Source organism: Ursus maritimus, unplaced genomic scaffold (assembly GCF_017311325.1).
Source record: "Ursus maritimus isolate PB19 unplaced genomic scaffold, ASM1731132v1 scaffold_10, whole genome shotgun sequence".
NCBI lineage: Eukaryota > Metazoa > Chordata > Mammalia > Carnivora > Ursidae > Ursus > Ursus maritimus.
In genome coordinates this window covers 78,505,305-78,566,991 of record NW_024423344.1, presented here as the reverse complement: position 1 = coordinate 78,566,991, position 61,687 = coordinate 78,505,305, and the positions used below count along the sequence as shown (strand labels likewise).

Below are 61,687 nucleotides of genomic sequence, written 5' to 3'. Positions count from 1 at the left end.
TGAATTTGGGCCCTGCGTTGGGCTCCATGCCCAGTCTACTAAAAATAATAATAAATAAATAAAAAAGGAAGGAAGAAAAGAAAAAAAGAAACACTTAAGCCAGGGATAGAGGGAACTCCTTCAACTTGACAAGGGCATCTCTGAAAACTGCAGTTAGCATCATTCCTGCTGTTAAAAGTCTGACTCCTCTCCCTCTGGGATCGGAACCAGACAAAGATGCCCAGGCTTTGTACGTCTATTCAATATCGTAGCACACACTCTAGCTATGGCGCCTGGCTCACAAGAAAGGAAGGAAGGAAGGAAGGAAAGAAGGAAGGGAGGGAGGGAGGGAGGGAGGGAGGGAGGGAGGGAGGGAGGGAGGAAAAAAGGTACCCATACTGGAAAGGAAGAAGCAAAATTATCTCTCTTTGGAATTTCTGAGGAATGACCTGTCCGGTGATGGGGTAGATGTTGGCCGGCATGCAGGGCTCACCATGTGTTGATAATTATTGAAGGTGGCTGATGGGTATGTTTTTTCCCTACTTCTACATATGTTTAAAAATTTGTATAATAAAGATTTTTAAAAATCTTAACTGTCATTAACATTGAAAGATTTTTAAAAGCAATGATAAATATTCCTAGAAATTTCAGATATTTATAAATCAGAGGAAGAAGACACCTTTCCTGTTCTTCCTGAGGTAGTCCCAAGGGAGAGTCTCATCGTTAGGGGCTCAGGCTACTGGATAACTTTACGGAGTCCAAAACCACTACTTCCATGTCCTCCAAGTCTGTCACTGGGAGTCTTGTGGATATTCTTACTGACTGTTTTTAAGAAAAACCTCAGTAGTTCACACAACAACATTTGTAGAGATCTGTGTTACTTCCACGTTTTTCCAAGTCACTCTACTCAGGAGTGGTTCACAGATCTTTCCCTTACCTTCTTGTCTAATTATCCTGTAATTAGACAGAGTTGAGTCTTTAGGACTCGGCTCACAGGTGACTTGCTCAGGGATGATTTCCTGGGCTCTTCCAGGCCAGCACACACGGACCACGGCACTTTCCTTTGGACGTTAACACAGGCTTTCACTGCATATTTGCCTCTAGGATTGGGTGATGGCTGCTGTCTCCCCCCGGGACCACCCGCCTGACGAGCACCAGGCCTGCCTGTATCTTCACCTGGTGCCAGCCCCTGGCCCGAGAGTCTGCATACGGCTGTCCAGTGAGTAAGTGTGAGAATGGATGGATGGATGGATGGAGCGATCATCAGTGCTGTTGGTTACCAATGCCTGGTCAATCGTTATTTTGAACTCTGTAATACAAAAACTTGGAATCTTATGTTTTTGCAATAGCTTCTCGTATCTTTGTAAAGTACATCAAATCTAGACATTTAAACTTATTTTTTGCTTTATGATCCATCTGCTTATCATCCTTTTTTTTTTTTTTTAAAGATTTTATTTATTTATGTGACAGACAGCCAGCAAGAGAAGAACACAGCAGGGGAGTGGGAGGGAAAGAAGCAGGCTCCCAGCGGAGGAGCCCGATGTGGGACTCGATCCTGGAACGCCGGGATCACGCCCTGAGCCGCAGGCAGGCGCTTAACGACTGTGCCACCCAGGCGCCCCCATCTGCTTATCATCCTTATTCGGAATACTCCATTGGCTTTATCTCTCTGATCTCTTCCGTCTTTATCAGTAGAATTCCATTCAACTAGAACTATCATTAGTTCCTTTTTGTAACTTTGCATAATTTTTGTATTTATTTATTTATTTATTGAATTGGTCCCTTATAAAAAGAAGCATATTAGGACATTTAACAGAGCCTTAAAATACAAACATCTTCATTTTTTGTATTTATTTTATTAAATTGATTTGAATTTAAGAGTTCTATCTCAGAAATCTTCACTCAAGTTTCACTTCAGTAAATTTACCAGAAAAATAAAACACTGGTCCTGTCATTATGTGAGTACCGAGAGATTAAAAATACTTCATGATTAATGCATGTGGCTCTTGACATTCCAGCCATCTGTGCTTTATGTGGTCTGCCGGTTTGTTAATAATGCATTATTGTTTGTTCGTATCCCAAATAAGTTGTATGACAGGAAAAGACACCAAAATTTCAACACCCTAATGTAATCTGAATCTCATGTCAGGTGTGGATAACCCTCTTCTCTCTCTTCTTCTCTCATCCCCATCCCAACCCATCCCCTCCTCCCCTCCATCCCCTCCCCTCCCCTCCCCTCCCCTCCCCTCCCCTCCCATCCCATACCATCCCATCCCAACCCATTCCAATCCAACCCATCCCATTTCATTCTATCCCAACCCAACCCAAACCCATCCCATCCCCATCCCATCCCATCATAATCGAATTCATCCCATCCTACTCTAACCCATCCCATGCCATTCCAAACCATTTTTAGCTATGCCAGCCAATCTCGTTTTCCAGTGTACCAATTTCACCATTTTATTAATTTACTACCTTACAATCCTTTAATTTCCTTGTTCTGTTCTGGCCGGGCGCCAGAAGATTCTGACAGTACACTCTGGCCCGTCTGATGCTGCCGTTCCAGCTGCTATCAGAGCTGAGAGCAGGCTGGTTGTTAAACATTTTGAGTTTCTCTCAGCTTTATTAATTGATAATGTTGTCCCAAATGTGTTCTTAATAGTGGCAGTCCTGCATGTTCACGCTGGAAAGGAAGCTGTGAGCCTGGGCCCAAGGCCCCCTGTGTCGTGAGGAGGCACAGAAACTATTTCCCAGAGGCTGGGGGCAGAAAGTGGGCGGGGTAACTCTGCTTCGCCAGCTCCCAGCTGGGTCGCGTGTGCGCGCAGGCTGGAGTCATTGGAGTCATGGAGTCCGGGCCAGTCTCTGGGTAGAGTATGGTGCACAGAGGACCCACCATGCTGGCAGCATCGTCTGGAGACAACCCCGCCCCCATCGGACCTTACAATCAGGGCGGAGGCACGTGTGGCCATGGGGCCCCTGACACCGTGCTGTACCATGACCTCCTCCCACATGGTGCTTTGGGGGGATGGAAATAAGAACAGCTTCTGACCTGAGGACCCTACAATCTAGTTTGGGAAAGAAGAAGAATCGTAAAGTAATATTGTCCACAGAATAGGATGAAATAGAGCAAACACGTAGCGGCATAATTTCAAGAGCCCCACATGTGTGACTCATGATGTAAGGACTATCGTTACCTCCCGTTTCCCAGACAAGGCCCAGGGAGCTGCTGCAGCCGTCCACAGCCTCGGAGTTGGCGGGAGCAGATCCGGATCGGGAATCCAGCACGCTGCGACCGCCATCGCCGTTTCATGGAGCAGCGCTCAGTGCCAGCCAGCGGGACTGGGAGGGCACCTGCCCCGGGCTCTCTCACGAATCCTTCTATCTTGTGGGGTAGAGGAAAGCCATTGGAAGCACCCAGGGCTCATAGACCAGGAGGAGGCCGCAAGGGCAGGTGCAGAAAGCAGGCTCAGGAAAGGGCTGCCGAGGCTGGAGCGGCGACCTCCGGGAGCCACCACAGGCAGGCCGGGTTAAATGCAATCCCATCTGCAAACACTCCCTTTGCCTTTGGGTTGCTTGTTTAAGAGAAAAAGTCACAGAGATGTCCAACACCCCCACAGGCTGCCCTGGAGGGAGAAGAGAAGAAGGCTGTCCCCCAGTCTCCTGTGCTCAGAGATCCCACAGTACTCAGTGCACTGTAAGGGGTCCCCCACACCAGGCGCCAGGAAATGAGGTAGGGAGTGCCCTCGTGGCCACGTGCTCTGTAGGGAGGCCTCCGGGCTGTACCTACTCGGCGGGGAGGCAGAGCCGGGCAGAGGAGCAGGGGCCTTGGGAAGCGACAGGAGACCAGTCTGTCCCCACAGCCCTGGCTCCTGGCTCACACGCTGCGCAGCTAACTACCGTCGAGATTGCCCCCAGAGGGATACGCTCCCCTGAAGGAACTCACAGAAGACAGAGTGGCTCACGCCCACATCACCGTGAAGCCGCAACCAGGAAGCTATGGGAGAAGACACGCATCTGCGTCAGGCCCCATCTGGGGCGGCGAGACACGTTACCTCAATCTCAGGTGTCAAAACTGCACAGACTTACCCCACGCTGTCTGTGGGTCAGGGATCTGAGTCCTTGGTAGAGTCCTCTGCTCAGGTCTCAGGAGCCTGCAGTCAAGGCTCTGCTGGGGCCAGAGCTCTCTGCTGAGGCTCGGGGCTGTCTTACACTACGCGGGGCGCTGCTGGACTCGGTTCCTTGTGGTTGAGGGACTGAGCTCCCTGTTTGTTGCACCTGCCCGCTGGGGACTGTTGTCAGGCCTGGGGCGTCCTGCTGTCCCCTGCCATGTGGCCTCCCCACAACATGGCAGTCTGCCCCTTCAAGGCCAACAGGAGCATCCCTGGGGCTTTGAATCCGTCAAGCGCCTCCGGGAAAGTCTCCTTTTGACTAACTTCAACTTAACTGCTTAGGGACCCTGATTACAGCTGTGGAATTCCTTTGCCGTTGCAATATGCTGTAATCAGGGAGAGATCCCAGCGCGCTTATGGGATTATAGAGTGCATGCTTGGGTGGGAGTCTAGGAGGTGTCCTGGGACTCTGCCACCGGCTACCCCAGAGAAAGGAGTGAATGCCTAAGGAGGGGCATTCCAGCACTGCCCTGAGCGGGGAGGGGTTTGCACAGCCCCAGGAGGGAAGAGGACTGTCTCAGGGGTTAACGTCAGTAAGAGGAAGAAAAACAGCTCTGTGTTGTGGGGTCAGCCACGTTGTGAGGAAGCTGGTGAAATAGAGAGGGAGAAGTTAGGTTTCAGTCAACAGAAAGAAGTGAGATCGAATTAATATTTAATTGTTAATATAGCAACCATAGCTTGGGTGATAGGATCAAATTCTTTATAGCAAAATTCACAAAAGTAAAATTACTCCATAATTATATTATAACAGATAATAAGGTTTAAAAATAGACCCAAGGCAGCCACTTAAGACTCAGTTGGACCAGAAAGCCACAGTGCCATTAGCCTTTCCCTTCATCTGCCATTAGGACGTCCTGGTGGTATGATCCTTATGCAGCAGACGTGAAGGTGGACAGAGGAGCCCCCTCTCCCAGATGCTCACCTGCTGGGCTGGGGAGGTGCGGGCTGTCCTCCCAGGCTCGCTGGTGCAACCGGGTGGGGAGGCGCCGCGAGGGCGGAGGAGCCGGGAGGAGAGGGTGGGAGGAGGCCAGGGAGGCGCGGCAGGGAGAGAACAGGAGTGAGCGCAGGACGTCTGAGCTTCTGAGCGTCTTCAGTACAGACCAGGGGTCCCTGAGCTGCGTCGGGCTCTGGTCTGTCCTCCCATAGTTTCCAAATCCTCGAGATGGAAGCGACAAGAAGTTACATTTTTTCTCCTTTTCGTTCTTACTTGACGTGGAATTCTGAACAATGGAGAATCAGAGCCCAAACAGGTGACAGAGCAGTGTGTGCGCCGTTCCTGCAAGCCCACAGCGCACGTCCCAAACCTGTTGCTGAGACAGTGGAAGCAGGACGTGGGCACCTGCCCACGGAGGAGACGCACGTGCCAGCTGCCAGACAGAGTCATGTTTTCCACAATCACAGACGACATTGCTGAGACAGTGGAAGACAGGACGTGGGCACCTGCCCCGGAGCGCACGTGCCAGCTGCCGAGACAGAGTCATGTTTTCCCACAGTCACACACGACATTCAGACATCTGAATTAAGTTTCTATTCTTACCAGGTCGGGCGGGTGCACGGCCGGCGGTGCTGTGCCCTGTGTTGTGATGACACGACCCTTCTTCCGCCAGCGTGACCACAGCTCCCGTTCCGGCACCATCTCGGTCTCCTACGACTCACCACTCGGCACAACGAGCTGTGACAAACCAGCAAGACTCCTCTCGTGTGAGCAAACAGGTCGGCCCTCGGCTGCGGCGCCCTCCTGCACCCCGCACGGTGTCCTGCGCTGACCCGGACGGGCGGTGGCTGCAGACCCCCGCTGCCAAGCGCGTCCTCTGGCCTCACTCCATCCGTCCGCCTCACTCATGAGCCGCTATTGCCTGGATCCGAACCTCCCTCTGGACGGGTGTCTCTATTTTGGTGGAATATATTCTCCAGTAACTTCCTGGGGGTGGTGGAAGGAAAGGGGACGTTTAAAGCCATTTCTTTCCTCTGGCCGTAACAGCTGGTGGATGATTTGGCTGAGTGTATAGTCGCAGAGTAGGAGACACTTGTCTTAGAAATGTCGGCGCCTGGTGCTGCCGGCGGTGTCAGCCCAGGTGATCTCAGGGATGGCGGGACGGGCCCCTGTCCAAGCGGGGCCATGGAGAAGCTGCGACCTGTGCTCACGCATGAGAGTGTGATCGTGTCAGGACACAGAAGCGTCGATCCGATGGTGGTGTCATCACGGCGAGGACAGGCAGCGGAGGACGGAGGTGTGCGTGCAGTAGGAACAGGCAGTGAGTACTTGGTCTTCTCTAGGAAGAAGTCAGCTGATGCCGTCCAAAATTAGAAATAATACATGGTAAGCACATTACTTAGAAATACGGACACAACAAGGGAGGAAAAGCCTAGGGTGTATTGGGTGACTCCCTCCGCAGGAAAGGATTTGAAGCTGAGGTGTCTGGGGCTGTCAGGGCACGCGAGGGTCTACTTGATTTTAAAGCTGTGCAAATGCATGTCATTGGTTAAAATTGAAATACATTTTTTCATATAAACAGAGTTTTACTGTAACACAGAAAACAAACTTTCATTGCACCTGTCAGTTTACACAGAAGAAAACCAGCCACTCCTCGCCTTTCCTCTTCCATTCCTCGTTGAATGTTGTTTGTGACCTCCCAAGTACTTTCCCCACAGGGAGTCTGGTCTCAGGCGGAGTCTGTGTGTGGCGGCTGCTGGAGGTCTGAGGAATCTCCCGGAGAGCCCTGGACACCGAGGCCTTCTTGGACCTGGTGAGGGTGTGCTGGTTCGCTGAGGGCAGTGGCTCTTCCCCAGGGTGTCAGCCTCTCGAGTCACATGCCTGGGCTTCTCACGCAGGGACACGGCAAGGACCACCGGGGTGGACACAGAGGTGGGCCCACCAGGTCGAGGACAATGGAGAGGTCACGGGTGGACTGGCCTGGGGCAGTAGTGGTGGGAAAGGGGCAGGCGTCAGCACCGTGAGGCAGGGCGGGGCTCCCGGTAACATGGCAGCGTGGAAGCTCGTGGACGATCAGAGGAGCGGCATGGGGCACTTGGTCTCCCAGCTGGGATGCCACAAGCAGGGGAAGTAAGACCATGCGCCCCGGAGAACCAAGTGAGGGAGGAAAGAAGGTTAACCCTTGCTGAGAGACTCAGGTACTAGGCAAATTACACAAATTATGACCTTCAGCAACGTCCTCTCTGCTCCCTGATGCTGACCTGAGTGCTTGATGGAGCCCCGAAGCCTGGGGAAGCCACCAGCGAGGTCACATGTGCGGATCTTTTACTTGCCAAGCACCAGCCCCATCCTGTCATGGCTGTTGGGTGCGTGAGGAAGCCCAGGAAGTGGAGGCTGGGAAGGAACACCTGCCGGCCGGAGCTAAGCCCCTTCGCTCTCGCATCATCTCCGTGCCTCCTTCTCACCCCCACTGCCACCCTCAGGAACAACTCTTCCTCTTCTGCCTCTACAGGCGGGACTCCTCCTAGGCACCTCGTGTACTGGAATCATACCTATTTGTCCTTTCTGTCTGGCTTACTTTACTTAGCATAATGTTGTGAAAACTATTAAACTTCTATATATATGTGTGTGTATATATATGTGTATATAGAGTTCTGATTAAAAATTAGATCCCCTGCAGTTAAAACTGTTAAAATAGTCTTACAGATTATGATAGGTAAATGATACCTTAATCTTCCTGTTTACAGAGAGGGCCGAGAGAAAGCACTTTCCTCGTTTTCTAAGATGCCCACAAACAGAGCAATGGTGAACAGCTGTCATGTGGTGTCAAAGTGCTTTGCTGGAGGCAGGTGCAAATGGCAAGTAATGCTCCATTCTAATCATTGTCCAAGTCCTATTTCAAACACTCTCATTTTATTTAGGCTGTTGGAGAGGAGCAGCGTTTCAAAGCTTCTGTTCAACTAAATGAGAACAACACATTGCTTTCACGCGACTTTATTGGTAATTTTAAGCACCACAGCACTCAGAGGTTTTTTTCTGAAATCAAACTGGAATTAAAATAATTGATCTCTTTAGGAAAAAAACCAAGGGGAGGGAGTGTAGAAAATAAATAAGGAAAGAGAAAATAATTCATAGCATATTTTCTTTTTATGTATTTTCTCACTGAAAAACAACCAGGAGAAATGGGGATCCCAGAAGCACAGGTGTGCTGAGCAGTCCCCTGCGAGGCGCGCCAGGCCACTTGCGTGGCCGCTCCCAGTGCAGGTGAAGTGGGGCCTCCCCACCCACACCCTGAGCAGCGGCCTTGGGGGTCAGGGAGGCACCCAGGCACGGGCCAGAGTGCTCCCGGACTCACTCCTGACCTGTGTGTGAACAGCTAAAGGAAAAGACTCTAAGAAGAGAAAGGCTCGGAGACACAGAGGAGACAACATCTCAAGGGCTAGGATTCAGGAGCGGTGGTCTCTCCGGAGGAGCAGCGTGGGACCCCCTCAGCCACGCCTGCACAGACAGGAACCCAGGGCTTGGTGAAGGTTTTCACGGCAGAGCTCACCCTGACCCTGTCCAGACGCTTAACTCCCGATGGTTCTTTGCAATCTCGAAGCTCACGCTATTCACCGTGTAGTTTGGATGAAGAAAGATACTGAAATGTAACTGACTCCATTTTTGGATACCTGTGTACTGACCTAGTGACACGCGACTCTCGGCAGTCAGGCGGTGGCACTGCCCCACCCACCCCTCCCAGGCGTGGGAGGCCACATTCAGGGCGAGTGGCCTGGCAGAGCTTGGTGGGCGAGCTGCCCTCAGTCACATCCGACCTAGGGCTTTGCTCTCCACAGCACCCATCGGGCATCGACTGCTCTGCCGCGCAGGTTTTCTTCTCTGTGCGCTCACACTTCGTGCCGTCCTGCCATGTGAATGCCCAGGGGCTGAAATAGCCGTGCAGCTCCACGTAATTCTTCCACCATTTACTGAGCACCTGTTATGAGCGAGGACCGTGCTATGCCCTGGGGAGAACAAAGGGCCCAATAATAGAGCCATTCTCCACCGTTCCACAGAAGCAGGCGAGAAAGACAGTATTTCTCATTTTTAAGACTTATTTCTTTACTTTAGAGAGAGAGAGCATGTGCACACGCAGGGAGTCGGGGCAGAGGGAGAGGGAGAGCAGCAGACTCCCCACCAGCGTGGAGGCCAGTGCGGGGCTCGATCTCACAACGAATCATGACCTGAGCCACAATCAAGAGTTGGACCGGCAACCGCCTGAGCCAGCCCAGGCAGACAGACATTTAGACTAGGTCTCAAACCTGCCATATCTGGGAGCTTTTAAAAGACACTGGTGCTGGGACCCCACCCTGAACCAATAGGGTCCACGGACGTCTGGGCTGCGGGACGGCCCCAGGGAAGCTCCGCTAAAAACAAACCTCCTGGGTGATTTTCATCAACAGCCAGGGCTTTTGGACAAACAACTAAGTCATGCTGAATTGGTGCTGTACGGGCGCTAAGGGAGGCGGTGACTGGACTTCAGAGACGAGCCGAGGAAGGTGTGGTGACTGTAAAGGGTGAGCAGGGTTTGTGGGACAAACACAGGGTGCTGCAGAAGATTCCAGACCAAAGGGACAAGGGAGGCCAGAGGGAGCCAGTGGCTTTCTGCCGTTGGAGCATTCTAGAACCAATCCATGGGAAGGACGACACCCACACAATTCCGGACCTGCAGGGGCAGTGGCCTGAGAGAGGTACAGAATGTTCCAGCAGCTTGGAGAAGACTGCTCACAGAGGGCCCAAGCCCCCAACTCGGGCCTGCCCTTCCTCCCAGACAAAAACAAAATGTGTTAACTCCTACTTCCCTGTGCTGCGTTCTCAGTAGTCCGTTTTGGCTTCAGGTTTGCCGTTTGAGGTCTCAGTAACAATAATTGTTTTGAACTGTCTTTACAGGAAGGTTGCACTTTTTGCCTCCGCACCATTTCCCAAATTATTTTATTTAAATTCAATTAATTAACATAGTGTATTATTAGGTTTCAGAGAGTAGAGCTCCGTGATTCATCACTCACAACACCCTGTGCTCACTCCATCACGTGCCTCATCCAATGCCCATCCCCAGTTGCCCCATCCCCCACCCCCTCCCCTCCAGCAGCCCTCAGTTTGTTCCTATGATTAAGAGTCTCTTATGGTTTGTCTCCGTCTCTGATTTTGTCTTGGTTTTTTTCCCTGTCTTCCCCTGTGATCCCTCTGTTTTGTTTCTTAAATTCCACATATGAGTGAGATCACATAACTGTCTTTCTCTGATTTATTTCACTTAGCATAATATCTCTAGTTCCATCCATGTCATTGTAAATGGCAAGATTTCATTTTTGATGGCTGAGTAGCATTCCATTGTGTGTGTGTGTGTGTATATATATATATATATATATGTATATATATATATATATCTTCTTTATCCATTCATCTGTCGATGGACATCTGGGCTCTTTCCATGGTTTGGCTATCTTCTTCTTTTTTAATTTTTTTTAAGTAGGTTCCGTGCCCAGTATGGAGTTCAAATCAGGACTTGAACTCACGACCCTGAGATCAAGGCTTGAGCCTGACATCAACAGCGGATGTTCAGCTAACCAACTGAACCACCCAGGCACCCCTCCCAAAGGCCTTTTCCACTTAGAGCAGCGAATCCAAGATCCCTGGTTACCATCCCAGTCCTCGCCAAGGGAGGGGAACAGAGAGAGAGGTGCTTCTGAGTCTGTGCACAGGTGTGGGTGTGCATGTAGTCAGGCACCCAGAAGCAAACCCATAATTTGATTAATGTTCTGGGTTTTGTGTCCTACCTGCTGCCCCCTCCTCATTCCACCGCCCTCCACCGTGCTGAAGCAGCCATACTGCTTGGGAGGGTTGGTGTTGGCGAGAGGCGGGGAGGGTTCCTGAAGAACCTGAAGCTGATTAAGATCATTCCATTCCCCTGGGACACCTACCAGTCAGGGATGTGCACTGAACCCAGGCCTCAGCTGATCCACCTAATGGCATTCTACCATCCCAACGATTGGTTGGCCAGGACTGTGCACAGGACTTAGCTGATGCAGTCAGAGTTGAAGATCCCCGGTGTGAATGAAGAAACACACAGGCCCCAGTTCCCACAGCCATTTCACTTGGGCTCAGTGTGATGCTGGCAAAACTTCCTCTTACTGTGAGAATCCGTCTATGCAGATGATTTCAAGATGGCGGCTCACAAGGTCTTTCCTCTCTCGGTGCCAGGCCCCTCCACCAAGACATGAAATCTCTTCTGTCCCTCTATTTGAACGTGGCTTGGCTTTAGAACCTACTTTCCCTGAGAGAATGTGGCAGGAGTGTTCGTTTAGGGGGCCATACAGTGTCACTTTGACCCTCTTGGAATCCAGTTGCCATGTAAAGAAGCCAAGGCTAGACCATTCCGTGATGTCTGTGATTAGAAACCGAATGGAGAGACACAGGCCAGCCTGCCCCCACTTCTCATCCCCCAAACTGAGACACTGGACATGTGACTGAAACCTCTGAACCTTCCAGGTCCGCTGGAGTCCCCCAGAACAATCCCAGTCAACACCAGGAGAAGCAGAGGAGCCCTTCCGCCAAACCATGGAGTCCTGAGAAAGCAACACTTGTTGTTGTTTGAGCTCTCCAGTTTTTGGTGGTTTGTTACAGAAATAACTAACTGACTCACAGGGTGAGTTGGATTTTAATGGAGTCCTGATTTGTTTCCATAGGTTTAACTTAAGCGCTGACAGCGGCGGCAGGATTGGTGAGTGGCCAGTGGTGTCGTCAGGATGCGTGCTTCTTCCTATCTTCCTGTGCTGCCGTCCCCACTGCGAGGATGTTCCCTGAGCCTCCTGGCGTGGACACGAGAGAGCTGCCATCGTGTCCAGCCGTCGCGTCCCGATCCCCCAGCAGGAAGCGGGAGTTCTTCCTCTTCACGTGCCTTTTTAAGAGTCGAAACGTTTTTTCCCCACAGCAGGATTCAATGGCTTAGACTTGTTTAAACCAGTCGTGGGAAAGGATGGCGTACAGGAACGAGGGGTTGCCCCACACCACGCAGAGGCGGAGTACCGGGACCACGAGGGTCTCTGCCAGCGAGGACAGAGGCGCGTCTGCCACAACATCAGACACTCCTGAGAGACAGGCAGCCTTCACCCAACAACCCTGCCTGACCTCTGCTCGTGCCTGCACACCCTTTAAACGTCACAGTTGTAAGGTGGAAGGGGGAGTCGAAATCTGGCTCTAGCCATCAGGATCTCAGTAGGAAGCAGGGGTCTTCTCTGGAGATCTGGGAGACGGTGTGACAGAGGGACCCCTCCGGTGCCACTGCCAGCATGGCGGAGCATGAGGCCACGGAGGCTCGGGGGAGAAGACTGTAGTTCTTGGAGCTTGACCCAAGCTGACACAGGGGAAAAGGAAGGTCTATAAGCACTGTCCTCACAGAGGGCCGCAGCTTGGCTTGGGCCCCCGGGGAGGCCAGGCCGGAGGAAGGACATGCCCAGACCCCGTGGTCTTCAGCCTGCAGCAGGTGGCCCTATTGGTGAACATCCACTGAGGATGACTATCGGCCTCGTGGGCTCAGAGCAGGACAGAGAAGGGCCGAAGATTTGGATGGAATGAGGAGAATCAAGGTGTGAGCTGACCAAAAGCTGGAGTGTTTTACTGAAGGAAGGTGGTTCAGAACCCAGGTAGTTTGTGGTCACTGTTCCCCTTAAGAAGACCCACTTCTAGGCATCCGCACCTGGTCAGCAGCGGAGCAATAGGGCTTCTCTTCCACCACCAGCTGGGGAGGACTTTCGGTCCCATCACACCCTCCTAGGCGGGTCACTGCCCCTGCTGCCCTCTGCCACTCAGATGTCACAATGATGGGGAGGCAGCAGGAAGAAGCCTGGAGCAGAGCACTTCGGTTAATACAAGGCTGACTATGGCGCTGTAAGAGGCAGTCTGTGCTCTGCTGGGAAAACAAAGCATTCCCGGGAGTGAAATCATGGTGTTGGTGCTCTCAGGAGTTCTGCCTGATTCAGAGCTTCCGCTAGTACCAAGCGCGGTCGCCCGGGGACCTGGGTCAGCCAGGCGCAGGCGCGCCTTCCCTGGGGCCAGGCTTGGCCTCCCACTTACATGGGTGGCCTGCCTCCTGCACAGAGGGCAGGAAGGAGCCGGACAGGCTGGCCGGGAGAGGTAGGTACAGAGGGGCTGCCCGCTAGTGTAACAGGTTCAAGAAGGGTTCCAACCCCTCGCCGCCTCGCCAGGTTGCAACTCTGGAGACCGAGGCCAGGAGGCGAGAGACGTGAGGCACGATGGGTTTCAGAGGAAGGATCTCCAGTGGCAGACCCTAGGTTCACCTTCACCCCCGCACACCAAAGCTGAGCGCAACTGGGCAGCCACCTGAGGCACGATGCATCCCCCACCTGCAGGAGCAGGAGCAAACACCCGTGGGGACTGGCTCGGCTCAGCGCTCCGCCCGGACCCGGTTAGCAGGTCCCGCCACGGTCCCACGCCGCGCGGGCAGGCCTCACGCTCCCCGCGACCTCGCGCCCGCCATCTGGCCTTCGGAGGAGGAGACAGAAGTTTCAGAGCAGCGTCGGCGCCGGGGGCCGGACGCGAGCCGAGACTTCACTCCCGCAGGGCCAAGGTCCCCGCGCCCCGGCCCCGAGGCAGGCCGGGAGGCGGAAGCAACAGGGGTCTTCCCCGCCCGCCGGCCTCCGGCCCACTCCGCCGGGCCTGCGGTCCTCCCCGCGCCGGGGGCGGGGGCACAGGGACGCGGAGGCGGCCCGCGCGCTGCGCGTAGTGTGCGGGCGGTGCTAGGGGTGGCGGGGGCCGCGGGCCGCAGCACGCACATGCTCATTCGCGCTCGTGACGTGCGCGCCGGACCGGAGCAGCCGGAGGCAGGGCTGAAGGCGGCGGGGCGGAGGGCAGAGGCGGGAGGAAGGAGGCCGGGGAGTAGAGCTGAGCGGAGCTGAGGAAGGAGGAGCCGAGCGCGGAAAGGAGAGGCAGAGGAGAGACGAGCAGAGGAGCCGAGCGGACCGTCCACCGCCTCCACGCTCCCAGCCCGCAGCCCGCCGGCAGTCGGGGCCCCGAGCCGCCACCCCAGCCGAGCGGCCACCCCTGCCGCCACCCCCCGCCTTGGCCGCCGCGAGGCGGGCATGAGCGCGGAGGCCCGCGGCCCCACACCGCCCGGCGCGCCCAGGCCGTGACCCGGTCGGGGCGCGTGGCCGCACTCGGGCCCAGGCCCATGGGCGCGCCGAGCCGGGCGCGAGGCGCTGAAGAGCGCGGGCGAGGCGCGGCCAGAGCCATGGACTGCAACCTGGTGCGGACGCTCGTGCACAGATACGTGAGTACTGGTCGCGGCCGGGGGAGGCTGGGGACCGACGTCGCCGAGCTCAGCGCCCCACCTGCTGCGGCCGGGGCTGGGGTCCCGGCGGGCTCCCACGCAGCTCCGGGGCGCCAGCGAAGGGCGCCGGGGCGCGCAAGTCCGCACCTCGAGGCTTGCGACGGCCGGAGGGCCGTCCGTTCACCTGCTCGCCGCGCGCAGCCACGTCCCCGTGGGGATGGGGCTGCCCGGCGGCACCGTCCTCAGCTTCGCGCGGCCCGGGGCTGGGGAGGGAGGTGCCGGTCCGCGTCCTGTCGCGCGCCTGCACGGGGATTCAGAGATGGGAGTGTCACACTGAGGCAGAAAAGGCAGAGACTTTGGTTCAGTATTTGGAGCACCACTGGGGGATCAGAAGTGAAGTTTGGCATCATCTTTTTCCTGGAAGTAACCAATCAGATCAAGAGGCCGGGTGTCGTGGGCTTCCTCTGGAGTCCACACTCGCTGGGGACGGTGTGGGGGAAGTCAGGAGAGGCTCGGAGGGGAGAGCGGGGCTTTTTGACATCAGAGCGAGGGGACACCGCGTGCGGCTGTGGTCCCTGGCACCGGTGTGAAAGGGGTGTGTGCAGAAGAGAAAGGACGCTGTCTGGAGCGTGGTGTTTCTCACCACCGTGTCAACAAAAGGCTCCTTGTTCCCGGAGCGCCTGACGTCCGTCCACGGTCAGGCACAGGTTTGAAGGTCGCTCGCACTGGGATCAGGGGCATCATTATGGGAACTGGGGCTTTCCCGTGTAGGAGTTGTCTAGGGCAGACTTTCCCATTTAAGGGCTTTCTTTTTGAGAAGGAGACCCTGGCCAGGATCAAGCGTTTCTCTTCATGGATGGGAACGCCAAGTCACTCATTAATTGAATCTGCTCAGCAGAAGGCTTGAGTCAAAGGGTGTGCCCACCTTACCCAGGTACCTGTTCTGGGGCAGGTCAGCGCCTGACCTTGCTGTGGAGAGAAAGGGGTGGGCGGTGCTGAGCAGATGAAGGGCGCATGTGATTCCCGAAGTCCATATTGGAGCCAGTGGTAAATATCAGGTGACGCCTTTGTTTCTCCACCATGATAAGTTCTAGAAAACCCCAGTCAGTGACCGTAGGTAAAGAGAAATGCTTTGTCGGGGCAAGGACACTCTCTTCCCAACTGTCCCTCAGCCAGTTTTGTTTCTGCCTCCTATTTCCCCAAAAGGAAACGGGGGAAGAGGGTGGACTAGTGTTATTTGAAGTTTGCTCACAGTTTTCCAGGTCATTCCTCGTTCCCTTCCAACTCTAACACTTTGTAATAAAAATGAGGGTTGGGTGGTGAGGGGGTGAGCAGTCTGCCTCCAGGAGAGAGGGAGAGCCAGTGGGCGGTCTCCTCTGACCACGGAGGCCACTGTAGTGGATCCATTCCCATTCCTGATCGCTTTGTCCTGGGAGTGGGGCAGACATGTGGCCTTTCCTCTAGGCCCTCAGCTGTTATATGTCCTATCAATTTATATAAATTTCTTATATAGTTGACATGTTAAAATTCCCTTTTGCTATGTCATTAGGTTTATGAAATGACATTTTCTCTCAAACCTAAAGTAGTGAAAAAGTGAACTTTCGGGCATGTGCATTGGGACACTATTATTTCTGTTTTCCATTCCACATCTTTTTTCCAGTCTGATCATTTGGCTGTTTCAACATAATCACATATAAGACCATCCATTTCTATGATATAAACTCCTGTTTACACTATTGTACTAATTTGGGTTTCAGAAAGAGTCCAGGATCTGTCAAGGATCAGTCATTATGTGGGACGAAATTATATCTCATTTTGCTTGAAGAAAGGGCAGAGCCTGGGATTGAGTACTTGTGTCCTTGTGGTTTCCTTATGTGACTTACTAAGAATGAATAAAAGCTTACACCCTGTTCTCTTCCAGTGTTCACCCAGTCAGAATTTCTAGGACAGAGAAAAGTTTTCAGCTCCTTCTGAGGGTGTGAGGTTTGGGGTTTCAGAAAGTAAGGAAGTCCTTGAAAACATTAGTACAGATATTTTATTCTGGCAAATTCCAGAGAGAGAGAAAAGAGAGAGAGAGAGACAACAGGTGAGCGTATGGGAGAAATCTGTCCGAATTCGGCTGCATGAGCTCAGGGCATGTATTGCTGGTGGTGTGGATGGACAGAAGCTTCGTGTAGGGGTGACTCGAGCGTGTGGCTGACAGCTCGGTGCTTGTGTTCTGTGACGTGTTTTATCATGAGGTAGTTGGGTCTATTTACAATTTTTTTTATTTAACGAAGTGGGTGGAGGTAGTGTGCTTTCCTCCTTACAGATGGGATCACGGGAAGCCCAGGTTCAGGGAGACTGGGTGCGGCAGGGGTCCCTGCAGGGTCGAGTACCCGCCTGCTGTGAACCTGGCCGGCCAGCGGCAAAGCGTGGAACCCTGGGCAGGCTCGCCTCCGAGTCCCACACTGCACGAACTGCCGGGCGTGGTGGCAGGTGGGGTCGGAACTCCCGGCGATGCGGCTCTCAGCAGGTGCTCGTCCGTTTCACTGCTGGCTGTCCATGATTCAGCCCAGCTCTGCTCGGGCAGCGGGCCACACACACAGGCCATGTGGCTGCGTGGACGAGCCGCCCAGGCCGGGATAGCCGCGCCTGCAGGACTCTTGCCTCCCTCCCTTTCCCTTCAGGCTCACGTTTGGGAGCCTGGGCTCAAAGTTCTGTGGGTCTGGAGCTCCGTCTGTTTGGTGTCTTGATTTGTTTTCCGGTTGTGAGGCCTGGGCGTGCGTCTCCACTTGTTTCGCACGCTTCTTGCTTTTCTAGGATGTTAATTTTTTAAAAATTTTTATTATGATATGTTAGTCACTGTACAGTACATCATTAGTATTTATTAGTGTTTCCATGATTCATTGCGTGTAACATCCAGTGTGCCGTGTAATACATGCCCTCAATATGTTTTCACACCATAAACTTCTGAAAAATGTGCAGGTTTCCTTGCTGACAGCAGATCCTGTTTCCAAGAACAAGCTCTTGTCTTGGGCTTTCTTTGTAGAGAAAAGTAGATCTTTTGGGTCCCTGGAGAACTTTCAGCACGACTGTCTTTGAGTGCATTAAACCTTCTAGAAAGTCCAGCCTTTTCTGTGCATGCACACGTGTCTGCGTCTGTTCCGTGTGTTACCACGTGGACCACTGTCCGCGTGCACTGGAAGGCGGCCTGTTCTAAGGGGCAGATGTTCTTTCCAACTCTGTTGTTCCAGCCTCTGTTGAGCCACTTAAAATGGTGCAGGATTTGGATGCGATACTCACCTCTGCTCCCACCTTGAGACAGCTTTCTCCGCCGAGGCCTGCGAATTCCCTTGAAGGCCGTGAGCCTCGTGCGCGGCCTGACGCTAGTCCGTGTCGTGGGGCCTGCGTGTAGCCATGGGAAGTGTTTAGCCTGTGAGCCAAGCCTGCCCGTCGCCTGTGATCAGGGGCTGTGGTCTCAGCCGCATCCTTGAGCCATCTGCCTGGTCTCTAATTTAACCTTCATGTTGCAGCCCTCGGTGACTCTGCACTGTTCTCACAAACCCATTAGAACCTGTGTGGTAGGGACAAGCGATCCCGAGAGATGCTTTTGTTCCGAGCCACGGGGTAAGTTTGATAGCAGTGCGGACAAAGGAGTTTGTATTATGGGTTTGCTTCAGTCCAGATTTCTAGGGATGAGAATACTGTCTCCGGTTACAGTCGGTGGCTGGCGTGGACCCCGGCTTAACTACACAGGAAGTCCGTGTTTACAGACCTAAATACAAATTGTTCCTCGGTGCTTGGACCATATGTTCCAACAGAAACAGGGTTGATAAAAGACCGTGGGATCCCTAAGTCCCAGACTTGCAAATGCTTTTCTAACCAAGTTAAATGTGAGCCAAAAATGCTATTTATTTGCGGTGAAAATCAATGGAAGGCAATTTTACAGCAGTAGAAATTCATGGAATTGAATGAGGGTGGTTTTGCTTGCATGCTGGTATCTGACAGAAATAAAATAGAGTGGTCGTGGAGGTCAGAAGTTCTACGTGGCCTCTGCCTCTGTGAACCCTGGGCATGCGCGAACATCCCGGTTTCTCGTGTGAGACCACCTCCCTGCACGGGCTCGTATCATGTGAGACCACCTCCCTGCACCGGTGCTCGTATCATGTGAGACCACCTCCCTGCCGCGAACTCGTGTGTCCTGCTGGCATTGTGGACGTCCAGCTGCTGCTCGCAGCCCTGCACCTCTCAGACCTTCAGACCCTCCGCTTCACATGGAGGTCGAGCCACTACACCCTGTGCTTCATGGAGGAGGTAGTCACCCAGACAGGATGCTTCCTCTTCCAGGCAGCTCACAGGTCTTGTCTCCCTGGTCTGGGACCCGATGTCTCTTCTTTCTCCTGGATCATCTGTGTCCTTCCCTTGGAGCCCTGTGGCAGTGGCGAGCCCTTCAAAATCGCCTGTTCTTACACTGCAGACTTTCCCTGCCTCCACTTCTCCGTCTCCTTCGCAGCTAAACTTCGCTATTGTGCTGGCGTGTCTGCTATCCTCCACCACCCAGCCTCCTTGTGCTCCGGTGGGCTCATCACCATGGCCACACTGCATCACCCTGGAGGCCCTTGGTGTCCTTCAGACCCTCCCAGGGGCCACTGGCGAGTGACCTATGCACACACTATTCACCTCTCAGTCGAGCTCTCCCAAGCCCCAGTCCCTGGGCGCTACCGTCAGATGGGAGCACAGCAGGCAGAAAGCAAAGCACAGGAATAGATGGGATTGCAGAACTGGGGGACTGGCCTGTGTCCCGGGGCCTTCCCGCCTGCTGCTGGCCCTTCCCGGGTCCCCCCCGGGCTCCGTGCTAGCGCTCTCCACTCCCTCCCGTCACACCCCTGCCTGGAGGCCCCAGGCCCCGTCAATGTCGATGCGCGCCCCTCATCTCCCTGCCTCTCGGCTGCCCCTCCACACCCTGGACCGGTTCCTGGCGCGGGGTTGTCCCTATCGGAAACATCTGCTGCCCGGTGATTAGATCCCGCTTCGTCAGGACTGCTGAGAAGTGTGTGGCAGAGAGGTAAGCCTCGGATGCTTCTGAAGGAAGCTTCATGATGCTCCGGGAATCTTGAGTGATTAATGACAGTCTCTTAAAACATGTCTCTTAAAACAAGAACTTTTGGATTCTCTTTCCTTGATACATTTCACAGCGTCATGAAAACATGTGGGGAGCAGGCAGGGCGTCCCAGCCCCAGCCCCTGCCGAGGTCAGCACCACGGCGGGGGCGTTGGGTCCTCAGGGCCCGCGGCCCGTGGGTCCCCACCCTCATGGAGGTCGGCCTGACCCCGGCTCTCGCTGGCTTCCGAAGCATCTCCCTGAGTCCCGGTGCAGCGCTTCCTGTGGATCGTGGCGGTCTGCGGTGTGTGAGTCCCTGAGTTGGCACATCCCCCTTCTTGCCTCCACTGGCTGGACTGCCCGGGGCCTGGGAGGAGGGACCTGCCACGGTGCCCTTCCGGAGCTGGATGGAGACCAGCTCTTAACACGCTTCTCCTGGTGGGACCCAGTTCCCTTCAAACAGCATAAATGCTTTTTGTTTTTGGGCAGAATAATTGGGTTTCCCAATTTTTGTTAGATTCTCAAAGGAGAGTCTGCCTTGGATTAGGTTGAGAACCCTTGCGCGAGGACACAGGTAGACGTTCCCGCCCACTCAAGCGGCTTCAAAATGTCCACATTCTGAGATTACTCACTGTTTCTGACTTGCGACTTGCAGCGATGGGGTGATCTGGCAGTGCCTGCTGGGTCCCCAGCAGCCGTGTGGCGACTGCCGCTGTCCTGCGGCCCCTCTGTCACCTCCTGGCTTGGCGGGACCTGCCTGGCCTCTCCCGCCCTGCTGCTGTTTCTCAGGTTACCTGACTTCTCCTGCTATTGTCCCCCCGGGGCTGTGCGCCTCGCTCATACCTGCCTGGTCACCGCTCACGCCGGCCCAGGACATCTCTGGTTTGCAGCTGGGAGGGAGGCTTTCTGCCCCCGCGGGAAGGGGAGCGTTGTGGCAGGGTTTTCAGGTTTCCTCACAACTTCTCCCTTTGTCACCTGGGCTGGGGCCGAGACCCCAGCGTGTGGCCCTGGGGGCAGGTTTGTCAGCGCTGCCTCTCCAGACAGTTCCGTGAGGGCCGTGGGAAGAGGCTCATTTCCTGCAAGTAGCTGGCCACGCGCTTGTCCAGAAGACGGAGGAAAGTTTCCCGGCTCAGAAAGGTAATGAAAATAAGATCCTTTCCCCCGGTTCTGAAGGCAAGACAGAAATTTCAAGAAGGTTTGTTACTTGTGAAAAAGTCTCCTTGGATGAAGACCAGTAAATTCTGCATTCCCAGGGTGGGAAGAAGAGCCTGAAAGCAGAGGGCGTCTCTGCGCTAGTCTCTTGTCCCCCACCCTCTGCCCTGTCAGGAGGGGTAGTAGCTGCGGAGAGAGACTGAGGGGGTGGGGGACAGAGAGACAGAACAGGGAGAGACAGAGGGGAGATAGAGAAAACGAGAGAGGAAGACAGAGAGCGAGAGACGGAGGGAGAGAGAGAGGGAGGGACAGGAGAAAGAGAGACAGAGTGACAGAGACAGAGGGAGGAGACAGAGAGGAGACAGAGACAGGGCAGCGGACAGTGGGCCGGCTGCTCCCTGGAAGCAGGTGGGATGTCTTGCTCCCCTTGCAGAGAAGGAGGGGAACAGTCCCAGCGACTCCGTCCGCCCAGTGCGAGAAGTGATGTGTCCGCTGTGTCTGTGTGTGTCCGGTGCAGGGTGATCGTGAGCTGTTGGCCGGGTTCCTGGAATAAGTGAGGAGCATCCCTCTCTACTCACACTTCACCAGGATCGCTTCATGGAGTACCTTGACCTCTTTATTTTGTCGATTGAATTTACCCCCAGGCGCCCCTGTTTGGACCTGGTTCTCCCTCCCCCAGATCCGATTTGGGAGGCTGGGGGTGAGCTGTGCGCTTTGCAGGAGGCGTGGGGCACAAGAAGTTTGTGAACTAGGGTGAGCTCGGGACTACGGCGTTGTGGGCGCCCTGACGTGCTGTCTGGGGAAGCTGGTTTGTGGCCCTGACCTGCTTCGACTCCTCCTCGGTCCTCCTTTCTCCAACTTAGCCTGGGCCCTGCACTTGCGTGTTCGGGAAACACACAGACACTGCATTTGGACCGGTGTGTGTCAACAGCTGTGCTCATCGTCAGCATGGTGAAGAATCCGTGCCCAGATGGTATTTTGAAATTAGTATTTGGTATTTGATAGGAAAGCCCTGCTTGCTTTCATTCAGAATGGGACGTTCTGGAATGCGGGAAGGTACCCAGTATGCCTGGCGCTGGGCAGGAGAATCACGAGGCCAGGGGAGGAAGGGCCGGGGAGAAAGTCTGGTGTAAAGCCAGGCGGTCAGCGGTTCCGTTCGCATTTCCCTCCCTTTCCCACCCCTGGGAGTTGAGTGGAAACCAGCAAGGCCTCATCCCCACGACCTGCCCTGTGCAGCCCCATGTCGTGGCGCAGGTTGAAGGCACCCTTTCGCTTCCGAGTGGCACCTGCTTTGGAACCTCAATAGGTGTTTCAGGACCCCTCCGGAACCGTCCCTGGAGGATGGGGGCCAGTGGGAGGAGGCTTTGTCGGACGGGGCTCGTGATTACCAAGCCGATAATAGAGGAGCACCGGGAGCCCGGGAGGATGCAAGGACAGGCCTCCCTTTGCCCTGAGTGCTCTGAATTCTTCATGCAAACACGCCTGTGGCCGAGGGGGCCGTGAGGGAGGCGAGGGCCGTGAGGAGGCGCGCTAGCCAGGCTATTGCCCTCACTGGCGCACGTCCCTGGGGCTCCTCACGCGCTCCCACGTCAGCTTGGGTGTGCAGGGGAGGAGTGAGGGGGCTTCTTGGGGGCCTCCCGCCAAGACCCCGGGCTGTGTGTCGAGTTGCACCATTTCCCTTGGTTTGGTGGACTTCTCACTCCCTCTGCGCCCACCCTGCGTCTTACTGGGTGAGGTTAGCAGCCAGCGTTTCGGGAACGGTGGTCCTGCTCACATACGAGGCTTGATTATCAAGGGAACAGATGCTGGCAGGGCCGTACGGGAGGAAGTCGTTTTCCTGCGAAGAGCTGACGTATTGTTACTCTTCTCTAAGGTGCTCGTTACAGGGTCCGTGAACTTAGGTGTTGATTTTAAGTGCTAGCATTTAAGACACAAGGGGAGACAGGTACTGCTAAGTATGTCTCCGTCAGCTCAGGCAGCAGTAACAAAACATCCCAGGCCGGGGCGGTCCTAGACAACGAACAGTCCCAGATCAGGAGCCAGCACATTTGGCTTCTGCTGAGAGCCTCTTCCTGGCCTGCGGGCCGGCCGCGCCTTCCCGCCCGTGGCCTCCCGCGGCCTTTGCCCACGTGTGCTTGGGGGCGGGAGGGTGCACAGAGAAACAAGAGAGAATGCGAGGTGATCCCTGTCTCAGGCCACCATCATGCTGGCGATTTAGGGCGTGAGAGTATACGGGTTTGGGAGAGATGCTGTTCCGTCCATGGCGGTACACTATGAAAGTTGGCCCTGTTCAGGTTGTAAATATTCAAACGGAGGAGTGTCGGAGAGAGGACCTTGAAATAGCACAGTGAGTTTGCTTACTCTTCTATCAGAAATACAGAAATGAATGTTCCACAAAGCCTGGACAGATAAATATTTAGTGGGAATGGGTTCCTCAAAGAATTGTGGGACAGATTTCGGCGATTGGGCTGTTAGTGGATATAACAGACCCGGTTTCCATCACTTGATCAGATCTGAGTTTGTGAGCATTTCTGTGTCTGGCTCCGCAGCTGCGGCGGAGGCTGGCGGGGCGCGGTGGCTGGTGTTAAGACAAGGCTATGAGGTATTGTTTTGGGTTTATACTATAATCCAAATACACAGCGTCTGGCTCGTGGGCCGGGACAGATGTCACGGTACTTGGCGCATCAGCTGGATTGGAGCGTGTCTGCTCCGGCTGCTGTGTCATGATCTGGCGCCTCTTGTAAGTGGAATGGTGTTTCGGGGACTCCTCTTGGCCTCTGGACAGCATGACCTGTGCTGGCGGTTTGGAGGTGAGTGTTGGAGGTGAACCCGACCACCGCTGGCGCAAGTGGGCGTGTAGTCACGCCTGCAGCCTGTAGTGACGGGGCCCACCACGTGCCAGTCTGCACTCAGGCGCACATGCCTGGAAGCTCGCGCGGAGCTCTCCAGGCGGCAGGGTTCCCAACACCTGCGTCTCTCTCTGTGGCCAGGTGCCTTATAGTCCCAGCCTGGTTACCCTTCATGCAGTATTTTCTCACCGTGGGTGCAAGCACAGGGCAGGAGTGACCGAAACCACTGTTCATCTTCTGATCAGGAGTGAGGGTGGCCTCTGACGATGGTTAAGGAAGCTCAGCGTGCCCAGCTTTGCTGACTGGCACAGGCTGAGCAGTCCTGGGTTGAAGACTGTGCAAGTGTGTGTGGATGAGGACCGGGACTTGGAGGACTGTCGTTTCAATGCTGTCTTTATTACTAGCACTCTATTTTCAAGTCCGGGATATGATGATGGACGACCGAGAGGCTGAGATTGGCATAGGGGGCCGGTCCCTCCCGTGTCCCCGCACCGAGCTCGGGCGGCCTGATCACCCTGCTTCCTCCTGGACAGGCCTCACGCGGCATTACATAATTTCCACTCCCTTCAGAGAAAAGAGGATTTCCTCCAGCCTATTTTCAGCAGAGGATTAGGGACAGTGAGGTCCTGCCATCAGGTTGTCATCTAGGTATTTGTGGTTTTCAAGAGGATCTCAGAAACTTACCCACTAACATCAAGTTTTAAAAGCTTGGAATTAATTTGAAATTATTACATGAATGAATTGTAGGATGATGAACATTACGGAAGATGTGTGATTTGCGGGTGAGTCAGGCTAGGCTTACAGTGCCTGGAAGTGACTGGTAACTACACGCATATGCGGTAACTAGCGACCTTCTCTCTTTAGAATGTGTGGTGTTTCCATGCAGATGGCGTGAGCGAGCCACGAAGAGATGAGGGAACCGTGCAGTGCTGCTTGTAGCACTGCTGTAAGATCTGCCGTTGGCGCGGACCCGAGCGGCGTGTGTGAAGACGCGTGGAGGTCGTGTGGCCGGCCTGTCCTCGTTCCTGCATGCCGGCTGGTGCCTTCTCTGGCGTCCTGTGGGAGGACGCGAGGGGCGAGCCGCGCATTGGAGATTTGTGTCAGCAAAGCGTTATGATTCTTAGGAAAAGAAAAGTTTGTGGCGTACTTAGCACCCTTGTCAAGTTGAAGGAGTTCCCTCTATCCCTGGCTTAAGTGTTTCTTTTTTTCTTTTCTTCCTTCCTTTTTTATTTATTTATTATTATTTTTAGTAGACTGGGCATGGAGCCCAACGCAGGGCCCAAATTCAGAACCCTGAGATCGAGACCTGAGCTGAATCAGGAGTCGGATGCTTCACCGACTGAGCCCCCCACGTGCCCCCTTCTCATTCTTTTTTAATCATGAGAGGGTGTCGGATTTTGTCAATGCCTTTTCTAGGTCAATGGAGATGAGCACGTGGTTTTGTCTATTACCCCATTAAAGTGATGTGTGAGAGTGGTTTTTGAATGCTGAGCCAGTCCTGCGTTCTTGGGCGGTACCCCACTCGGTCACGGTCTATGATCCTTGTCCACCGTTCCTGGATTCGGTTTGCGAGTGTTTTGCTGAGGATTCTTGCGTTTACATTCATGAAGAATTGATATGCTTCTGGTCTGTAGTTCCCTCGGGGTCACAGCCTTACTGGTTTGTGTGTCAGAATAACACTGGCTCCATGGAAGGAGTTAGGAAGTGTCTCTCGCTCTCTCTCGCCCTCTCTCTTAGGAAGAGTCTGTGAAGGATCAGTATTGATTCTTCTTCAAGTGTTTGGTTGAACGCACCGTGAAGTCATGTGAGCCTAGGCCCTTCTTTGCAGAAAAAGTTCGAATGACTAAATCTCTTTAATTATGATAAGTCAATTCAGATTTTCCATTATTTCATTTTCAATAGTTTCTGTTTTTCTAGGAATCTGAGTTATCCAGCTTGTTGGCAGAAACGTCTGTCTTCTACTGATCCTGTTGTTTTCACAAAGTGAAAGGAACGTGGGCTCCATGTTTTCTGAGAGCGGCGTCTCGGCCTCCTCTCCCTTCTCTTGCCGAACGTGTCTCTTTCCTTTGCCTCGTGTCTCCGTCCTGTTTAATTCACCGCTGCCTCAGCGCAGAGCTTTGCTGGGGGAGGGCCCCGCTCAGGGCTCACGGGCTCAGATCTGGCCTCCAGATTTGGAGAGCTAGCATACGCGGACCCCATCCCGCATTGGGCTTTGGCCGTCGGTCTGCTGGGCCTCTTGGTTTGGAACTCGGCTGCTTTAGGCCTGTTTTCAAGGCCATCAGGTGTCGTCCCCCCACGGTTTTTACACACACACTGATACCAGGTGGGTTTTTTGCGGGTGATGGTTTCACTTGCTCACATTTCGAGGGCTGGAGAAAGACCTTGTCCCTTGGTTTTGCTGTAGATGTCCGCGGGCTTGGGGAGCAAATTGCTTAAGTTCTTTGAGCCACAGCTTCCTTCTTGTAAATGGGGTAATACATACAGAGAAGGTGGCCGTGAGAAGTGTCTGCATAGGCAGGGTGTCCTTCAATCCAGCGTCCCCCTCAATGTGGAACTGCCACAGCTTAAACATTGTGTAATCAAACTCTCTACTTAATTTGTAAGTTAAGTCTGTGCTAAAGTACTTTTGAATCCACTGAAAAGATGTACAGGTACAAATTAGTTTAGAATTTTAAGGCAGTAATAAAATTAGAAAAATACAAGGCCCCACACACCTGTCTCTCCAGCTGCGCACTGACGTGTGGTTTTCTGGCATAATCCAAGAGCATTCGGCACATCCATTGGCTCAGTCTTAGGGTACAAAAGTGGAGATCAAATTTTAAATTGGAGGTATAAATATTTAACTCTGACAGATTATCCATTAGTTTTTTAATAATAGAAGTAAATCAATTAAATTTGTATTATGTAAGCTGGTGCTTTGTTTGAACTGACTACCTGACCAGCTGTGGTACACTGTTCTGATAGTTTCCTAAGGAACCAAAAATCACATTTTACTCTTCTAATTATGGGGGTATTGATCAAACCTCATTTTGAGTGTCCTATAACCCCAAGCTTCAAAAAGGCGTACGTATGGTGTTATTACAGTTTCAAAGGTGCTCCCATGGTGGGGGAGAAAATCATAAAAAAATAGCTAAACCAAGACACTAATAGATAAACTAATATTAGCTAAACTCATACAAAACAATGGCCAATCTTAATTGGAAAAAAAGGAAGAAAAATAAGTGCTTATCCTGGGTCAAATCTTTTTCCTTTTTTTCTTTTCTTTTAAATATTTTATTTATTTATTTGTCACAGAGAGAGAGAGAGAGCACGAGCAAGGGGAACGGCAGAGGGAGAAGGAGAAGCAGACTCCCTGCTGAGCAGAGAGCCAGGCTCCATCCAGGGACCCTGAGATCATGACCTGAGCTGAAGGCAGACGCTTCACAGACTGAGACACCCAGGCGCCCCCTGCCTGGGTCAAAGTTCTTGAAACAACGAGAAAACGTTTGTGTTCCCGGTGTAACAATGTCTGGCTCTGCTCTCTGAAGGTAAGTCAAGCTCCCGTGTAGCAAATTCTCTTTGAAAGAAAATCACTGGATGCATTAAACAGAAACCAACAGAGGATCTCACGTAGCCTATGACAGTGGTTCTCAACTAGGGCTGAGTCTCTCTTCAGGGGACATTTGGCAACACCTGGAAACATTTCCGACCCTCGTGACTGGGGGTGCTACCGGCATGCAGCGGGGTGCCCCGAGATATCCCCCACTGCACAGGACAGCCCCCACAACAAGACGTTCTCTGGTCCGAAAAGTCACTTGTGTTGAGGATGAGACCCCGTGGCTCCTGGCGATCTCCCAGGTCCGAGTGGCCTCAGGGACCTGAGTGAGACATGGGATGATTTCGTCTCGGGGCATTTGCCCACCTCAGAGGCCAGACAGTAACCGCCAGCAGAACTGTGGGCAAGGTGGTGGGTGTGACATCACCAGGATTCATGGACACTGCTGACAATTAACAGTGCTGTCCGTCCCCCCGACTTATTGGACAGTCTCACTTCTTTTTTTTTAAAGATTTTATTTATTTATTCAACAGAGATAGAGACAGCCAGCGAGAGAGGGAACACATGCAGGGGGAGTGGGAGAGGAAGAAACAGGCTCATAGCAGAGGAACCTGATGTGGGGCTCGATCCCAGAACGCCGGGATCACGCCCTGAGCCGAAGGCAGACGCTTAACCGCTGTGCCACCCAGGCGCCCCTGGACAGTCTCACTTCTGAACTTTTATTTCATTTTTTAAGATTTTATTTATTTACTAGAGAGAGAGGGTTGGGGGAGGGGCAGAGGGAGAGAGAATCTCAAGCAGGCTCAGCTGAGAGCGGAGTCCAACGCAGGGTTCGATCTCACAACCCTGAGAGCTTGACCTGAGCTGAAACCGAGAGACAGACGCTTCACCGACTGAGCCACCCAGCCGCCCCTTGTTTTCTCGTTCATATTTCTTTGAGTGGGAATTTGGGCACCACCTAGGTTTCTAAAAAGTTGTGCAGGTGGGTGGACCACATCACACATGAGTCTCATTGCACGACAGTGGCGATGGCGTTGGACACAGGGCTGCTCTGAAATGTGGAGAGCCTCCCCCCCAGTACAGCGCCCTCTCCTGAGTCCTGCGCTGCCCCCAGCCGGGCGGTCAGGACAGCAGAGGGGCCAGGACAGCAGGGGTGGGGGGCCGCGGGCTCCAGGAAAGGGAAGGGTGGGGCCCAGGATGGCAGGGCTGGGGGGGCAGGGATAAAGGAGGAGAGATCACCAGCACTATTCAGCATCGCCTCCTTTGCTGTCACAGTGTAGTTACTTTCAGACAAAATGTCGGTTAAATACAACTCATACCACGTTTTCACTTGTTTCCAAGTGTGAAATACGTTGTCTCGAACTAGTGCCTCGGTCCCCAGGTGGGGTCCCCATACTTCCGCCCTGTGCGGGGTGTATCCGGGTGAACACACGAGATGTACAGGAAGCTCCATACACCCCCCTCCCTCCTTCTCTTTGTCTTCCTTTCTTTCCAATATGGCAACAAGTTATCAACTTTCCACTTAATTTCCACCAGCTCTGACTAATTCCCATCAAGGTACCCGAAGGAAAACTGTTCATTGAGGGGAGAAGGATGTCTGAAAATTTATTCCTCTTAACTTCATTCTTTCAAACAGAAGTTTAAGAGAAAAAAACCTAAAAAACGAAGCACACTGGCGTTTGCAAACCTAACTTCTGAGGTTGCTTGCCAGTGCCCTAAATCATTTCACACGGGAAATGAAACCCTCACACAGAAGCCTGGGAGCCCCCAGCACGCGGGCGCCAGTAAGTCAAGGGTGAAGCTTAGTCAGTGTTTGAGTCCCGCCAATGCACATTCCAAGAAGCACTCACCACTATTAATACCCGAACGACAGCGGGGTTTGGTGCGGCCCCTTCCAGGCTAGCGGGACGCATCTCAGGGGACAGGTGGGGACTGCAAGTTACCAGCGCCCTCCTTGGGGGGATGGTCCTATAGGGCGCAGGGAGGAGCAGCTGTGGTAGGCGACACTGAGGCACGTCACCTGGAGTCAGCCCAGGGCCCCCGGGGCTGTGACTGGAGGACCTGGGTCATGGGGGTTGTGACTGGAAGACCCAGGGTCTCAGGGGTTGGAACACTGGGACTTTCCTGGTTTCACATGAAGTCCATCCCCTGGGAGATCCCTCAGTGTGAGACCAGTGGGGACATCAATTGACCTTTGTTGCTAAGTTCCTAGCAAGCAGACTCCCCTCCAAACCTAAGGCCTGTCCCCCTGCCCTTCCCCTCTACCCACTGTGTCTCCAGGTCAACATCATGTCTTTGGCGCTAGTGAGGATGCGGGGTCTCAGTGCCAGGACAGGATTTCGGAGCTGTGGTGTGAGGACCGTGGGGGTGTCAGGGGACAGGACAGTCAGGTTGGGAGAAGAGGGGTCGGCAGAACCAGGGCACAGTTCTGTCACTGAGCAAATGCCCAGGGTGTCCTCCTGCTTCGTTTTCTGCAAGGAAGGCAGCGCCCTGCAAGGCCCAGAGGGTTTGTGCGATGTTAAATGGAACAGTGCCTGGAAAGCACTTCTCTTAGCGCTTGGCACGTACCGGTCCTCGGCGCATGCCGTCCAGAATCATCACAACTCCCTTCTCAGTGGAGCCCAGGGAAGGTCTGTGTCCTGTGCACTTCCCACCTAGCAGACATGCATCTCGTTCCCACCCTTGACATAAAACACTTGCGTTTGAACTGCCAACAGATGGGGCACCTGGGTGGCTCAGTTGTTAAGTATCTGACTCTGGGTCTCAGCTCAGGTCCCGATCTCAGGGTCCTGAGTTCAAGCCCTGCATTGGGCTCCATGTTGGGTGTGGAGCCTACTTTAAAAAAAATTGCTGACTGGGAGACAGTAATTCCCTGCCTCCCTGACCTGTGAGGACTGGCACTTCTTAGATCTGTAATGAAGCCCCACTTTCTCTTAATAGCACAGGAGGACTTGCTTGTCTTCCTGTCGAGATGGAAGGTGAGGGTGGGGAGAGAGGGCCGTGGCAAAAGTAGGGCCAGAGCCCTCTCCAGGAAGGCTCTCCCTTGGTGGGAACCCCACAACCTCAGGGGAGAACCGGGGAGACCGGCCTCCTGTCCCGCACCTGGTGTGGGTTCCGGGGTCCCGGGGTCACGGCACCCCCTTCCTGCGGCGGGTCTTTCCTCAAGCCGGTGTGGGTGGAAGCAGAACACGTAACTGCGTAGTTTCAGCCCCGACGAAGAAGGCCTGCTGCTGTTGTCGTCACGACTCAGCGAGGACATCGATTGGCGGGCACGGCGCTGCCCCAAGTACAGTGCCTGGTGCCGGAGCAAGAAGCTGTTTCCCTCGACCTTGATGCCTGCGAGTAATTTACTAGAACTGTGTACAGCACCTGTGTGACTTCAGGAATGTGCTGAACGTAAAGCTGCCAGCTGTCCCCTGGGCGTGGAAACAATGCAGGAACGCGACCCGGGTTGTCAGGGTCAGACCCTGAGAGCAACACGCACGCCTCGGGCTGACACGGCGTAGGGCAAGCTCTTCCATGTGAACGATCTCACAGCGCCCTGCGGCCGTGGCTGGGGCGCGTCTCCACTTTTCACGGGGCAGAAGAGGGGCCCGGGCGGCTGGGTGCGCACGGCGGGCGGGGGGCCTGGCATGGTCGGGCCTCCGTCGTGCGCCGGGAGCCTACAGGAGCCTGCCTGCGCGTAGGCACGGAGAGGCGGGTCAGATGGCGGCTGCGAGGGAGTCCGACGGGTTTGCTTGCTCTCCGGATTGCGACGTGACTGTGCTCAGACCGCCCGCGCTCGAGTCATCTCACATGAACGTGAGAAGACCGGTATCTTTCCCAGGATTCTTGCGAGGACGGTCTGAGGAGGCAGATAAGAAACTATCTGACGTGTATGAGGGCGTAACAACGACGAGAGAGAGCAGATGACGGGAATAAGTCTCCGTGAACAATTCTAGTCCACGGCGAATCGAGACCATGTCAAGTCCAAGCTGCAGTGATCCCAAATAAGGCTGCTCTGAAAATGGAAAGGAGGCAAGTACGGACTCAGACGTCTCCCGCTCTGCACCCAGAGCCTCCTACTTAACAGACTTCCGAGCCTCCCGTGCTTCCCACAGAAACACACAACGGAAAACGATTCAGTTGCATTTGGTCGTCATTCACAAAATGCCTGCTTCTGTCTGGCTGTATTCTTCTTTATACTAATGAAAAGATCCTTTTTCAGCTTGGAAAACTTGGAAGTAAGCGTCTTCTGTAGTGTGCGTTCTCAGCGGGCTTGTTGGGTGCACAACCCCAGACACGTCCCTGGCGGGGCCTCCCTGGAGGCCGGTCCGCAGAGGCAGCTTATCTCTAGGCCTGTTGGGCTCTTTGTGTCCTTCCTCTTGTAACAACAGCGCGCATCTCCCTGAGGTTGTGGAAGTCATCGAAGAGGAAAGAGGTGGGAGACAACAGAGCAGCCTGTCCTGTTGGGTAAAAGGGAAGACGTACCAACCAAGAACGGATAGAGGCCCGAGCTGAGCCTCCCACCCTCAGGGTCCGGCAGTGAAGCGAGGGCAGAGGGAAGGCCAGGCTCGCAGGGCGGAGGGTCCTGGGTGCTGCAGGGCTGGTCACAGCTCTGGTGGCTGCTCCAAGGTCCTCCCCGCACCAGTCCCTGCATCGGTCGTCCTCCAGCTCCAGAGGGCAGCCTCAGACGTGAGCGGGCCTGGCAGGTTCGGGGACGGGTGAGGGGTCCTGAGGGGCTCTCGTCCCTCTGAGAGGCTCTACCGTGGACTAATCTTCAAGTCCACTCCTGGAACACCGGGAAGGGGCATCCTGTGGCCACGCCGCTCTGCCAGCTACCCCAGGACACAGCTGGTCCCTCCACGGGTGTTCTCTGAGTGTCCGCCACGTGCAGGGGCCGTGGCCAGGGGCTCCTGAGGACAAAACCGACTCTGCTGTATCTCAGTATCTCTTGGACGGGACTCAGGCCAAGCAGGGACCTTGGGAATAATAAAACTCGTGGGAGCTCCTCCAGAAAGCCTACGTGGGGAGAGCCGTCATGAGTCCAGGTCCAGGTGGCCCTCGGCTGTCCCTTGCAGTCGGCAAGAGCACGCTCCAGCCGGAAGGGTCGTCACCAGATGGCTGGACCGGCCCAGGCCGGCTCCTGGCAGGGACAGGAGGGCATGCGGGCCTCTCTTTCGCTGAACCCACTCCTTCCTGCGCGGCTGGGAGAAGGGAGACCGGCAGGAGAGAGAAGGGGGAGGGGACCGTGCCCCACGCATCGGGAGGAGCCAGGGAACAGCGGTTTCGGAACTGAATGAGGGGAACCAAGGGTGGGGAACTTAGAGGCTGCAGAGTGGGGGGGGACCCTCCCTCCTGGACGGGAGACGCTCGGAGAGACGAACATTATTTCTCTCTGCTTCGACGGTCTTGGCAGACTTGGAACCCTCTCCCGGCTGAGGGAGGCTGTGAAGTCACCGTTCTCCTCTCTGGGCCGGTCACCGTCCCAGAATGAAAATAATAGAGATGGGTATCAAGTGAGTCTTGACAGCTTCTCTCTGCATAGCTTGCCTCCCCAAACCCCTGATCCCGCTGCCTGATGCACGCCAGTGTGCACACGTGTGTGTGTGCCTTCTGTGTCCACACCGTTCTGCAACTTGCTTTCTCAATAGAGCGTCTCGCACGATGCTCTGTCCACGCGAGGAGCTCTACGACATGCGTTTCTGAACAGCCGGGTGGAACTCAATTCCTCGGCTGCACTGTGTTCGTGTGTCCATTCTGCTGGTGAGAGATGCTCTTACTGTATTCATGTCTTGTTACAGAAAACTGCAGCGTGAACCTTTACTCGTGTCTACACTGTGCGTCTGCGGGTAAAGGTCTCGGACGGGATCGAGAGTGTGCCTTTGACTCCTGTCCCCAGACTGGTCCCCAGAAGACTGCAGTCACGTGAGCACCCCGTCCCTAACTGCCCCTCTCAGCTTCAGGGGTGTGACGTGCCGCGCAATCCTTCCTCCGCCTCCTCCTCGTGCCCAGCCCGCAGCCTGTATCCCTCCTTCTTTCCGTTCTGGGGCTGACCCATAGCCCCTCGCGTGAATGGACTGCGTGATACTTCTCCATACTCATCAGTGGGTGGACAGTTGCGCTGCTTCCACCTTTTTGGCTACGATGAACACCGCTTCAGGACCATGAGCGTACGGGTTTTCATCTCTCTTGGGGGCACACGCGGGGTGGTGCTGCTGGGTCCCACGGAAGCTCCACGCTGAGCGTCGCGGTGCGTCCCCAGCGGTCATCTGTGACGGCTCCGATTTCCCCGCGCCCTTGCCGACATTTGTCCTCTCTCTGCTCTCTTACATCCTTCCCAGTGGGTGTCAAGTGGTATCGATTTCAGGTTCCCTGACGACGGCGGATGTCGGGCATCTGGGCCTGTGCTTATTGGCCATTTGAGTGTCTCCTTTGAAGAAATGTCTGTTCAGACCTACTTCCTTTTACAGAATGGGTTGCTTTTTTGTTGTTGAATTGTGAGGGCTCTTTACATATTCCAGACGTAGTTTCCTCATCAGATTCATGATTGCAGTATGTTCTCCCATTCCGCGGGCTGTCTTTCTGCTTTCTTGGTGGTTATCATTCGCAACACAAAGTTCGCTATTGACGAGGCCCGATTCATCTGCGTTTTCACCGGTTGCTTACGCGTTTGCTGTCAGATTTGGCAAATCATTGCCTAATTCTAAATTTCAGGTCATGAAATGTCAAAGGGCAGACATAATATCTGTCTTGTTTACTATCCCCAAACTTGGCAGTGCTTACTCATCATAGGTTCTCAAGAAGTGTTTGTTGAATGAACACGGTGCCGCAGAACCCTCGGGCCCAGGCTTGTCTCTGGTCGAAACCCCTCACCCTGACAGCCTATCCCACGCTGCTCAGCATTTGAGGTTTGAAGGTGTTTGAAGATGACCCCCCTAATTTATGCCATTGAGCTTCTTGCTCAATGAAGTTAAGGCATTAAAGACCGCGGAGCTGTGACCCAGCGGCTGTAACACATGTGAGCCTGAGCCTGAGTTGACCCCACGAACAATATATTAGCCTGAACGATGTGAAATTGCCCTATTTGACCCATTTTACCTATAAAAATGGCAGCTGAATATTGTTAAACATAAACAATTTGAATTAGAGTCAACGTAAGAGAATGAAAATGAATTTAATTAAACATTTCGTTTGAAACTCCCCTTCTTTTCCTCCTTGTTTTTTTTTGTGATTTTATCTTTTTCTCGATTCCCCTCCAGGCAAGAGGGCACTTCCTGGGCCAGCTCCCTGCGCCCACCGTGGAAGGATGCGGAGTCCCTGCACTGTCTCTGCTCTTCTCTCCCCTGCAGGTGGGGCAGGGTGACCACCAGCAGACACGTGCTGGGCTGACGCTACCTGGTGCCTCCATCTCCAATTTGAGCCCTCATCGCCTCCTTCCCAGGTGACCAGAGATGGTGGATCTCATGCGAGTGGCCAGACCTGCCGGTGGCCTGACAGGAGCAGGTGCGGCCGGCCTCATCCCGTGCCGTCTCGCAGCAGACAAGCTGGAAGTGAGCTCTCGTGTTTCCCACTGAAGGTCTGGTTGTTTGCAGCCTGGAGACAGTCCTGTTCATGGGCTCCAAATTCCCTTTTGTTCTAAGACAAGAGCAGATCTTCAAAGCTGAAAGCAGGTCTGCCAGACTCATAAAAGTTCCCTGGTATTTCCTGCATGAGATTCTCCCAGACAGCTCAAGAGAGCCCACGGGCCCCTGAGCACCTGGCGTCAGGCAGGGACCAGGGGGCAGGAGACGTGTCGTACTCAGCAAACCAGCATCCCCGAGGGAAGTTCTACGTCAATGTGACGTGTATGTCACATACACTAATCGACTGGGAAGAGGAATTTCTCTGGGTCAGTTTTTCTTGAGTGCTTGCAGTACTTTGCTGTTACTGGAGACTTGACTACTGGACTGATGGGGGGTTTTCCTTTCCTTTCATTTGACTAAATACACTCTCTCATCTTCTAAGTCAGATCTGAGACGCGTCCTGGGTGGTACGTGATGCATTATTCATAAAGAGCTGGTGGAAGTATGAAAATGGAAGTTAGACACTTTCTTTAGAAATTCCACTTACGGTTGAGTGGGGGGCAGTGCCCTGCCAGCTGCCTCTTTTAAGCACCTGCCACGTCCCTGCCACGTCCCTGCCACGTCCCTGCCACGCCCCAGGAGTCAGGTTGTCTCCAGGTGACTTCAGCCGGATGACGCACGGCACGCATTCTTCAGCTAATGCAAGCCCGCAGGTGGTCCCACGGCGCTGTTTGGGGAGATGTGGCCTCTGCGTTTCTCTCTGTGCGAGGCGGCGTTTCTCCCATGGCGGACCTTGGCTGCTCCAGCTGCAGTGAGAACTAGAGGTTATCCGTCCCTCTGTCCCGCCTACAAATGGGGACACTGAGCCGCGGCAGTCCGGAAAGTTCGACCTGGCCACATTATGGAGAAAATCTGTTCTGAGCGATGGTGTTCTACCTCGGAGATTTTTGTTTGCTTGCTTGCTTTTTATTCCTTGACATATTCCCCATGATCTCTCGATGGGCTGGGGGCTGAGGTCACAGAGGGATCGACCTGAAACACGGTGGGGGGCCGCAGGGAGTCGGCGGGACTTTGCGTGGCTGAGTCGGGCAGAGAAGATGAGCACGAAGTCAATTATTCGCCACGAAGGAGAGAGAGCGAGGCGCCTGAGGTCGGACTTTGTCAGGATGAGCGAAAGGAGAGCAGCACTTGGGAGGAGAGCACTCGCCCAAGAGGAGTTATGTCAAATTCCTGCTTCGTGATGAGAAGTGTGACTGCTCACCCCACTGCCCCTGTACGAGTGGTTCTCAATGAGCCTGATGGCTGGTCTGTTCGTGGGGAGGGGATGGTGCCACGGGCGGGCGTGACTCGGGGGCGTCAGGAAGGCTGGCCTGGGTCACCAGAGGGACACAGCCCGCTCACATTTCTCGTTTTCCCCCGAGGCACGTGAGGTGGGATAATGGCCACCAGGCCTTCTCACAGCAGCTGGCAGGGGGCCACGGCAGTGAAGACTTCCACTCCAGAGGGAAGTGCGCGTCCCAGAGCGTTCCAGAAGCCGAGGCTGGCTGCTCTGAGAGCCCACGTGGCCCTGGTCCACTCGAGCCTCTCCCAGTGTCGCCGCGGAGCGTGGGAATTCAGAGGTTCTGTGACCACACAAACACCACTCGCTTGGAGACCCGGCGAACCCCCGAGTGTGATCCCAAGCCCAGGGCTCCTGTCCTTCCGTGACCCTTCAGCTGCCACCACAAAAGACCGAAAGAGCCCGTGATGTTTCCAAGGAGCGCCAACTGACAGCACAGAGCGGCAGGCACGACCAACGCGGCTCAGATGATGGGGGGGGAAGAATGGAAGGTGGCTTTCCTGGGTCTCCTGGCCTAACGCACCAGCACGAACCCCGAAGCCCCACAGCTGAGTGTCTGAGCCACCTCGATCCTGAAACTCGTGAATCTGGAGCCGCAGACCCAGACGGAAAGCAGAGCGCCCAGGGGTCTTTCTGCTCCCCTGCCCCTGCCCCAGGTGAAGGCCTGCTGCCAGGCCCTCCGCTCCTTGTGAGGCCCTGATGGGCACGCCGCTCACCACCCCCTCGCCATGCAAGTGCGTATCCCTGTCACCCGTTCCCAGCGCTGGATTAGTCTAATCTCCCGTGATGAGGTGGCAGGCAGTTACCGTCAGCCCCCCGGCCCCGCACCTTTGTCCAGCGTGCCGAATCCCCGTGAGAACTCGGCTGGCTGCCTGCCCCGTGCCTTCTAAGGCGGGAGCTGGCCTTAGCCTGCTGTGTTTGCCACGAAACGGACAAAGGGACAAGGGAAGCAGGAAAGGTCGGGATCCCTCTCCGTCCCAGGGATGGAATGAGGAAGTCTCTTTGCAAATGTAATGGAGACAAAGCAAAGCACAAAAACACCCGGTGAGTAATCCAGAGCTCTTCCTGTTGGCAAATCCTTTACATAAGATTATTTTTACCAACGGAGCAGGTAAATCAGTCATTTGATCAGGCCTGTGAGAATCAGGTAAGACCCCAAGAAACACTCCTGCCTCCGCCCGTCGGAAGCTCAGGGCCAAGGAACTGCCTGAGCTGCTCTCCTGCCGGGTTTGGATTCAAGTTCTCAGTGTGACGCTCTGGTTGGACGTCTCGGAAGAGGCGGGAACACAAAATGAGGCCAGTATTTCTGGTTCAGCACCTGTGGGGACCACATGGGCACGATTTCCTGTCGTAGAAACACCTGGGAGCTGAGTTCACTGCCCTGGGATGACGTTCGGAACACCGAGCAGTGGAAGCAAAAGGCCACAGGGATCAGCACAGGCTCACGCGTGTCCCAGGTACTCGTGCGGTGCTCCGATGACGCCGGACATGCTGGACAGGGCTGCTTCACAGACTCTAGAACAATCCTGGGACCATCTTCCTGCTGAGGGAAGACCCACTCTGGTCCCTTTTCGCCCCAAGAAGAGGTGTGCCGAAGGGCTCTTGCCTTGGGGGTATGAAGTAGAGACGACGGCGGCCAGTCTCTTCCTAGTCCTCCCTCACCAGGTGAAGACGCCTGAGCCGAGCCCTTTTGCAAGAGCTTGTGGCGCTCAGGGAGAAACAGGACGACATTCAGGCCCGAGGGGGGTGGATTAATTATTAAACAGCCTCACGCAATCAATACAATATTGCTGCTGTGTTTCCTTGTAGATATTTCTGGAGCTCGCTTCAATATTTAATTCAACCCCAACCTGTAGGTCATTAGAAAATGTATATTCCAGGGTTACCACAAGCTACTGCTCGTGTCATACGGTCACACCGCAGAAGGACGGACGGACGTTCCGGGCGCAGATTGTGGGTCTGGTAGCTGACAGTGCGAACATTTCTCCTTCAAAGAAACGTTAAGAGACACTTTTCACCTGCTCTTTTCTTTTCTGCCTTTTTATTAAAAAAAAAGGGTGTAGGGTTATTTAGTTTGCAAATTCTTCTTAACAATTTGCCAAAGAGGAAGGTGTGAGGAGGTCTTTCTTGAAGATGGTGAGAAATGGAGGAATTCCTATCAGAGCCACGCGGTGAGCTTCCTGGAATGGAGGCCACGCAGGGCCATGGCCGTGCCACGTGTCACCTGGAGCTGCAGCGCGTGTGACTGTCCTCACCCGGCTTCACCCTCCAGGTGTCTGTGTCAAAATCTCCCTCTTCCATGAAGAACAACGCCGCCAGTCACGTTGGATAAAGACCCACCCCCAGCCCCGTACAGCCTCCTCCTCACTTGATTGTGTCTGCAAAGACCCTATTTCCAAATAAAGTCCCATTCACAGCTTCTGTCAGACACGACTTTTGGGGGACACTAGCCAACCCCGTGCAGTCACCATAGTCCTTCCAGTCTGACATCAGGGATCAGAGAGGGGATCCCCGAGGCAGGGCGCCTGGTTGGGGCCGTGGACACAGCTTAGGGAGGACAAGGACCCTGTTCTCAGGGGTGTGGCCCTGGAGCCTGTGGCTTGGGGGACAATGACAGGGTGGCAAGAACCCCAAAAAGAAACTTACTTGGTTTACTTCTGCCTTGGACGGTGCAGCTGTCTTACAGCTTCCCGTTTCTGAACGCTGCCCACCCTGCCCACGGAACCAGAGCAGGCTGGGGGCACGTTCCTGTGCAGGGCCGGGTCGTGGAGCCCACCGCCACTCTCCTGCAGCGCCGTGGCCAAGGACGCCACCAGGCTGTGGGTCCAAGCCGACATGGACGCTCCGCGAGCGCCTCCCTGGGCAGCCAGGCCTTGCAGACGGCAGGCTTGCAGAGCAGTTCTCGCGACGAGGTCAAATAGGATCACTGATTTATTTTTAAGTGAGGAACATGCTGTATTTTAGCTTTGCGCAAGACTGTGTTAGTGGCAGGTAAATTACAAATTTCGATACAGTAACTTTCGAAGAGCGTGCTGAATTGCTCGTGAATGCCGGAAGGTCTGTTTCCAGTTCGGAGACAGGCTGCACCAAGGACACATTGGGGTACTTTTGATGAAATCCAATCAAATTTCAAGGTAAATAAATTACTTGCAGGAGTGATGGAGACCCTACTGAGAAGATCGCCCGGCAGAGCCTCGTGATTTCAGTTCACACGAATTGTTCCTTTTCTGGTTGTTTTGAGGGTCTAGAGGCAGAAAAGAATGAAAAAGCAGAGTTGCCATTATAAAAGAGGCTGCAAACACAAGAGAAAAAATACCTTTTACAAAAGGGAAATGTTATAAGAATATTCTTTTCTACTTGAAAATAAAATGGGCCAGGGCACCTGGGGGGCCCAGTCAGGGAAGCGTCTGCCTTGTGCACAGGTCCTGATCCCGGGGTCCTGGGGTCGAGTCCCACATTGGGCTCCCTGCTCAGCAGGGATTCTGCTTCTCCCTCTGCTCATGCTCCCCCCCGCCCGTTGAATAAATAAATAAAATCTTCAAAAAAAGAATGAATGAAAGAAAGAAAGAAAGAAGAAAGAAAGAAAAGAAAAAGAAAAGAAAAGAAAAGAAAAGAAAAGAAAAGAAAAGAAAAGAAAAAAGAAAAGGGGCATTGAATTTCTCCTCCATCAAGAAAAGAAAAGAAAAGAAAAGAAAAGAAAAGAAAAGGGGCATTGAATTTCTCCTCCATTTGGGACTGGCCCCTGGTTTGCAGACACTGTTGCAGTGAAACCAACTTTTTGTGGGATCCTTGAGGCCACACTTGCTGCCACAGGAGGAAAATATGCGTAAAGGAAACCGTGGGGATGCCCTGGTCCAGCACCTGCAGCAGGTGGGTTCATCGGCAGACCAGGCCTCCTTCCACTGGCCGTTGGCCATGTTCGGTGCTTACCTGACTTTCCCCATGAAGAAGAAGGAGAAACATCTTCAAATATTAGGAAATAAAAATAAAAACACACTTTTATATCCAACCCTTGGGATTAAAACCAAGAGCCTCTCCGGGTTCACAGGAAACGCGGGAGATGGAGACAGAGGACAGTCAGACAAACGTAGGATGGGGGAGTTTCTGCGGGAAGACAGATTCCCAGCAAGGCAGCCTTGTCCAGTCTAGGGTTGTGGCCACCACGTGCCCCTGCCCCCTAAGCCGGAGGAGTCGGACCCCAGACGCTTAAAGGGTTTTAGCAGATTGTTTCTGCAAACATGCCGTGGGACTCAATGGAACCGAAGAATTATCCATCTGGTCACCCGTCCTTGGTAAGAGGAGCTTCGGGGACAGGGTAACTCTCTTGGAATCTGGGAGGGGTTAGGACCCCTCTGCCCCCCACAGCATGTCACCATGTCTCCCCGTCAGAGTGGCCGGGCAGCCTGGGGTGTGACCCGTCCCTTGTCTGCATGTGTTGGCCTTCTTATCGACAGTGGGCATCTCCTCACTGGGCTGTCTTCCCCTCGGATGCCTCCTGGCAGCCTCCCTCGACCGAAGGCTGTCCTCCCGTCGGACCCGCACAGGCTCCTCTCGGAGGCGCAGCTTTATTGAGCTGCACAGGAAATTTCTACCCTTGAGTTTAAACCTCTTCTGGTTTCGCTTCTATTTTTAATACCTTGGCTGCACAGAGCCATTTCCTTCAATGAGCTCAGGCACTTTGCAGACATTACCTAATGAATCTTCCCAGCCTGGTGGGTGATGGTATTGTTAACCAGAGGCCACGCCCTGGGAGAACTTAGGTGCCCCGGCCGTGATTGCTGGGTGGACACAGAGGAGGGAGAGGGCTGGTCGGCGCACCTGAGATGCGACCGCAGCGTCTGACCCCTCCTCCAGGGCCGGGGGAATGATCCCTGCGTGTGCACGAGGCAATGCCATTGACGCACGAGGGGCAGGGGCGGCAGTCCTACACCAGAAGGGCCTCTGAGATGGTCCGCTGCCTTCTCCTCGATTCGCTGCCTGGGAGATCAGAAAAGACGAGGGACTTGCCCAAGGTCACTGAGCTTATTCCTGCCAAGTCCCCCAGCAAGTTCCTGGGCAGCAGGGGTCTTGGAATTGGACTTTTCAATATGGACATTGTGTTTCCTTGCAAGGAATGTTAAGCTGGACACCTGACTCCTTGCTCTGGGATCGCACAAGCCTTTTTCTGCCCCTCAAGGAAATTAGCTTGGGAACTTACCCCAGGCCTGAGACCTAGAGACGTCTGCACACGTGTATCCCCTCACCGGGTGTGCTGGGACAGACAGCACACGCTCTGGGCAAGCGGGTGTGTGGCCTCTGCGGCGGACGTGTGGCTCCCATAGGCGTCTCTCAGAAAGAAATCCTGCCACAGGGCTTCGGTTCTCGATTCCTTTAAACCAGTGCTCCCATAACAGTTCCCCATTTCACCTTCCAGATGTCACCCCAGTAAGGAAGATGCTTTTTTCCTCAAGTTTTATTCCATTATTTGTTTATTCATCCATCTATCCATGAATTTATTAATTTAGTTAATTTACTATCTGACTATTTCTTTAACCGCACTCAGACGTACAAACTGATTAACCCCGACCCTCAGCACCCTCGCTGTGCCCAGTGGATGGTCGTGACGGGCTAGTTCCTATTTCTGATGATGTAACCAGCATCTATAACCCACCACCCCAAACAAAAGCTAGGACTCTGACAGTATGATCCCTCTTCACCCCGTGCCTCCCCGTGTCCTCCCCGCCCGGGGACGGCCACCCTGAATCTCCAGGTCAGTGGATCCCTGAGCTCAGGGAACTAGAATCTTGATAGCGGGCGGGAAGCTTGCCTGGCCCGGCTCCAGAGGGAGCCCATGTCTGTCTCTCATGGCTGTTGGCTGTGCCGACCTTCTCGGGAGGATGGTCGGGCACAAAGGGCTAGACACGCAGAGTCGGGGACACGCCCCACACTGCAGGCCAGTCAGGCCTCCCGCTTCAGGTACCATCACTGACGGAACAGAAACATCTGTGCGAAAGCCAACAGTAAGTCTTAGCCGCTCATTTATTCTTCAAGGAAGTTCATTTATCTGGTTTTTACCACCTTGAGAGCTAAGTGAGCTCAGCTTAAGGAGCACGACAGAAGACTTCGGGTTCCTGAGCCCCGGGCTGTGGGGTGCAGAGACCGCGGACGCAGGTGGGCTGTGCCACGCCTGGTTTTTGCCCATCGGGCAGTTTTGTCCTGAAGTGACCGCGGCCGTGCGTCTGATGGGATGGCTGCCACTTGCCGACAGGGCCATAGCATCAAGTAGCAATTAATTGATCTGACTGCGTTTTCAGGCTTTGTGCTGATTCAGCAACCGAGAAGGCCAGACGAAGGGGAACACAGTCCTCAGGGGCAGAGTGTGGGGCTCGCCCGAGCTCAGACGTTCTGCACTTTCAGGGCCCCTTCCCCCCCAAGGCTCCCTCCCCTTAACAAGACATTTGAGGTCCTGGGTGACTAAAGAGCTGGATATACCAGGAACGCTCCCACGAAGGGTCTGAGCCCAGTGGGTCTCCACCCCGGCCTCATGGGGGGTCGCGTGCAGGTGCCAACACGCCCCAGGCCAGGCTCAGCCACACGGAGCGCAGGGGTCTCTGGGGCGGGACTGCGCACGGCATTCTGCACGAACCGGCTGTCGAAGTGGAGGAGCACTGCCTGGGGGCGCCCCAGAGTCGGGGTGCCCTGAACCAACACCTGATCGATGCTTCCACCCTGCACTGCCTGGCCTCACCGCCCTGACCCGGGCGGCAGTGGGAGGACGGACTCGAAGACCCTGCAGTGAGTCCTGGCAGGTCTGTTTTGGAAGCTCGTGGGGTGAGAGCTATGGCCCCAGCGAGAAGAGACGGAGACTCCACTCCTGTTTGCCTCCTGCTGTGTTGGCCTCAGGATCACCCTGGGGGCACCGCGGAGGTCAGAGGGCAGACGAGCGGATCAGCTGGTCTACCCGCTCTTTGTGTCTCCTCCGAGAGGCGGTCAGGGAGTGAGCTTGAGGGGTGGCCTCTCTGCCATCACCGCGCTCCTGCAGAATCCGGTGGGTTCCTGCAGGGACATGCTCTCCTGTAGCCGAGGGGGCCTGAGCTGGGCGGTGTGCACGGGGCAAAGGAAGAGCATTTAGTCAAATCTCCAGAGCCTTCTGCTTAGGGCCCCGAGGCTCCTCCATCCGGGGTTTCTCAGAGCCAAGGTGGGGGTGGGGGGCGAGGCTGGGTCCCACGGTGCCTCTCCCTCCCCTCTCAGGCCTGGGCTCTCCCTCGCACCTCCCCCGTTGCTAGGTGACAAGGCCCGGCTGCATAGTCAGCACTTACCCATGTGGCTGCTCTCCTTCCGGCCCCTCTCCCGTACCTCAAGCATCTTCCTAAAGGCCGAAGCTCCCACTGGAATACAGGGTTGATGGAGAGCCGTGCCCCCAGGCTGTGGTCGGGGAAGAGCCACGCCCCAGCTCCGGCTGCAAACCCGCTCCAAGCATAGCCTCACCCGGGAAGACGAATGGCAGCTCTGGGTCGCAGGGAGGTTGAGGCCCCGGGATGGAGGGCCTGCCTGGGCACCTGTGGCCGACCGCTCTGAACCAGCGGCCTTGGGCCTCCTGGTGCCCCAGGGGAGCACGCTGGGAACGGAGAGCAGCGTCTGTCAGAGCTCCGCAGTCGGGCCAATGACAGTCTAGACAAGCACTAACGCATAGGGACATGGGGAGCACCCCGTAAGCACTAGCTGTGCGTGTCCGCATTCTCCAGTGAGGAAGCCCTTGCTCAGTGCACAGCCAGGCACGCTGCTGTCCGCCCACCGCGTAGTGCTGAGCAGGGAGGAGAGGGTCTGCCTGCACCTCTCCAACAGGCCTCCGCCCTGGGGCTCTACCTGAGCACGTCCTGTGAATGGTCCCGGTTCTGTGCCACTACAGGACTTCCAGCTGGTGCAGTGGCAGCCTCTTTGGGCTGCGTCACACTCTTACAACAAAACGGGAAATTCAGCTCTTCTAATCCTGGACTGGCACCTTAGTTGACCTGTGTAACTAATGACAAACCACCNNTGGACGGGAAGCCAGCAGAGTGATGGCCCCCAGGACGGGGGTGCAGCCGCCGGTGAGTGGATGGAAATTAGAAGCTACGTTTGGGGAAACGCAAGGTCCAGTCTTTGAGAGATGTCGATTTCCCATCAGAAAGCAGAGGGCAGAGGACACTGTGGAGCCCGCCCTGCGTGGGTGATCAGGACCGGCTCGGTTGGTCGTCAGGTTAAACATGGCATTTCTTAAACATTTTTTTGTTTTAAAAAAAGTCACTCATGTTCTGTTATTGTAATCCATAATGCTTCCAGGCTTTCAGTCTTTCCTTTGAAGATTTCTAAGTTCTGAAATAACTGGATTTAGCCCAAAGTTTAGATAGCTTGGAATTACTTAACTGTCACCTAAAAACTGGTTTTGGACGCGCACGGCCTACAGTGGGGTTGGGCAGGTCAGAGCAGGCCAGGAGCAGGGCTCTGGATCCCCTGTGCCTTTGTCAGTGGCCACGAGACCTGGGCTGCACAGGCTGGGGCCTGGACCCTGGGCCTTGAGGCCTGACGTTGTCTTATGCTTGCTCTGCACCTGGGGGTGGGGTTCTGGTGGTCCTCGATGTGAGAAACAAAGGCAGAAGAAAAATTGTGAAATTTCCTTACTACCAACAGCCCATTGACAAGTCCTTGAAGCAAGCAGAGTGACCTTCCTCTAGGGACTCAGCTGCCTCGATGTTAAGACTGTGCGGAGGGCAAAAGGTGATCCTCGCCCGACCCCCAGGTCCCCGTAAGTCTACTTTAACACAAAAAAATTCCTTTAGAAACTTCCTTTATCTCTAAACCCCCCAAGATACGTGTCGGCAATCATCCCCCAGGCACATGACCCACCGATATACGTCTGAAGGGTCTCATGACCCAGGTTTTATTAGACGGTAATAAATGCCCTTTCCCAACAATATCTAGGCCCCTCAAGGTCCTGGAAACCTTGCTTCCAAAATTCCTTAGAGACTTACGCTCTCCCTAGCCCCCTCCCCACTTGAAAGTCTGTAATGGGCCACACTCCTCGTGACCCCAGCGCAGCTCCCTCTGCCCACGGGGCCTGTCCCCGTGCTTCAATAAACCACCTTCTTGCACCAAAAACGTCTCAAGAATTCTTTCTTGGCGTCGGCTTTGATCCCTAATGGTTTTCCTACATCATATGACACCCAGCGTGGGCCTTTGAGTCTTTCCATCTGGATTCTGAGCTTCGGTGCAAACTTGGTGAGTACGTTCTCTCCTCTTCTTTTACTCTCATCCCAGGGGCTCTTCAAGGAGTGTGGTCTTGTTGGAACACTTTCATGTCGATAGGTCAGGCTGCAGTCCTCTAGCCCATGGCTACTCGACGGGGAGGAGAAAGCCTGCCTTTTGGCTGGAAGTCAGTACCCTGGCTGGGATGGTAATAAGACCCAGAGACTTGATGCCCTCTCTTTACTGCTGTCCTTATACAAAGTTGTCTGTCTTGGGCACGGGACGGCCACCTAGGTCACCAGGACGGCTGCCAGTCTTAAGACTCCCATGTGAGATTTCCTCCTCATTGGTCTAATGTGATCCCCTCCACATCCCTGGTCTAACCGCATCTGGCCATGGGACCTACACTGGGAGCCCGCGGAACCCAGTACCTGACTGAACTAAAACCCAATCGGGGCCCGTTTCCTAGGGAAGTTGGCTGTAAGGACCACATGCCCTGGAATGTTGCTTAGGTCATGATGGATTTCCATCTTTACTATTTTTTTTTTAATTTTATTTATTTATTCGACAGAGATAGAGACAGCCAGCGAGAGAGGGAACACAGCAGGGGGAGTGGGAGAGGAAGAAGCAGGCTCATAGCGGAGGATCCCGATGCGGGGCTCGATCCCAGAACACCAGGATCACGCCCAGAGCCAAAGGCAGACACTTAACAACTGCACCACCCAGGCGCCCCTCCATCTTTACTATTTTCTGTCAATGTCCTCTACTAACTACTTAAACTACAAAATTAGGTAATTTCCCCTTATAAAACTTTTCTAGCATTCTTCATGGGTTAAAATTGGTGGGTTCCTCAAGGCAAGATAGAATTCACAACACGGCCTTCAATGCACGGTATTTCAGTCCATAAGCCAGGCACCCATCCTATGTACCTTAGGATGCAATGGGGAGGCTGGGCAATGCTAGCGTCCCTCCTACAGGGGCCTTTATCGGGGGTGGTGGTCATAGTGATTTTGTTCAGGGGTCACCTTGGGTCACTGACATGAGGAACCTCTGACATCCTGCTCGTGGGACAGTCAGCGGGGGTCGGGGGGGGCAGATTTTCTTACATCAGCCCTTACGTCCTCCAAGGACAGAAAAGCAGGTGGTGTGGAGGTCGTCCAGGAACTGAGATGGGCTCCTTCAGCCTGTAGGCATTTGCCCAGGGGCTTGTGGAGGGAAAAGAACCTGTCAAAATCCAGGAAGGAGCCAGGAGACCCATCACCGAGGGCTGATGAAGCCAGAGAGCAGCCGGCCCCGCCTAAGTGCCCCCCTCGAGGCTCTGGGACCCACTCTGCCCTTGCACGGCAGGTGCCTTCCGGGGGTGTGAAGGCAAACACAGAAAGACAGACAGACACTGGCGAGCGGATGCCGGGGATGAGAAAGCCCAATGCAGGGGGTGGGCCTAGAACAGATCACGCACTAGAGGGAAAGCAGGCCGAGGGATGCTCTGGGGTCAGCGGTAAACGGGGAGTACAGGCAGTGATTAAACCCACTGGTCAGGGTCAGAGTTCCTGGAAGCGGCGGCCGCACTGCGGTTTATGTCAGGGACTACCCTTAGTCTAAAGAAACACGTGGAAATATTTAGAGTTATGTGAAACCCTTTGAGGCCGTGACTATTTGGTCTGAAGTGGTTGGGGGGAGGTAGATACTTACACAGGATCACATGCAGGAGAGAGGACAGATGCCGAAGCAAAGGGGCCACCTGTTGACAACGGGCCGTGGATGGTCTCTGCTCTGTTCTCGCAAGCCCTCCAAGGGAAGGCTTCACAACGCTGGCTGAGCCGGGAGGTGCCTCCCCGACACGCCCGCACGTGGCCTCCCCGGGCATCAGGTGTGCTGGGCGAGAGGGCGTGTGGTTCTCACAGCGGCCTCGTCTGCACCTACAGCAGGCCCACGGGCAGACGCGTGGTGGAGACTACGGTCTCGCTCCCTCAATCGCGTGACGGTGCAGTCCTTTTTGAGGGGGTCTTTCATAATTTATGGGGAACTTGACTGAGGGATCAGATAAGCTCTTGTTGGAACAGGGGCTTCGTACAAGGCCGTCGGAGCAAAAGACAGCGTTCTCGCTCCGTGTTCTCGGGGACAAGGACCACGGACAGACTGCCCATGTGGCCTGGGCATGCTGGGGTCTCAGGGCAGGGCAGAGTGGACCCCTGACATCAGATGTGTCCCCCAGAGCTGCTATTTCCGCCATCGCAGGCTCTTGACCTGGGGTCTGCAGGGCTGAGTGCCCCGTTTCTCAGCACACACCCCTGCAAAGCCCATGGCTGGGCCGGCAAATGGATCGTTTACACCCCAAGGCACCATTCGGATGAGCTGGGAGCTTGGACGCAATGCCGGAGAAGGGCAGCTGGGTTCCCAGAACAGCGCCCACCTCCCGTCAGCCCACGGTGGAACTTTCCTGCTCTAGGGTGCTCTGCAGAGGGAGCTAGACGCCAAGCTACACGGTGTCCCTGAAGCCCAGCGTGCTCCCCGCCCCGCAGACCTCGGACCCGCGCTCCACAGCGGCACACACCGGCTCCCTCTCGCCAGCGGCCGCACGCGACCCTGGAACAGGCTCTGGCAGGAATCGCTGCCTTAGCTGCGGAGCCCAGGGAAGTATTCTGGAACACCGACCGCACTTCCTGTGAGCAGTTCTCAGCCCGGATGAAGGACACGGAGATCCCTGCGTCCACGTGAGGACCGTGCTCGGTGATGAGGCTTGGCCTACGCAGCAGCAAACACCTGGTTCCTGGGGGCGCGTCCGAGGCGCCCGTGGTTTTCCTGTTTGTTGGCTTCTGGGCTGTGATTCTCCGCCCAGCTCCGCCGTATCCTGGTTGGTCTTTCTGCCGCCAAAGGCAACTTCCTGAAACCCCGTGCTTTCTGAACAAAAAAGCGTTTCCTCCCCTTTAGCTTCAGATGTTTTCTAATTATTTTTCCTTCCGCCCAGCACAAGAAGGTGAGACTGGGTGTTGAGTTAGACTGTGGTTTCCCGTCCAGCGTCGCGTGCCCGCCTCGATGACAGTGTCCAGACAGGGCGCCCCTCGTGTCGTTACGGCTCTGGGCAAGGGGGGCGACGACCTGGTTTGAATTCCTCGTGATGAATGTTCCGTAAGATTCTTCAAAGGGAGGTGGATGGTAAAAATCCTTCAAGCTTAAATTTTTAAATTACGCCCAGAAATCCATTACACGAAAGCAGTTTTTTGTGAGTAAGTTAGTCATGAAAAACTAGTTCAAGGGGAAATTTAATGTAAATTTCATTGTCATTGGAGCCATGATGACGTTTCCCTGTAGCGCCCTTTTTCACGAGGTTATGTCACTCGCACAAATCTACACTGGCTTGACCACGAAACTGCTGCGTCCAGGAGGAATCCCACGCCAGAGGTGGCCGGCTCCATGCAGCACTGCTGGTCGCTGGAAGGAGGCCTAGGGCGGGAAGGGAGCCTGCGGGCGTGAGGACAGGTCGCTCCGGGGAGGGAGCAGATGCCCGGCCACCCAGCCTCCTCCTCCCCGGAGCTGGGTCCTCTGAGAACAGGAATATATAAATAAATACAGGCAAAGAGTAGATTGAATGCATTCCTCTTTTTTTACCGTCTTTGATCTTTTCTCATTATTTGTTGAAAAGCTTCCTTGACCCCATAAAAAGTGACACACTTAGATCGAGAAAGAAGAAATTTCTATTCTTACTGCATTGAGGATTCGGAAAATATGTCATCTGCACAACTTATTTTAGAAATAAGCACCCCCCCGATTTGTAGTAACTAGAGATATTAGTTCTTCACGGACCCATGGAGCTTAAATTCCTGAGTGAAAGGACTTTTCTCCTCTAAGCATAGTTCCTTCCTCCCGTGTTTATCAGTGTGGACCCCCCCAGACCCCGCTCAGGCACAGGCCTGACCTTTCTTGAATGAGGTACGAGGGGGTGGTGAGTCCGTGTCACGACGCCAGGAGAGTGGTTCCAGGCAGGGCCATCGTGAAGTGAACACCATGGATCCTTTGGGGCCGGAAGGAAACTGAGATAAAAATTTGGATTTTCCCGAGGCTGATCTCTGGGAGCGGACTCCGTGTGAGCCTGGACTGGCTTGTCTTCATTCCATCCTGCACTTTGCATTTCTAGCTGTTACTTCTCGGGGGGATCATGGAAAGACGTGTGTGGGTAGTAGATAGTGCCAACCTTTGGGGGGTCCCTCGCGGTGTTCTGACAGCCCCTGACAGCAGCAGGGGTGGGAGGGGTGGGGCGTGGAGGGTCTGTCGTCAGAGGTAGGACCTGCCGGCCCTTCCCCTCTGGCCGCCCCAGGCCTTGGTGCTTGGTGAGTCATTAAGGCTTAGTGCAATGTCCTCAACATTTAATACTCAAGAAACACAACACCATTAGTTTGTGCTGAGTTAACGACCACTCCCACTAACACGGAACGAGGGCAGATTTGTAGACGAGAACCCACGTGCCTGGGACGTGGTGCCGGGTGTGCCCGGAGCCCTCCAGCCCGGGGACCGGGGGCTGGATGGTCGCTGGCTGTTTCAGGATGTGCTGCTTGGCCTGCTGACGTCTCCTTCATCGATGTGGGTCTAGGCCAGGACCGTCCTCTAGAATAAGAGAGCCCCTGACTCAGACAGTGTTCTACATACATGGTTAGTTCTCTAGCATTTTCTTTTCCAGGTAAGGCCCAAGGGGTGTCCCTTCCCTCCGCCCAGTCTTCTGGAGTACGAATACCGCACAGGATACGTAAACGCAAAACCTGTGGGCCAGGGCTAGCTCTCTCCCGAGGGGCTGCCCCCCAACTCCTGCCTCCGCTCCCCGTCGCTCACCAGCAGTGCGGCCCTGGCGGAGGTCTGGTCCTGCCTCGGTTCATCCGAGACCTGGCGCTCAGGCAGCGGCTACCTGCTCCGACCTCGTACTTCCCTCCACAACCGGCTCCCCGCCCTTGTGTCCAGGAAGCCCCCCGCTCTGGTAACAGGGCGGCTGTCCTGGCTCCCCACGTGTTCTCAGTATGTCGCTGACTTTAGGAGAGGGCTCCGGGAGGTATCTACTTGCCTCCCCGGGGAGCCAGCGTGGGGCTCTCCCCGTCTTGCCCCTGCAGACATGTGAGCAGCCTGCCAGCCCCGCAGAACGGCTGCTGGTGCTGCAATCATCCCGGTGACACTGGGGTTGGGGGCACAAGCCGCTTCGGGCCCAGCGTGCTCCCGCTGCCACACATGAGGACACGGCAGGGACCCGTGTCTGTCTGTGTGACTGGCGCGTGACTCGAGCCGCCCGCGTGAAAGTTCAGCCATCACGCCGCCTTCCTACTGTCTCCGTCGCCATTGTGGTTCTCATTCCCTGCGTTTCTTTAGTCAGCGCTTTCCCGAAGATCCCAGCTGCGTGTCCTGAAGCTCAGGCCGACAGGGGACTTGCCCAGCCCGGGCGCGGACGTCGGAGGAAGAGCAGGTCCGCAGCAGGCAGGCCAGGCACAGGGTGCGGGTGACGCCGGGCGCATCCAGGGTCTTCCTTGTGTGTGAAGCTGATTTTCCTCAAAGCCGCTCACCCCCAACTGGACCTGCGGCCTGCCCCTCGGCGCTCAGCACTCTGGCTGCAGGCAGGTGGCCCTCTTGTGCCCCGACACACTGTCCTGCCACCCGCCTCCCCACCCGCCTGTGCAGAGTCGCCCTGTCCTTGCTAGACTCTTCCCCAGTTTTCTCTTCTACCTTCTTGGAGAGGTTGGTCTAATTCGGGCCACTCCCAGAGTGGCCTGATCCATTTCGGACAGAGCCGTGGTTCTGTCCTTCCCAAGGTCACACCTGGGACACGTTCACACCAAGCCGCATTTGACAGTTTCATAAACCGTCTGGACGAAGGAGCCCATGGTGACACCTACCTCAGCGACTCCAGGAGGAGGCAGGAGCGGGGAGGTATGACCTTCCGACATGCGTTCTCACCCTGCCGGTCAGTGAGCTGTGATCTAGAGGACGGGCTGGGGGTCAAACCTCAACCAGCCGCTGCCGCCCTGAGCGCTAACTTCTTCGTACGCGAGTGGGGACGCAAGCAGCCCCCTCACGGTGGAATGCACATCAGGAATAACCGCGTAAAGCAGCACAGCAGGCCTGCAAGGAACGGCAAGCATGTCGCGCAGCTGCTTGTCGCGCGCGGACGGAGGAGCGAGAGAAGCACGGCTGTGCGCTCACTAGACCTTTATTGGCATCGCTACGACGTTCTTCCAGTCTGTTGTGGCTGTTGTTTCAAGCAGACTCCAGGCCCAGCGTGGAGCCCAGCATGGGGCTTGAGCTCATGAGCCTGAGATCAAGACCTGAGCTGAGCTAAGAGTCGGACGCCTAACCGACTGGGCCATCCAGGTGCCCCTTCACTGTTTTTATGCCCGTGAAACTTTTCGTGATTTTAGATCTCATTTTCCTAATAAGACCGTGTGCTCTCTGAATCGTAAAGCCGCTAACAGACATTGACATCAAACACTGTCATGTCAGCCTGGTCAGCTGGGAGCTTAGGATCCCAGTTTTGAGGATCAGGTGAGCGGGGCAGACTCCCCCGTGTGCGAATGTTCTGTCCGTTCTACCTTCTCCCTCATCATCGAATCCGCAGTGTGGCATCAACTTTCCCGGGAAGCAGTCTTTGGAGAAGCCAAGCTGGCAACACTTTCAGCCCAGATCGGGACACCCCCCCCCCCACACACGAGGTATACCAGTTATCCTGTTACTCCGTGGGGGACATCATCTTGCCTCCCTGACGGCACACACTGTGCTTCACTTCTCTGGGTTCCTGGTGTCAGCACCGTGTCCGGGCATATCACAGGTACCAAATGCACCTTTGAACGAACAGATAGATGAACTGGAGACCCAGCAGTGGAAGTGGAAAGGGAAGGGTGGGTTCGGGAGGGGCTCAGAAGGAAAAGGGGATAAACCTGGTGATAAGAAGCGGGTAAGGAGGAGTCACAGTGGAGCCAGGATTTCCACTGTGAGTGATGGGAAGGACGAATGTACAAAGGCAGGAAGGCGGGTGGGGAGATGATGAGGCTTATTTGCAGACGGGGGGACTTTGAGGTTAAGCAAAGCATTCAAGTGAAGGATTCTGGGCCAGGCAGATGAAATCGAAACCCAATGTACTGCTGTGGTCAACAAAAATGTCAACAAAATATTGCTGTTCATCATCACGAAGGATGCTGGAAACAGAGCAGAAAATATCTTCCTACCAATTTCTGTACCTGGAAATCTATATATTCCTTTGGTTGCCAAACTTGAGACATAAATAATAAGGCTAGGAAAAGCCCAGGAGGCAACTAATATTTTTAAGCATACAGAGAGATTTTCACAAAGCCTGATGGAGGAATAAGTGTTACTTATTAGTTTGAATATAAAAGAGAGGTATCTTAGGAAAATGTAATATGATTAGTAGATTAAGCAAATTCTTGTTTACCTAATTCAGTATAGGAGGAGTGCAGAGCATTCTGGAGGCTGTAAATTGCTATGTTCGGTACGAATGATTCAGTAACACATACTCGCCTGTACGCAGACTGGAACGCATGCGGTGCCACGGCCAGGGAGTCCTGCACCTGTCGCAAAATGAAGTGCTCATAAGCTCCCTGTGACACCAGCACCTCTGTCCCAGCATCACCCGCATGGGGACTGAATTTTAACAAGTTAGGTCGTGCTAGTCACCCCAAATTAGCAGCAGGTGGAACTTTCGAAGCAAAATAAGCATCATTTAATACATTCAGCAACAAAAAATGGCAAAGTTTGTTAACCCCCAGAGGTAGAGTAGCGCCCAAACTTCAAATGTTTACATTTAATATACAGGACAGATACAAACATTATACACGTAATAGAAGATACAAAATAAATGTAAACTGTTTCACGTTACTTTTCCTCAAACTTGAGAATATATGGACCTCTCTGGAAAGAACAGTCCTGTATGAGCTCCTTACGTGCACAGCCAATTAAACCAGACAAAATCCTAGAATCAATGAACTCTGAATTCCCAGCATGTCTTCATAACAGAGGAGCTGTTTCGGTGTATCTACGATACGGAAAATCTGCATGTCTGTGCTCTGCTGGCCCCTGAAGTCTCTGGTTGTGATGGCCGCCATTGGAGTCTCACGATGATATTTCTCTCTTCCCTAACAAGTCCATTTAACCACTGATACATTATTTAGATGAGTTAATAGTTTAGTAATGTACCATCAAAACACAATGCTGACAAATAAAAATGACTGCTTTGGGGGCACCCGGGGGGCTCAGTCGGTGATGTGTCTGCCTTCGGCTCAGGTCATGATCTCAGGGTCCTGGGATCAAGCCCCTCATTGGGCTCCCTGCTCGGCGGGGAGCCTGCTTCTCCCTCTGCTTCCCCTTGTTTGTATGCTCTCTCTCTCTCAAATAAATATAGTATTAAAGATAAATAAATAAATAAAAATAACTGCTTTTATGAATGTCAGTAAAGAAAAAAATCCACACAAGATGTCTACTTGCAAAATCAACGTTACAAACTCTAAGATGCGGTGTTTTAAACTTTTGCCGTCTCCGTCTATTGGTGACATAACCTGAGCCAATTCTGTATCAAATTCCTGTCACACTGTGTCTCCCGTCACACACCTCTGGGTCTTTTGGCCTTTATCGGAGTTTGTCTGTTTTAGGTGTCTGGTTTTATCTGTGTCTGTTCGTGATCCCTCAACATTTAGGGAGGTATTCTGTCCACAGCAGTGTCTTCCTCTTGTCCGATCAATGCCTGCAGTTGTTAAACAACCTTACGTGGCAAATTCTCACTCTAGGAAATGGTCCTTTGATCACGAAAAAACTTCTGACTTTCTAACTTGATAGAGTTTTCAGCATGAACACGAAGAGAATGCGGTCATCTCGGCCTTGAGTGCGGGCTGTGTCAAGCTGAAGCGGGAAGCCATGCTTGTGCGCAAGCAGGTGCCTCGGGACACGCCCTGCCACCTGACTGATCAGAAGCACAGCGTACTCCCGCCATTCAGATGGTCCTCAGTGCGCTGGATGTTTCCAGATCCATGTGGGAAAGATCAAACTTGGACCATGGAAAATAGAATCTCTCGTTGATCTGAGCCATCTACGTATCTAGAACATTCATGTTCAGAAAGGATTTAAAGGGGCACCTGGCAGGCTCGGTCAGGGGAGTGTGCAACTCTTGGTCTCAAGGTTGTGAGTTCGAGCCCCATGTGTAGAGATGACTTAAAAATAAAATCTAAAAAAAAAAAGTATTTAGAGAACTTTATTAGGAATGGACCCATAATTCAAGAAAGATCAGTCTTTCTAAGTGGGACGGCATTGATTACCAGCATGGATGCTGAGCCAGGCTTCCCCAGGTTGGAACGTCCCCAGCTGTCTGGTCTGGGGCACTCAGCTTCTCTGTCTTAGCTTCCTCATCTTTAAGGCGAGGAAATAATCGTCCTCACCTTACAGGATCGAAGAGAGAATTAAGCAAGTTAATATCTGTAAAGCATCTGGAATGGTGCTGGGCACAGAAGACACGCCGAGCTGCTATGACTACCTACGTGTTCCCTAGTAGGGGGTCTTCATGCTCGTCTTTGTAGCCGTAAAGAATACAGAATCATGGATGCAAAGATATTCCTTAAAGCGAGTCTCGCAAAACTGTGGACGTGACAGAGAACAATCTTCATGTTAGTGTTATTATGTAATTCCGTTAATCTCAGCTATGTTATAAAGCAACCAGCCCAATAACCAGAAACCCCGAAGGTTTAGGAAAATCAGAGGCTGGCAGAGCAGACGTGCCCAGAAGGACAATTCCCGGCCCAAAGGGACCACATCCAGGGGCTGCTAAGCAGCATCCAAAGGAATCTTGGGAAGGGATAGCAGCAGAAACCATTATCATTTGTCCCAAACTTGTGACATCAAACTCAAGAGCTGAGGACACTCATGTCCAGAAAGATAAATGCTCAGACTTCAGAGGACCCCAGGCCTGGCTCCAAGCCCCTGGTCCCCTCATTACCATGCTGCCCAGGAGACCACAGACCGAGAAGGACTGGCCGGGAGCTTGTCCAGGGCCATGCCATTTGGTCTCCTGTCGCTGAGGCCAGCTCTAGCCTCGGGGGCAGCTCTGGGTACGTCTCCCAGGAGGGGGCACCAGCAAACGCTAGCAGCTCTGAGGGAATCCTCCCGTGTGCTCAGCACCATGAGAGCTTCCTGCTGGTGCCCATGTCGCTCAGCGATTACCGGCTAACGGTTCAGTTCTTGGGTTCACATCTTTGCAGGGACACCATGGGCAGAGCGTTTGTAACAGGAACTGTGTGGCAAGGGTTGTGTTGGGGATGAACTAGCTGAATCATGTTTACCAGGGGATTCCCCGATATCTAGCATTGTCCTGCCCTGAGATGGTCCTTTAGCACTTGTGGTGAGAGAAGGCCTCTCCGTGGCAGGTCTGCAGGGGGAAGGTGAGGCTCTGGGATGACTGTGTCTGGAGAAGGCAGCCAGCAGGTCCTGAGGGACGTCCGGAGGCTGCATCGTCATCGGGCAGCTTGGGAAGGGTCGGAGCACTCAGCTCTGTGCGCCTGCCCACAGAGACAGACGACGGGGTTGGAATCGTCACGCTGCTGGTCTCGTGCAGCCTCCTCACAGCGACGGCGCCTTGACTTAGCGAAGGATAAAGGGGATGCGCGCCTGGATCCAGGCGATGGTGCTGAGACGTTTCCTCCAAGATGGGCTTGCTGGATCCAGGTGTCGTGAAGGGGCATTTCCAGGAAGAACCCAAGGCCAGAGACGGACACGGCGTCACCTTCTCCGAAGGCCTTCCGAGGTAGGGTTCCTTCGCTCTGTCTGGGTCGGGGGACATAGCTCCTCCGAAGGGAAGAAAACAATCACGTGACTGTCAAGGTCCTTCCTTGCCCTGGGAGTCTGTCGTCTCGCCACCACTTGCACTCAGGAAGGTTCGACTCAGAATGCATTTTGGAAGACTGCAAAGTCCAGGCGGGCTCTGCCAGGTCTCGAATGCCATCTGCTTGCACATGTGGCTGGAGCTGATTCAGATGACAGAATGTGTGCTGGATTTGGTCTCTTACCGCAGCCCAGATCTGGAGCACGCTGGGCTCGCGGCGTGCTTCCGGTCACCCAAGAACTATGGAAGATAAATGCAGCATGCTAGCATCCACGAGGACAAGGCAGGCGAGGTCCATGGCAGAACTTCGAGGCACAGCTCCCGGCCCGGGGAGCGGGGGGCGAGCACGACAGCAGACCCAGCAGACTAGACTGGAAAGACAGTGTTGTCAGGGAGAAGAAACCGTCAAGGGCAAGACGGAGCTCTGCAAAACCACGAAGATCAGAACAGAGTGGACGGACTGATTGTTGACCCAGGATCTCAGAATTTGGGGGGACCTTCTTTTCATTTGGAAGAGGCACATTTACTACTTTTCGAAGCAGGCATTCATTTTCACAGTAAGTGAATTCATGAAACCCCTTTTCCTATAATTAGCAAGAGGAGAATTTAAAAGGCTTGAATCAATGGATTGGTGGTCAAGACACAAAATGCGGTGAAGAAAGAGGGGACTTTTAACCATCTGAGGTCACCAGTGAGGACCAGTGCACGGCCCGCGAGTACACTCAAGCCCTCATTGCGAGAAGGTGGCTGTGGGCTGGCGGCCGTCAGGCGCTGCGCTGGGACCTGGGGGCTTGTGGCAGGGACGGCCTCCGCCAGCAAGGGCGCGGTGTGTGTTCACGGCCCCTGGAGCCCTCGTCCATTTGAAGAGGTAACCGTTTTCCAGTTACTGGTATTAGGCCAGACAAATGAACACCACACGTCACTTAGGTTCTCTCACAAGGCCGAATTAGGGGCAAGGGTACCTTTTCTCAGCCCCATAAACTGCCCCACTATGCTTCCCTCTTGGCCCTTCCTCTGAATATTTATGACTCACGAATGGTCTCTCCCCTAAGTGCCTTTTGAATCGTATTTAATCAGCACTCATTTACTTATTCATAGCAAACACTTATTGAATGGCAATGTATCGATACTGGGTTGTAGGTATTAATAAAACGTGGCCTCTGCCCTGCCGGACTCACCGTCAAAGGATAAATCACAGGAGCAGTGGGGGGGGGGCACTGTGTGCGGAGGGTGCCCTGGGCGCCTGCCCGCGTCAGCTCTGGCCACCCCTGGGAGACCCCTTCCACAGGCTGACAGAAGAAGGAACCTCTGAAGGGGACAAGAACAGCAATCAACCCATTTGATACAACAGGGGAAATGCTGCTGCTGACACCAGGCCAAGAGCGTTCTCCAAGCGGCTGTGGTCCAGTGCGGGGGAGGTCGGGTTGGATGAGAAGTGAACAAGGCTTCCAGCCAGGGCAACTAGGGGCTCACGCCAGCCTGGACAAGGCCAGCAGAACGGCCGTCTGGAAGGGTGGGAGCAGGGTGAGAGCTGGGGAGTCTCGCACACACCCCCACCTCCATCAGGAAGCCTGTCGGTGACTTGTGCACTGGAGCGAATGCCACAGCTCAACGACCCAGCGTCCCCCTGCTCACAGAGACACTCCGCGCACCGGACCCGGTGCTCATCACGACCTAACGAGGTAGACAGGGCCGCTGTCTCTAGCCCCAGTTTCCACGCGGGTGGGCCACCATAAACGAAGAGCGCCAGATGAGAAAAAGGAGCTCACTGGCTGTCGTTTTACTTGCACTTTGCGTCTGGTCTATCCGAACATCGAAGGATGCCGTGGAAGGTATTGGAGATTCGCTTCACGGCCATCAGGGGGAGAGGAGTGGGCCTCCGAGGGACCTGAGGGGCACACCCTGGGCCAGGGCCCTGGCGGGAGATGGGTGGACTCTAGGGCTCCAGAGGTAACATCTAGGGCCCCTGGACAGCAGGTGCATGAAGACAAGAAGAGTACAGGCTCCTCTTAAGTGACATGAGTCAGAGGTCAGAGAGTCGAACGGTAACCAAGGGTCAGGTGAGTGCAAAGCCCCAGGACAGAGAGAAGCAGCTGGAACCCCGAGTCTGGGGTTGGGATAGGGATGGGGGGGCAGGGTGCATCTTTGTGCCCTCCCCAGGGCTGAGGCTTGAGTGCAGGTTAGCATCACCTGGGGAGACTGTACAACACCCAGCTGATGGTATTTGAGAGAACTCTTCAAGCCAGTCAACGCAGGGATTGAGGTGTTGGCTGGCACGTTCTCAGGGATCGCTGTGAGGGTAACTTTCGTGCACGTAGTAGGCGCACAATAAACTGAGCTTTCCTGCCCATTGCTTTCCTCTCCTTCTACAGCAATATTTTAGAAGAATTTATTTATTTGAGAGAGAGAGAGAGCACAAGCAGGGGGGAGGGGCAGAGGCAGAGGGAGAAGCAAACTCCCTGCTGAGCAGGGAGCCCCACATGGGACTTGATCTGAGGACCCTGAAATCATGACCTGAGCCGAAGGCAGAAGCTTCGCTGACTGAGCCCCCCAGGCGCCCCACTCCTCCTTCTACGGTATTTAAACATACGACAATGGCTTCTCTTTTCCACCATCTCCCATATATTCTACAAGAAATGTGTCCTTGATTTCAATATTGTGACCTGTGAGATCATTGCAGAAGAAAAGCATTTTTTTAACTATCATTTTATTTATTTTGCCAAAATTGCACTTTCGAGTCTCTCGTTGGCAGAGTGCAGCGTCGTTTTTAAGCATTATCGCACTGTCGACATTGGCATTACGGAAACCTGATATCAAACATTCTTTCTATCCTGCTGTGGTATCGATTTACTATCAGAAGACCATTTTCTGTTCGACCAGATGGTAAGAGGCGCATGAGGCGGACAGGACGCACACTTCCTGACAAGGTATTTCTCAGCTAACCTAAAGTAAAAGACAACGTTTTCCTTTTGCTTGACATATCTTGTTGCAGTTTTTATATATAGAAAAGAGCATGTAACCGTGTTGAGAGATGGTAGGATTCTAAATGATAAAAATACATCTGAAGGACACGTTTTGCCTATTTAATTTATGTATATCCTTTATTTTTTCCAGTTTTATAATTGATAAATAACATTGTGTACGTTTAAAGTGTACAATGTGATGACACACATTGTGAAATGCTTACCGCATTAAGGTTAGTTAACTCATTCACCACCTCACATAGTTACTGGGTTTTGCATATGTATGACAGAAACATGTAAGATCTCCTGTCTTAGCAAAGTTCAAGTACTCGATACAGTATCGTCAACTGTGCCCACGTCGTGCGTTAGAGCTCCAGAATTTATTCATCTTGTAACTGAAAGTTTGTATCCTTTGACCATCTCCCCATTTCCCTGACACCCCCAGCCCCCGATAACCACTAATCTACTCATTTCTAGGAGTTCGATTTTTTTAGCTTTCAGAAATAACTGAGATTGTGCAATATGCAATATTTATCCTTCTCTATCTGACTTATTTCACTTAGCACGATGACCTCCAGGTTCATTCATGTTGTTGCAAGTGGCAGGATTTCCTTCTTTCTCGTGGCTGAATAATATTCCTGTGTGTGTGTGTGTGTGTGTGTGTGTGTGTGTGCGCGTTCATCTTTGTGCGTTCATCCATTGATGGAGCCTTAGGCTGTTTCCATGTCTTGGCCATTGTGAATAATGTTGCAATGAACGTGGGGGTGCAGATATCTCCTTGAGAGAGTGATTTCATTTCCATTGGATATATACCCAGAAGTGGGATTGGTGGGTCGTATTTTAGTTGTATTTTGAATGTTTTGAGGACCCTCCATACTGTTTTCCAGAGTGGCTGCACCAGTTTGCTTTCCCGCCGACAGTGCACGAGGGTTTCCTTTCCTCGACATCCTCTCTAACACTTGGTACCTCTTGTCTTTTTTCTTCAAAAGGTGTGAAGTGATATCTCCTTGTGGTTTCGGTTTGCATTTCCCTGATGATGAGTGTCGTTGCGCACCTTCCCGTGTACCTGTTCCCCGTCTGCATGGCTTCTGTGGGAAAATGTCTGTTTGAGTCCTTTCCCTATTTTTAAGTCAAGGGATGACGATGACTCCTTGCTGCTGAGCCGCACAGTTCTTTATGTACCGTGAATATGAATCGGCTGTGCTGTGCTCACAAAATCTTCCCTTCTCTGGTGTTTCTGGAGATAATTTCGTCATTTTCTTTAAATGTTCGGTGAAAATTTTCAGTGAAACCATCTGGGTCTAGATATTTCTTTTTTGAAAACTTTAATAGCAAGTGGAATTTTTTTTAAAAAAGGTTATATACCATTCAGGCTATCTATTTCATTTTGGCTGAATTTTGGTCATTTGTGTTTTTCAAGGCATTGGGCCTTTTCTTCCACGTTTTTATATGCAAGAACGTAAGCTGTTCATCACATTCCTTGGCTACCCTTTGATGACTGTAGGGCCTGTAGCTATAGTTCTCACTAGTTTCATACCTGATATTGGTGACCCGTGTAGTCTCTTTATCTTTCTCAGCCTTTCCAGACGTTTATCAATTTTGTTGATTTTTCTGAAGAACTAACCAGCTTTGCATTTCACTGATTCCCCGGCTTCTTCTGCTTTCGGTTGTATTGATTTCTGCCTTTATCATGATTATTTTCTTCATTTTCCTTGCCTTGGGTTTATGTTGGCCCTACTTGTCTAGTTTTTTGAACTGGGAGCTTACGCTGTGGGTCTGACACTTCTCTGTCCTGAGGGAGGCACTCGGACGCTCCCCGTCCCTGTCAGCACTTTTCTAGCCGCGTCCCAGAGTTCTGACCCGCTGCACGTTCGTTTGCGTACAGCTTCATGTATTTTCAAAATTTCTTTTGCAACTGCCTCTTTGGCTCGTGGATTATTTACAAGTGTGTTGTGTGGCTTCCACAGGCTGGAGATTTTTCTGTGGACGTTCTGTTACTGATTGCTAGCTTGACTCCATCATGGTCGGAGAACACGGTCTGTGATTCCAATCCTGTTGAACCTGTGACCTGGACTCCTGTCTGGGTGTCGTGGGGGTTGGGAAGAACGCATACTCTGCTGGTACTGAGAGCAGTGCTCTAAAGATGTTGGTTCGGTTCTGCTGGTCGATGGGGCAATTTAGTTCCTGCACATCCTTCCTGATTTTCCCTCCAGTGGTTCTGTCCACTTCGCTGAGGACGGTGTTGGAGTCTCCGACTTCAGTTTTGGATTTGGCTGTCTCTCTCTGTATTTTTAGCTCTGTCAGTTTTTGCTTCATACATCTTGAAACTCTGTTTTTTGGTGTCTGCCTATTTAGGATTATGCATATTCTTGGTTGATGAATCCTTTTATCATTATGTAATGTCCCTTTCTATCCTTAGTGATTTCTTTGTTCTGCCGTCTACTTTATCTGATATTAATAGAGCCTCTCCTGCTTTTTTAAAATTAATGTTTGCATGGAATATCATTTTCCATTCTATTCTTTCCATCTACCTATGTAATCACATTTGACTTGACCTTTTTACAGACAGTGTGCGATTGAGCTGTGTTTTTATTTCCTCTGATAATCTCTGTATTTAGGTCACTTACATTTAAGGTCGTTATTGATTATTAGGGCTTTGGTTTGCCATTTTATTATTTGTGTCTCTTCCTTCTGTTTCTTTTCCTTTTTTCTCTTTTCTTATGTTGGGTCACTTGAATATTTTTAGAAATTAATTTTATTTTTAAC

At 53.5% G+C, this 61,687-nt stretch overlaps 1 long non-coding RNA gene across 1 annotated transcript; it reads right to left on the bottom strand.

Annotated features, from left to right (window-relative positions):
* Window positions 1-41,905: 41,905 nt before the first annotated feature.
* On the bottom strand, window positions 41,906-43,553 carry LOC121101310. Its single transcript, XR_005833305.1, has 2 exons — window positions 43,204-43,553; window positions 41,906-42,979 (listed from the first exon to the last, which is right to left on the bottom strand). It is a non-coding gene; the product is annotated as an uncharacterized LOC121101310 (long non-coding RNA).
* Between the last annotated feature and the right edge of the window lie 18,134 nt (window positions 43,554-61,687).